This window comes from Salvia miltiorrhiza, chromosome 4 (genome assembly GCF_028751815.1).
Source record: "Salvia miltiorrhiza cultivar Shanhuang (shh) chromosome 4, IMPLAD_Smil_shh, whole genome shotgun sequence".
In the NCBI taxonomy this organism is placed as follows: domain Eukaryota; kingdom Viridiplantae; phylum Streptophyta; class Magnoliopsida; order Lamiales; family Lamiaceae; genus Salvia; species Salvia miltiorrhiza.
This window is the reverse complement of record NC_080390.1, coordinates 3,883,688-3,955,776: the sequence shown is the minus strand read 5'-3', so window position 1 is coordinate 3,955,776 and position 72,089 is coordinate 3,883,688. Positions and strand designations below refer to the sequence as shown.

General features: G+C 36.5%; 6 protein-coding genes and 1 non-coding gene across 8 annotated transcripts; 3 read left to right on the top strand and 4 right to left on the bottom strand.

Annotated features, from left to right (window-relative positions):
• Nucleotides 1–14,348: 14,348 nt before the first annotated feature.
• TRNAS-GCU (transfer RNA serine (anticodon GCU)) lies at nucleotides 14,349–14,430 on the top strand. Its single transcript has one exon. It is a non-coding gene; the product is annotated as a tRNA-Ser (tRNA).
• Nucleotides 14,431–24,279: 9,849 nt separating this feature from the next.
• Nucleotides 24,280–26,992, bottom strand: LOC131022243 (transcription factor MYB83). Its single transcript, XM_057951710.1, has 2 exons — nucleotides 26,552–26,992; nucleotides 24,280–25,493 (listed from the first exon to the last, which is right to left on the bottom strand). The coding sequence occupies exons 1-2, from the start codon at nucleotides 26,860–26,862 to the stop codon at nucleotides 24,833–24,835; spliced, it is 972 nt and encodes a 323-aa protein (XP_057807693.1). The 5' UTR covers nucleotides 26,863–26,992; the 3' UTR covers nucleotides 24,280–24,832.
• A 4,977-nt stretch (nucleotides 26,993–31,969) lies between these two features.
• Nucleotides 31,970–36,287, bottom strand: LOC131022250 (ATP synthase subunit O, mitochondrial-like). 2 transcript variants are annotated; one of them, XM_057951721.1, is made up of 6 exons: nucleotides 35,199–36,287; nucleotides 34,888–34,938; nucleotides 34,177–34,420; nucleotides 33,212–33,324; nucleotides 32,481–32,567; nucleotides 31,970–32,396 (listed from the first exon to the last, which is right to left on the bottom strand). In XM_057951721.1, exons 1-6 carry the CDS (start codon nucleotides 35,325–35,327, stop codon nucleotides 32,268–32,270), a joined length of 753 nt encoding a protein of 250 aa, XP_057807704.1. In that variant the 5' UTR covers nucleotides 35,328–36,287; the 3' UTR covers nucleotides 31,970–32,267. The 2 variants fall into 2 exon arrangements, with proteins under 2 accessions (XP_057807704.1, XP_057807703.1); XM_057951720.1 differs by lacking the exons at nucleotides 31,970–32,396; nucleotides 32,481–32,567 and having other exon boundaries at nucleotides 32,892–33,324.
• A 1,324-nt stretch (nucleotides 36,288–37,611) lies between these two features.
• LOC131021170 (dirigent protein 22-like) lies at nucleotides 37,612–38,079 on the bottom strand. The gene has a single exon (XM_057950259.1). It carries the CDS (start codon nucleotides 38,077–38,079, stop codon nucleotides 37,612–37,614), a length of 468 nt encoding a protein of 155 aa, XP_057806242.1.
• A 4,658-nt stretch (nucleotides 38,080–42,737) lies between these two features.
• On the bottom strand, nucleotides 42,738–43,241 carry LOC131021169 (dirigent protein 22-like). Its single transcript, XM_057950258.1, has one exon. The coding sequence runs from the start codon at nucleotides 43,239–43,241 to the stop codon at nucleotides 42,738–42,740; it is 504 nt and encodes a 167-aa protein (XP_057806241.1).
• Nucleotides 43,242–44,212: 971 nt separating this feature from the next.
• LOC131021168 (uncharacterized) lies at nucleotides 44,213–45,862 on the top strand. Its single transcript, XM_057950257.1, has one exon. It carries the CDS (start codon nucleotides 44,213–44,215, stop codon nucleotides 45,860–45,862), a length of 1,650 nt encoding a protein of 549 aa, XP_057806240.1.
• Nucleotides 45,863–47,899: 2,037 nt separating this feature from the next.
• LOC131021166 (uncharacterized) lies at nucleotides 47,900–49,030 on the top strand. Its single transcript, XM_057950256.1, has one exon. It carries the CDS (start codon nucleotides 47,900–47,902, stop codon nucleotides 49,028–49,030), a length of 1,131 nt encoding a protein of 376 aa, XP_057806239.1.
• Nucleotides 49,031–72,089: the final 23,059 nt, after the last annotated feature.

Genomic DNA, 72,089 nt, shown 5'->3' with positions numbered 1-72,089 from the left:
ATGTGTGGACGTATGAAAAATTTAATCAAATTTTGATTATATATTTATAATTAAATATTAATTATGAGTTAGTAAGTCATAATTACAAGTTGATAAATTAATAAAGTGAAGCACAAAATCCAATCTACAAAAAAAAAAAAAAAAAAAAAATTGTGTTGGAGGGTGGAGAAGTAGTCCGAAAAATACGGGAGAGACATGAATTAGATTAGGGCAATTTATTTGTTGCTTTGCTTTACACCGAATTGTTGCTACTTTTGATGACCAATGGAATCATAGCAAAGTAAGCACGCTTTTAGCATCTTCCCAATCCTCATTATCCTTTCCGCTTTCATAATATTATATGCAAACCATCACATGACGATTTTAGATCTCGATTCATAAAAAATATATAGGCTGCTTAAAGTTGTTTGTAGAAGAAATATGGACAATATTAAGATATTTGATGTATTATTTTGAATTTTAATTAATTATTAAATTAATAAATTAAAGATAAAAAAAATACTTGACCGAATTCACCCAGGGTATTATTATAAGACAAATATTTGAGCACCATCAAATTCAACAAAAAGATTTTTTAAATTTCAAATATTGTGTTTTGCATCGAGAATTGTTCCTACATTGAATCTACAATACACGTGAATGAAAACTCCGTAATAGTGTATTTAACTGCAGAAATTACAAAAGTTTGTTTGATATACAACATTAGGAATGGTAATTTACCCGAGGGTAACGATTATCTACGATTATCCGATCTTAATAGGTGCGAGTTTGAGATGCATTTGATATCAATTGATAGTTTCGTGGTTACAATTCACTATTCATTTAGTTCGCATGTATGGGTTTGGATACTTATTATTCATACCCGCGAAAATCATTTACCCGTGAAATACCCTTAAAATATGGGCTTTGGATATACATATCAAATAGCGGTTTGTGGTGATTTTTTTTTTTTTTTTTTTGTGGATTTGAATATCTGTGCAAGATGTGGATTTGAACTATGTGATTTGTGGTGATTTTTTTTTGTGTGTTAAATTTGTTATTAATTTATATTTAAATTTTGTTTCGCGGGTATCCTGTGGATAGCGGGTGGCGGGTATCCGATGGGTAACGGATTGGCGGATACCCAACGGGTGGCGAATTTGGATAGTATTTGATACCCACGGATAGATTCGTGGTTAAAATTCACTATTTATTTAGTTCGCGAGTATGAATATAGATAGCCACTATTAATACCTGTTGTACCTGATTGTCATTCCTGAACATGACAACATGTAAGTTTTTCTTAGCTGTTATATTTTGTTCTCTACACACGAAGTAAATCATCTTTTTAACTGTTTATTCCTACATATCATTCATTAAATAATGTCAAGAATATCCAACAATTTTTTGACCTTCATGAATTAGTCCAACTAAGCTAAGGATTGCTTTAACCTTACTAAGAGTATAATTGCAATATAAATATATAGAAAACATCCAAATTTCTAAAATGCCAATAATGATTAATGAGAAAACGGTAATACACAAAAACTCCTGTGAAATCGATTTTTTTTAAAAATCACCTTCACAAACACTATTTTAATATACAAATAATACTTTATCATTATAAAGTATAATTTGCATGTTGAAGTAGTGTCATTGTGAATGTGATTTTAAAAAAAAATCAATTTCACAGGTGGCCACCTCAATTTTATAAAGGGTAAAATAAAACCATTCAATTCCTTATTATGCCCCGCGTCGTGGATCTTGTCGATAGGTAATTTAAACAGGTCAATCTATTAGTCCTCCTTTTTTTTTTTTTTTGATAAGGAAAGTAAATATTATAGAACGAAAAGGCACCAGTAGTACCAAGAAGATTACAAAATCATCGGTGATTCATCATTCGACATCCACCTATGAATCCCAACTCCATCATTAACAAAACCAAAAATTCTACCCCAACTCCACACTCTAGCTTTGATTTCTCCAAACAAGTTTGCATTCTCCCATCTTTTGTTCTCAAATCTACTCTCATTACGCATTTTCCAAATAAGCCAAGTAGTACAACACCAAAGAGCCATCAAGAGCTTCTTATTTCTTTTCCGGCCACTCAAACTAGTAAAGAACTGAAAGTGCGAGGACACGTCATATGGCTGCGCCATGCTAACTCCGAGCCATTGAAAGATTGCTTCCCATACCTTTGAGGTCTTTGGACAGTGGATCAACAAGTGGTTCGTGGATTCCTGCCGATGAAAACAGGCGTTACATCCCACCTCGACTTCACACAACATCATATTTCTTCTCAAGAGATTGTCACACGTCGGAATTCTGTTCTTCAAAATTCTCCATGCGGTAAGCTTGACTTTGTTTGGAATAGGGATCTTCCACACCTTCGAACTCATATCAGTTTCCTCCACCGCCTCCGTAGTCTCGTTTGCTTGATCTTTAATAGCTTCATAAGCGGACTTGGTTGTAAAGCCTCTCCCGATGTCGCCACTCCATGTCCATCCGTCCTTGTTACCTGCACACAGATTAGTACCAGAAACAAGGCTAAGCAACTCCGAAACTCCTTCCCTCTCTCTCTCAAATAGCTCTCTTCTCCACCTTAAATCCCAACACCATCCAGTATCAGTCCATTCCCCAACTTCACAGATTGCAGCTTCTTTATTAGCACTCAACTGAAAAAGTCTAGGAAAAGTAAACTTCAACGGCTTTTGTCCAACCCACCACTGAGTCCAGAATTTAAAGGTCTTCCCATCCCCCACCTTTGGCTTCAAATTTTGAACAAACCAAAAATTGCTCGCCCCTCCCGCCGCAGAAACGATCTTCGGCCACCACCCATCTCTAAATCTACCTTTCCCCGCGTTTTCCAGACCTGTCTCTCCCCACTCAACCTCACCATAAATGGACCTAACAATTTTAGCCCAAAGCATGTCCCTTCCAGTAAGGTACCGCCACAACCATTTAACGACAAGTGCCTGATTAAACCACTCAATATTTTTAAGCCCCAAGCCTCCTTCATCTTTTGAAACACAAAGCACCTTCCATTTTACCCAAGCAATCGCACTTTTACTAGAACCCCCTCCCCACAGAAAATTACCAAGTAAAGCATTTAGAGAACTCACAATTGATTTTGGTAAACAGGTAAAAGAGAGCTGATAAATCGGTATAGATTGAAGCACAGCCTTCACCAAGGTCACTCGGCCCGCGAGAGAGAACTTCCCATTTTTCCACGAATCGATTTTCTTTCTCACCTTCTCAACCAAGTATTTCCAATCAGCAACCTTTTTGCCCTTGCTACCCACTTTAATACCGAGGTAATTGAAAGGTAAGGAGCCTACATCACAACCCAAAACAGCCGCCATCCTCTCGATCTTATCCTCCTCGACCCCAACTCCGAAGAGACAACATTTTTTGAAATTCACGGCAAGCCCTGACAGTAGCTGGAACACTCTGAGAATCCTTTTAACTGCCACTGCATTTCTTTCATCATCCTCCATCAAGAAGACCGTGTCATCGGCGTATTGGAGGTGCGGAATTGAAATGTAATCATTTCCTACCTTTACCGGCTTAATCAGCTCCTTCTCAACAGCTCTCATGATCAAAGAGTGGAGCCCCTCCGCTGCAATAAGAAAGAGAAATGGGGAAAGCGGATCCCCCTGCCGTAATCCTCTTTCTAAACACACCTCACCAGATGGAGATCCATTCACCAAAATATTCATCGTCGCCGAGGAGATACAACCTCGGATCCATTTCCTCCATAATGGTTCAAAATCCATTCTTTCAAGCATTAAATCCAAGAAATCCCACTCGACGGAGTCATATGCTTTCGCGAAATCCACCTTGAAGATAATCCTCCCTTTTCTCTTCTTAGTAGCCTCCGCGATTGCTTCATTTAGAACCACGACCCCATCAAGGATGTAACGGCCATCAATGAAGGCACTCTGATTATCCGAAATAACTGAATCCATGACCCGTTTAATCCTATTCGCCAAAACCTTCGCAATGACTTTGTATAGGCTACAAATAAGTGAAATAGGCCTAAACTCCTCAAGTGAGCAAGCTCCTTCTTTTTTAGGAATGAGAACGATGAATGAAGAGTTACATCCCCGAGGGATTTTGCCATTGGAGTTAAATTCAGTCATCACCTTTAAAAAATCTTTCTTGATAATCTCCCATGACGCTTTCCAGAACTTGAGGTTAAAGCCATCCGGTCCCGGGCTCTTGTCACCGTCACAGCTCCAAATGGCCTCTTTAATTTCTGATTCTGAAAAAGTTTTGATCAGCTCCGCATTATTCGCTGCAGAAACTTTCCGAGCAGTGAAATCTCCCGGTATCATAGGTAGGACGCGCGGCGTCTTCTTGAAGTGATTCTCGAAGAACGTTTTGACGTTCTCCTTAATGGTCTTTGGATCCTCGATCCAGCAGCCCCCAACATCAAGCCCTGCAATTTCATTCTTCTTTCTTCTCCCAACAATTGCTTTGTGATAAAAACTAGTATTCAGATCACCCTCCTTGACCCATTTGACTTTCGCCTTTTGTTGGAGAAGACTACATTTTTCTTTGGATTTAAGGAAAATCTTTGCTCGTAATTCATTTCTCCTGATTGTCTCACTCTCCTCTAGACCAAAGGTGTCATCAAAAATGTCCAGCTCCTGAAGTTCATCCTTAAGATCTGTCAATCCGTGCTCAATGTTGCCATAAATCCTCAGATTCCACTCTTTCAACGCACTCTTCACCAATTTCAATTTCTCTTTGAACACAAAGCAGCTCCATCCTTCAATCTTAGCTTCATCCCAAGATTTCCTTACCAACGCGCAAAAATCTGGGTGGGAGAGCCAAGAATTGAGGAACCTAAAAGGTTTGGGTCCCCAGTTCTTGGTTTTTGTAGTCAGGAAGATCGGACAATGATCCGACACTGATCTCTGAAGCCCCCTTCCGACTGTGTCCGGCCATTCCTGCATCCATTTCTCGTTGACCATAAATCTGTCTAGTTTGCTCTTACATCATCCATCAGGTTGATACCACGTAAACTTTCTCCCCTGTGTTCTGATTTCCAGCAGATTACTTTGCCGAATAAAAGCGTCAAAAGACCTTGCATCTGCTTGATTAAAGACAGCACCTTTCCCCACCCTTTCTCCCGGATCACGCACTGCGTTGAAGTCGCCAAGAAAACACAGGCAAGAGTCTTTGTTTTGAAGAGCAATGAGCTGTAATGTATCCCACAAAGATTCCTTTTCGGTGGTTCCCATGGGCGCATACACATTAACAAAACAACAATGCAGGCCTCCTTGTAGCCAAATCCCATTAACAATAACAGCCCCCGTCACGTTCCATTTACTAGTTGCCACAAACTTATCCTTGCTCCAGACCGATAGTATTCCACCCGATCTGCCTTCTGACTCCCTCACAGCCCAATCAAAATTACTCCTCCCTCACCACTTATCACACATTGAGGAACAGAAAATTTCCATTTTGGTTTCCTGAACAAAACAAAAATCTAAAGCATTTTTCCTAACCAATTCTCCGATATCACTCTGTTTAATGGAACTCCCCAAGCCTCTAATGTTGTAAGATAAAATATTCATTAAAAACCTGTTTCAATATCACCCACGACCTTCGAATGTCCTGCCTTTGCTCTTTGCTCCTTCAATTGCTCGATCATGACCGCGTCTTGGTGATTGCTCGACAAACCCAACTTCTTGGCAAAGAGCCATGTTCTTGTATCTTCATCTCTCTCCGAATTCTCCCAATCCGCCTCAGTAGATCGCGAGCCGCTTCCATTCTTGCCCATCTCACCCTCTGATTCAATATCAGCAATGAAATTACCCCAAACTTGATGCTGATTTTCGGTGACTTTTGATTTCTGAGTTTTCTTCCTCGAACCTCCTCCTCGTCTGTTCGCCGTTCCTTTCTTAGAAATAACCCCCGCAGTGAGAGAATCTGGTACTCTCGAGGGATCGCACTCGTCTCCCTCAAGTTCATTTTGAAATTCCTTCTCTTTCTCGTTTCGACTCCCTTCATTGATCTCTCTACCTCTAGTCTCTGGCTCATTTGAAGGCGATTTATCAGTCCCTTCGGAGGAAACCCGCTGGACTTGGCTTCCTTTATCTGTGTCAGAGTAATGTGAGAACGGGCCATTAGTTTCCACAACCTTCCTCTCGAGTTCCGAGACGCCGTTTTTTTGAGTAACCGAATCGTTTCCTTCACCGTCCTCTGTTTCCGACTCGACGATGAAAGCCTTCGCCGAAGACTGTGAGATATCTTGTAAAGAACATTCTGAGTCAGCATCTTCGTCCAAAGACCACACCTCCTCCTCCGGGGAAACGAAATTATAGGGCATTTCTTCCACCCGGATTTGGAACGAAGCACCGTCGATTTTACATTTCAGTATGTTTCCGATGGAGTTGAACCCAGTAGACATCTGTATAAAAGCCACGTCCAGCCTCTCTTTCGTTCTTGTTTTTTCTTCAATTTTCAGAAGCAACCCGAACCTCGCGCTTGCCGTATTGAAGAAACGGGAATTCCAAACATGTAGCGGGACTCCGGTCCAGTTAGTCCAGACAACTCTTTGATAGTTGATATCAACAGATTTCCAAGGCCTCCACCACTGCAACCAGAAGTCTCTCCATTCGTTGAGCTTATTGAGATTTTCCTCGGTCGTCTGGTCGTTGCTGCTTTGGATTAGGACCATGTTGCCACCGAGGGAGTTCAGCTTGAAACAACCTGCGCATTCACTATTTATTTCCTCTCGAACTTCCTCCCAGAGAAACTCAGATTTAATGTAACCTGTAAAAGCCCCATTAAGCCAAACCAAGTCTTCTTCCGTCGTCTGGAACTGTAATGTTTCATCATCAAGTTCTTTATCATCTTTAGCACCTGTAAGAGCTTCCTTAAAGGAGACACCTGCGTGCCTATTATACACCTTCATGGTGCATGGCTGTATCTGTTCCAACTTCTTTTCTTTGACGCTATTCTGCTCATTCCTTCTCTTCTCATCAACCCTTTCGAATTTAGGTTTATAATCCCTTTGGAATTTAGGCTTATAAACTCTAACCTTATAACTGCCAATCCAAAGTTTGTTCAGGTCCACCAGTAAAGTCTCAGACCTCTCCACCTTTTCAAATCGAACAAAGCCGAACGGTCTTCCCCAAAGATCTCTCTTCCTTGGGCAGTATACATCCACCGTCTTCGCAACCGTCTCGAACTTACGTCTGAGAAAATCAAGGCTGCAATCCTCTGGGATGTTGTTAAAGAAAAAGGTTGTAGTGTCATCACGTTCATTCGAACTCCAATCTCTCCTCCCATTCAAACTGCTCCGATTCCAGCTTCTTGCCTGTTTTCTCTCGACATGTTTTGGACCAATCCCTCTTCTTCTCACCACTCTCCACTCTCTCTCGCTCTCTCTAGGCTCCATTGTAGAGAAAATCACCTGTTTTATACAGTAATCAACTACAACGAACAATACATCAATCTAACCAAACAACTGTAAGATAAACTCTGTCCTTAAACTTTGCTAATTTCAGTTCAAGTCTTGTCCATTCGTTTCACCATGGCACATTCAATTCATTACAGTTATCCTACAATACATTCAACCCCAACCACAACCCATCTGCTTGAAAACCTTCAAGGTAATTTGCTGTCTCAAGTACTAAATTCAGTTCGCATCCATATCAACTGCACATCACCCGAGATTAGGTAGTAGAACTTAGCTTTTGAATAGGAAGGGCTGATTTGCGGATCTGCGGATCTGGACGCTGATCTTTCATAAAGAGTCGGAAGGCCTGGCTGGATGCGCGTTCTCGCCGGACTTGAGGGCTGCGTTGGGCCTGGCGGCGTGGTCTCGCCGGAGTGGATAGTCTCGCTGGTCTAGAGTCGAAGGTAGCTACCGCAGGTTTCGCCGGAGAAAGGTGTCGCCGATCTGGAGTCAAAGGTAGACTACTTCTGGGCGGCGAATCTGTGGACGGATCTGGCTGATAACTGTGCGCGGTAGGGGAGGGCTCGGCTAAGAGGACGTGGCCGGCAAAGACCTCAGAGCGGCGGATCTGGACGCTGATGTGTTTGCAGTTTACTTCCAAAGCAGAGACTGAAGAATTTAGGCCTCTGCGGCGAGGAACAGTGTGAATCCCAATAAACCGTAAAATACTGCCATCAACCAGTAAATTTTCTTCTTCTCACACCCTGAATCGGAGCACCGGAATTTACAAAGACAACGTCAGTTACTGATTGAAGATTTTGTATTGACCGACTGTTGAACTGTAATGGAGGAGAGTTTGGTGAAGAGGCTCGAAGCCGCTGTGGCGCGGCTGGAGGCGCTCTCGGTCGAAGGATTCCGGCAGTGGGCTGCGGCTGAGGACAGGCGGAGGTTCGGCGGCGACTGAGCTGGGCGAGTAGGCAGGGGGCGGCAGAGCAGCGGCGCAGCGGGCTGTAGCGGACCTCCAGTGGTGCGTGGGTGGCTGCGCGATCGCGGATTCGCGGTGCTGGGCACGCGGGAGGCTGCAGCCTGCAGGCTCTGCTAGCGCGGCGGGCCGGCGGAGGAGAGGTGGTGATGCGGCGGCTAGGGTTGTAGATCTTTAGAAGGGGATTCTATGTTATTATGAAAAAAGTGTACTATTTATTATTTTTTGGTTAATAGGTTTCTCTATTAGTCCTCCTTGATGAAAAGAAAATAACACCCATAAAAATAATAAAGTTAAAAAATTAACATTTTTCACTTAAATATACAAATATACCCTTAGTAATATTAAAAAAAAAAACTCAAAACACCCACATCCCCTTTCTCCGCCCCCTTCCCCTAAACCCTAATTTTCGCTGTCATTTCCCTATCCCCCTCGGCATATGCGCTGCTCGCCACCACCACTAAGGTTTCTACTCGCCTCTTTCTCTCTCTATTCCTTTTCCACTGCCATCCTTCCTTCTTTTCTGCATGTGCCACCACCCCGTTGCCACCACTGTCGTAGCTATGCTGCTGGCGCTTCTCCTCGCCTTCTCTCTCTTTCCCCTTTCTCGCTTCTCCCACCACCATCCCCATTTTTCCTTCTGCATGCATCGTCGACTGACGTCATCACCACCGCTTGTGGCCACTACTATCGCCGATGCTGCAAGGTCTCTCTATCTCTCTTTCTCGATCTCAATTCTCCTCACCACCGCCTCAATCCTCCGGCGCTTCGCACTCCACCGCCTTTCTCTCCATTTTCTAAATACTTCAGTGTCACGATCTCTTCCTACCCTGCATTCTCTTCGAATACTATTACACATTTTTGCAAAAACAGTGTGTAACATTATAAAACACACGGTTACATGATTTTCACAAAAGTGTGTAATTATGCAAAAATGCATAACAGTGTAAAATACATCGTTACACACTTTTCATGATGTACTATTACACGACTTTGCAAAATTCATGTAAATTGTAAAAAATTGTGTAACGATGTATTGTTACACGATACAATAATATTTTTGCTAAAAATGCTAATTTTATTCGTATGAATAAAATTTACAATTACTGTATATATGATTTTGATGATTTTGATAAGAATAGATAACTGTCTCTAATAACAAACACTATAAATTCATGAGGCTAGCAATATTTGAATGCAAGTGTTTTTTGGACTGAGGTTTTTCCTTTTTTTTTTTTTTTTTTTTTTTGAAAAACGGGTTTTCCAATTTTGAGTATTGTGGATTCTTAGATAATCTTTATCTTTATATATATAAAAAGCAAAGTAAATGTCAATAAATTTAATTTGAAGGGTAATTTTGGAATTGAGAAAAATTGCATCATCCACTCCTAAGTCCTAACTGCCGGAAATTTAATTGGAAAAAAAAACTGCCCAAATGTTTAATCATACAATTAGTATTCTTCCTTTTTAATCTCATTTTATAGATAAATCACATCTTTTCTATTTTCATTCAATTATATTTTACATAAAAGTATGAATTATACATCTTGATGGAAAAGTCATGAAATTATCTTTAATTTGATATATAATATGGAAAAAATAAATTTAAGATGAACAAATTATAATAATAATAATTATACTTTAACATATTAAATAATTTATATTTTGAATAGATATATTTTCCCTAAAATTTGGAACCGCATTTTAGCATGCTGTATCAAAAGAAAGTTTCCATTCATGCATGAAATGAAGTAGATAATTTTATGCTTCTTAAAATTTATTTTTCTTAATGATAATATTTTAGTTTTTTAAAATACTTAAAATATTAAAATTTATGCATTAAAATTTAGATAATTTTATGCATTAAAATTTATTTATATCTAACATACTTAATATATATATATATATATATATATATTTACTAATGTATGTTATTTCAAAAATTCAGATGTTATTTTAGTTTTATTTGTTATTTCTTTCTTTATTATATAAAATGCAGACCTTATTTTTAATCAAATATTATATTTTTGCATAAATTACATTGATTATATTAAACTATTAGATCAATTTACAAATAATAAATTTGATATTAAAATTATTTTTTTTACGTTATAATTATGATCTCTACGCCCTCAAAAATAGCCTATTTTTGTCATTTAAGGACGTTCACAAAAATTAGTCTCATTATAAATTTGGAAAGTTTGCATCAGGTGATGGATTTGATGAATCTTTTTCTTTACTCACAATATAATTAATTATAATTATTTACACTTCTTTTTAAATATGATCATTTATTCATTCACAATACACTAACAATTTTTATTAAAATTTGTATCATCTCTTTCTATGACTATTTTTTGTGGAAGAAGAAAATATAAATATATAAACAATTTATGCAAATCTAAGATGACAATCACCGCGCATAGCGCGGGAGATACACTAGTAAATATGAATAAAAGATAGTGTCTAAATTTAAGGATGGAAACAAATTTTTATACAAGGATAAAAAAATTTGCTTTTTCCAGTTTATATTAATCAACCATCTCTTATTAATACAACATCAATATTATTTGATTTTAAATTTAGAGCGACACCTATCGTAACTTCTTCAGATTATTGATTGGTTCACCTGCCATTTCTTCATCAAGACCATAAATACAAACAAACAATACCTTATTATTATTCTTAGCGTCAATAAGAAATTGAAATTAATGGGGCGTGGCCAAGCGGTTGGTGCCATTCGTTATTACTTATTAGAATTTGTATACACATTAAATATAGGGTTATATGCTTGAAATATCCACATCTTTTTAGGTAATTTGCAATCGTTTCTATTACAATATCAAAGCTGATTATTATGCAATTACAAAATGCAACACGCTCAAATTATTCCAGATACCTCTTTCTTATGTATCTATTAAAATTTCCGCATTAATGTGTATGAAGAAATAATTGTAACTCCCCAAATTCCAGTAAGACACCAACCTTAATATATATGAACATATTTCAATTTTAATTTGAGCATGTTATAATTGTAATCTGTAAAGTTGTTAAACGTAACATATATACGAAGTCATGTTGTACCTGCAACTGTAACGTCCAACGTAGTCTTTAGATATGCAATAAATAAATTAACAAGGTTAATTAGTGAGAAAAAAATATAGTACTAATTCATGATAGTAATTGTCGAAAGCATTAATTAAGTCGTGGTATTGAAGAAAGATAGTGGCGGTGAATTGGCATATAAGATTGGGCTAATTAATAAATCGTAATAATGGTTTGTAATGATGGAAGCCAATAGTATCAAGTTACCATAAATCATCAAATAACAGGCCTGCTTTACCTTTTATACCAAGATATATATCATGAGTTCCACCATCATTCTCCCAAATTATATCCTCCTAGTATTTCACAAAATAATAATAACAATTAAATAATCAGACACTACTTCAAAATTTCTGCTCCAGAGTGAAAAAATAAAAGGTTTCGTTCAGCAGATTTCTCTCACACATGAATTACGCAATTTATGTAAGTTTATCTACAAAAACTGGAGCCACGTACTCTCCCGTGCAATCGGTTGCAACGTGCGATTGATTTCTGAATGACAATACTTCAACATACAAATGACACTTGAAGATCTTCAAGAGTGTCATTTGTATGTTGAAGTAGTGTCATTAAAAAATGTTCAAGTGTCATTTTTCGAATGAAATAATGTCATTCTGAAAATCAGTTGCACGGTGCAACCGGTTGCACATGAGTATCTGTGCAAAAATTGATGCAATAAATATATCCGCATATGAGACTTAAAAAAAAAAAAAAAAGGTAGATTAGACTTTGATAAAATGAGATTTTTTTTAATTGTTGGTTGGGTATCTAAGTGCTGCATGAATGCGGATGCATAGGTACAAGAGCTTTTGCAATTTATTACATAATGTAAAGCTTTTGAGCTGGGATTGTTTTGGGACGATGGTTAGGCCGGAGTTTCAGAAACTTTCCTTTCCGCTCTTCTGGTCGTGGTCTTTGTCTTTTGACGAGAACTCTTTTTCCTTTTCTGGTCTTTCCCACGGGGTTTTCCATGAAAAGGTTTTAATGAGGCTCGGCCCTTAGTCTGCTTTTTTGTGCTTTCAAGGGTTTCTTTGTTCTTTTTCCCCTTTTCCCATTTATAATAAAATCGCATTTTAATAATAATGTAAAGCTTTTGAGTATGAAATAAAAAACATAGCATGAATGTCTGAAATCAATGATTTGTATGAAGCGTTTGTATAAGAAAAAATGATTTGAATAATTGAGAGATGTTTTATAGTTGAGAGGCGCTTTTATTTAATTATTTTATAATGATGGGAATGGAAAATGCATAATTATATTGTGAGAAGATGAACTCGTCTATTATATATCTTCTGGGTATTCAAGCCGTCAGGATCGAAATGATTAAATGGAATTTGAAATGTTAAAACAAGATGAAATTTATTATACATGACATCATGATTTAGAAATGTTCGATGTTAATTATTGCCCATGTTTAATCTTAGACATGCTATAAGCCTATAAGGTCAATGTGAAGATAGTAATTCCAATCTATGAAGCGAGATTTAATACTCTCCGTCTCATAAAAATATGTTTACTTTTCATTTTTTATTGTCCTAAGAATATGTAAAATCTATTTTTAGACATAATTTCTAAAGCTGGCAAAATGGGCGGGTCGGGCCGGCCCGGCCCGACCCAACGGGCTTATGAAATTGATTGGGCTGGGCCAGCCCCGACCCGAATTTGACCGGGCTGCCAATTTACAAACCCGACCCAACCTCATTTTGGCTATCGGGCGGTCGGGCCAAACCCGCTCAATAATTTTTTTAATTAATTTTATTTTTAGTTTTAGAAAAAATTAACTAAAATCAATCCCAATAATAATTATAAATAAAATAAAAATATAAAATCATACTACAATATGTTTAAATTGCACATAGCAAAAACAAAATGATCTGCTCTCAATCTTAATATGAAAAAAATATAATAAAAAAGCAAGGTATTGCCCAGGCTCTCAATCTCCTTATTCCAAATTTCCAATACCCATAGCTAGCTATCCCTTAGGATTGCATGTGACCTGCTCTCTGCACTTGCATTTTAGTGCATAAATCGACAAACAAATTAAAAGAGATGTTGCATTTAGGAATGATTTTACGAGGAAAGTAAGAGGTTCTTGCATTTTAGCATAAATCGACAAACAAATTAAAAGAGATGTTGCATTTATGAATGATTTTACGAGGAAAGTAAGAGATAAACTGTAAAATGGATAAATTAAGTTAATTATTATATCTAAAATTAGAAAATAAAAAATAAAAAAAGAATGATTGGGCGGGCTTTTTAGCCCGAAAACCCCGGGCTTTTTAGTCCTAAAGCCCGATCAGCCTGACGGGTTTATTGGGCGGGCTTTTTTGGCCCGGATTTTTTTGGGCCTCTATTTTATAAAGCCTAGCCCAACCTTAAATACGGGCGGGGCGGGCCGGGCTAGCCCATCGGGCCGGGTTGATTTTGCCAGCTCTAATAATTTCACCATTAATTCTTTACTTTACAATACAAGTGGGCCCCCTTCTCCACACATAACACATTTACTTAATATTTATTAAAACTTCATTAAAAAAATTATTAAAACTCATGCGGAATAAATTATCAATACTCTTAGGGAGCGTTTACTTTGCATGATTGATAAAATGAATGATTGACTATTTTTATCCTCAAGAGTAGAATGACTCAAATCCCATGATTTTGATGGGATAAGAATCAAGTAAAATTAGTTTAAATGATAAAAAATAATCAAGGGCATTGAGATATCTCGAAGTTTCAATCCAACAAACTAAACAAGGAATTAGCCTTACTATTTTTATCTATTAAGACTAATCCTTTAAAGACAACGTCACTTATGGGATGGAGAGAGTACTTATGTATTATTTTATATTATTATAATCTACCATCAAAGACGCTTTGGCCGAGTGGTTAAGGCGTGTGCCTGCTAAGTACATGGGGTTTCCCCGCGAGAGTTCGAATCTCTCAGGCGTCGGTTTTTTTTTTATTTTCTTTTATTCGCTCTTTGCTATTCTATTTCTAACCCACATAAATAAACACTATTTTTATAAACCATTTTTTTAAGGAAAAAAAAGGCTCTCGGATCTCGTGCCACATCATCATTTTTCCCACCATTGAAGATTATCTTATCGAAAGAGATTTCATGACTTAAGCTTCACCATCCCTACACATGAATATTTTTTTTTTTTTTTTTTTTGATCAATATCCCTACACATGAATATCCAAGCATTTAATCTTCTAAGCAGTAATTTTACTTACATATATATTGTGGAACGGTTTCATGTTTTATGTCACTCATCCTTGGTTAATAATTAAGAAATTTATTTGAGTCATGTTTGATGCCACTAATCTTTTGAATTGTATTTTTATTTGCTCTGGTTTATGTTAGTTTGGTTATTGGTTTGTGAGTAAATGAATTCCTTTATTGTTATATATATTTTATATCCTTAAAAAAAAAAAAACTAATAAATTGAGTGTTGAGCATTATTGTTTATTACCTTGTATTGGAAAATTCCGCCTGTGAGCTGGGTTTTAATTGGGCTTTAACGCATTGGACATCTAAGGATGGGCTTTAATAGGTGTTTACTACCTTCTCTCAAATACCAATCGGAATAAAAGATTGGAATAGGGATCTTTGTATCTTAATAAGCCCACAATAAATGGTTGTATTGTGCTGGAGTGAGTGATGGGCTTTTATAAAATAACTAGCACAAAATATGTGCAGATTTTATCTATTTTAATGATAAGAAAATTCGCATGGTGTCGTCTTCTTATTTTAAGAGATGCTCCCATGGCAGCCCTCCCCTATAAGATCGTGTGGTTACCAAGTGTTAGGTAGTATGTAATACTAATTTCGAACCACATATTTTGTTCATGTGGTGCACTAAGATAGTGACACGTGACAGAAGGCTTCCAAGACCTTTTAAGGCGAAATACGTGTGCGAAATAAAATTTTCGGATATTAAAAAAATTATATATATGTATATATATTATTTATTTATTTTAATTTTTTTTAAGTTGATATATTTTTTATGCATAAGTTTGCACACAAAAATACATAATATTATACACAAAAATGGATTGCAAATGTAATGCATTTTTCTGTGTAATGCTATTCATTTTTGTGTGTAATGCATTTTAGTACCCTACGTGTATTTTATTTTGAAATGCCTTAAAAGTTCTCTAGCACATGTCCTGTTCTTAGCTTATCATATGTATAAAATATATGGTTTAAATTTAATACTATACAAAATATATGGTTTAAATTTAATACTATATATTAATTAAGGACATGGTAATATCGGAATTCAACTCTGTATACATGTATGTAATTTATTAAGCTAAATCTGTCAAAAAGCATATTATGATTATCAAATTGAAGCGATGTATTTTATAAAAATAAGAAAATTACTGCCTCTAACTTTCATTCCTTGTTTCAGAATAAAAACAAAAACCAACATTAAATTAATTAAATTTGTGGAACAGATCATGTTTCAATTTTGATGTTGAGACACTGTGGGCCTGTTTGATATGGGTTTATAGGTAGGATAAATTAAATTAATACAGATTAGTGTGATGTTTGATATCATGTGCAGTTAATATGGTCAACTCCTACTTAATCCTACTTCTCCATGCTATTTTGTGGGATTAACCCATACTAATAATCCGCCCACCCCCCCTCGGATAAATTTAATACTGAGAAGTTGGATAAAAATTCTGCTACCCTTCCTCACGCATATCGATGCAAATGCCCAAGTAATGGTGGACACACATGATATTTTTAAAATTATGTGAGGATATTTTTGGTATTAGATAATATAATCCAACATAATCCTATGGATATCAAACATAATATAGGATTAAGTAGTCATGGTATCAAACACCCATGAAATAATATAAATTCACACTAATCCACACTAATTTCTCAAGATAATTTTAATCCTAATCAATCTTAAACTGCAAATCAAACGGCCCCTGTATGTATATCATATGATAGTGCAAACATGAATGCACATTGACGAGACAAGATAAATGCCAGATTTGAATATAAAAGTTGTCAATAAACGACAATGATCTATAGAGAAAAGCTTTTTTTTTTTTTTTTTTGAGAACCTGAAAAGCATAAATTCATAAAGCCTACAACACGCTGTTGCACGTTGATACATGTTAAAAAAAAGCCTCTAAACGAGGCCTTTTCCTCTTAACCTAACAACTTGCTAAAGAATTTAGAATGCTTAAATATCACTTGTCTCGTCAAATCAAACGAAAAGTAGGTTGATATACTGCAATAAAATTGTCTAACAGTACTCCCTTCATCTCACTTATCTCGATGCATTTTCTTTTTTGAACGTCCCACCTATTTTGAGACATTTTTTTATTTGACAAAAATTTTATACCTTTTACTCGTATTGCCACTGTTAATTTCCGTCTGCGTTCGTCCATCATTGCCACTCTTAATTATATATAAGTGATTTAAAGTCCATACTTGATGATGCATGTACCAAATGATATTTGGAATGCAGCCCTGACAAAATTATGATGTTCAAATAGAAAACACATATGACCCATTTGAAGTGAAATATATACATTATTAAAGAGAATCATGAAATTAAAGATTTGGGAGGATATGTTTGTTGTGTCCAAGTGACGCTGTTAGAATTTCACATCAGTTTATAATAATTTTATTTATTATATACATGTAATTTATATTTATAATAAAATTATAATAATTTTTAAAATATTTATAGATGACTATCACATGTCCTAATAAGCTGTATGTTAAAATTATAATAACTTGATTCACTTACCCAACAAACACTAATATTCACAATATATATTGAGTTCAACAAAGAATTATCTTTTTCGAGAGAACGAAGAAATCTATATATTTTAGGAACAGATCAACATAAGTAATGAACAGACGTATTTAGTAAAAATATAGAAAAACTCGCCACCAGCAGGATTCGAACCCGGGGCAAATTGCTGTTCATGCGGTACATTGATCTGTTCATTAAAATTATAGATCTGTTCGTTTTTATTTTACGACTTCTCTATTCTCCACAATATTTAGCTTCTCTGTTGAACCCTTCTCTCTCTATATATATATATATATATATATATATATATATATATATATATATATTAATTGAAGAGCATTCACAGCAGATCTCTCAAAAATAATCCTAACTTTAAATGTGAGCTAAAATAATAAAAAGTGAGATAAAATGATCATCCAACATATCACATATATTAAGCTGGGCCCACAAAAAAATTTACACCCCCTCAAATTTGATCCTAAATTTACACCCCTTAAATCTAATCCTAAATTTATAAAATAGATAATGAAAAATAGGAGAATTGCTGTGTGCAATTGTAAAATATGATTTAAAAATAATTTAAGGAAGACTTTAGAAGTATTCTTAGAAATAAAATTTTGAGAGATTTGCCGTGGATGCTCTAACGTGAGTTAGGCGAATATCTAATTAAATTGCATTAACAATTAATATTTTAACATTTCACCTAATAATAAAAATTCAAAAACAAATAAACGTTCTCCGAAAAAAAGAAAAGGAAAGGCGATTCCAGTGGGGCCAATGGAGCCCTCGGCTGCGTTACTGGTTGTGTCTTGAATTTTTTAATAAAGTTTTGGCGATTATAAATAAGTAATTCACACGGCGGCTAAATTGGGAAAATATTATAGATAATGAATGATTCCAAAATAGGGTTTGGAGATACTAGCTTTAAGTTGAGGTTATGTGACATTTTTCAAAAGGCAACATGTGATGTGATTATTAGCATCGATCGTCAATCATTGAGACCATATGTCTGTTTTCTTTACTGTCTCCCATCCAATAATATCGAGACATAATTATCGAATTACAAGTTGACCTCATCAAATTATTTTAATTTCGGTTCAATATATGAGTTGATTGCTATCTTAATATAATTCACCTTTTTAAAGGGGAAAGAATATTATTGAACTACAATATTTGAATTCTTGTTTTTATTTTTGATTTATCTTGACTAACCAGCATGCAATATACATAAACAGTTCTTTTACTTAATAAAAGAGATGGTACGTGGTTTCAATTTTTGTTTAGATATATTAAATTATATCAACAATCAATTATTTATATTCTTTATAATCCACTTTCTTTTATTTTGGATTTCCCACGTTTAAAATTGAAGGAATTAAATAATTACAGAAAATGCATGGTTGGTGAATTATATAGAGGCCATGGATAATTCTAAAGGCCTGGTTCGGTTGCTGCTCGATCAATTTTTTTTTATTACACACACACACACACATATATATATATATATATATATATATAATTTAAAAAATTATTATATATGTTATAAATCTCATCCAGTCATGATTGTCACTATAAGAATTTGGCCGATTACCAACAAAATTTTCCGTCGGTAATGCCATAAATTCTGTCGCTATATGGGATTACCGATAGATCACCGACGAAGGCCGTGTGTCGCCGAGAAAGAGATCGGTAAAAGCTTTACCGACGGAATGCCTCCGTCGATAAATTACATACGGAAAGGACGACATACCATCCGTAGGCGAGCACGCGACGACGCTGGCGTCGTCTGAAATCAACGATGAAAATAGCGACGGATTTATTTTCCGTCGGTATTAGCGACATAAATAAGGTCCATCGGTAATTTCTTTTTTTATTTTAACGAAAAAATATATATATATTTTTTTCAATCTAGCTTTATACCCCACAAGTATTTTGGTATTTATAATGTATTTTTGCACTTATTACATACGTTAAGACGTACTTTCCAGTGAGTCACCCATCTTAGTTGTGCTCTAAGTCAAGCATGCTTAATCTTGAAGTTCCTTTCGAATAATCACCAGTACAGAACACGAGTATTATTGATATAACTAGCACCTATTAATTCATTTAAACTCTATTTCAATATACAATCATTTATTCATAACCTTAGAATATGTCGAGGTGATACGATCGAATTTAAAATAATAAAAAAATTAATATTATCGTTAATTAAAAAAGAAAATATTATTGTTGAAAATAACAATAAATTTTAAAATATTCTCAATAATTTAAAAATAAGAATAAAATAAAATATAAATTAAAAATAATAAAAATTATTAAAAAAAATAAAAATAACAAAAAAAGTTAATAATATTTACCGACGGATTACCGACTGATTAATTAAAAAACTAAAAAATAAAATAAAATAATTAAAAAATAAAACTACAGATTATTTTTCATCGCTAATAATTCTGTCGATAAAATTTAAAAATAATTATTAAATTTAATAAGCGCAAAATCACCGAATTTACCGGTGGATTACCGACAGACTTATTAGCTATGAAAATAATCCGTCGGCATTTCGTCGGTAAACTTTTAAAAACATCTTCATCGAAATTTTGCCATTAATCACCGACGGATTATTTTTCGTCGATTTTTGATAAGTTTTTTTGTTGTGTGTGTAATTTTAAATAATTATTTTAAGATTTAACATGTTTTCTTTACTAAAATTTTATTAGAATCATCTGGTGAAATTTTACGCGTTCGGTCATTATCAAATTCCTAGGTCCGTCTAGAGGGTCTTAACTGGATAGCTCACATCAACAAAAGCATTCCACTGTATTAAAAAAGCTGAAGAATTCATTAAAGTAGATGCATGAAAAACACATGTAAACAGTAAACGAATAAACCTCTGATTAATCAACTTCATATATATATATATATATAATACTATCAACTTATTCAAGCAAATTAATGTGCATGTCGGTCCTAATTTGATTTGATCCCTAATTATTGAAATAGCTTTACCCCGGTCGGCAATTTTAACTTTTAGGAATCGCACGGTTTTTGCCCTAGCCTCATATTTTTTTTTTCTTTGGACAATGAAAGTTTAGCTTTCTTTTTCTTCATTCTAGCAAATGGTTATAGCTTCAGACGAATTTTCTTGATTGTGCATCAGTGCATGAAAAGACTTATTAAGTTTCCATGCATGAATCTTGGTAAATGACCTTATAAGTTGATATAAAAAATATAAAGTCCAATATTGAAGTTTCTTAGAAGAACTCCTGTGTGAGCGAATCTGAATCGTCATCTTTTTTTTTTTGAATAATTATTGTTTTTAATAATTTCATATCCATCCACACATAAGGTAATCAAATCGAGCAGAACCGAATAATAGTGTGTTCAAGTTTGGTTTGTTTAGTATCAAGTCGAATTTCGAACTTTATTTATGGAATACTTTGAGGCTCACGAACTTAATCGAGCGTATACGAACTTTCTAAATTTATATTTATATTCAAAATATTAATTTAATTTCTTTTGAATATAAATTATTTTCATTCAAAGATAATAAATATATTAATTATTTTCTTATAACAACAGAGCTAATTAAAAATTTAATACAATTATTATTAATTTTAGTAGCTAGATAAATATAAGTTGTGCATGCTAATAATTTATAATTTTCAAACTGAATCACTTAACGAACGTGTTCACGAGCTAACAAGCCGAATACTATCAAGTTCAAGTTTGGTTTGTTTATTTATCAAATTTCTCTAAACGAACTTGAACGAGCTTTTTTCGAGTCGAGAGCTCCAGATAGTTTGCGACCGGCTTGATTGATTTACAGCCCACACGAGTTGTTGTCCTTTTTGTGTGAAATTTACATGAAAAAAAGTTGTATTGAATCGCAACCCTCATAAAATTGCTTTCTTTTCTTGATTAATTTCCATTGGTAAAAACTAAAAAGTGAAAATACCGAAAACAATTATGAAGTTTTTCTTTTCCGAAAAAACAAAAAAATATATGAAGTTGATTATGCGGTTTTATAAATTTGTAGGTCTAGAATTGCCAACTCCTCTAGTTATGGGATTAAAAATATTACCCACCCAATAATTACGGATCAAACTAATTAAACTGAATATATTCAGCCCATGTTAATTAAGATACTAAATCCAATTTCCTACGTCAATTAATCGTGTCCACTGAAAGGAACAAATTTTTTTAAAAAAAATTAAAATTAAGTGGAAGATGCGTGTGTAAAACATCATTAGATTTAGCTCCAATTTGATGGGCCTTGAATGGCTTTAATTGTGTTTGTTTTGACACATTTAAGTAGTTACTTAAAAATTAAACAGCGAGACGTTAGTTTTCTAAGAAATGGCACATTGTTTTAAGGTATAAATTTCTACCATTATTTTTCTTGGAATTAAGAAACTAAATCATAAATTCGTTCCAGATCTAGATACATTAGTGAGGCTTGTATATTAACTGACAAAGACTAATCATAAAGGAAACGTGAACCACAAAAATCAATTATATATGTGTGCATATATATATATATGGCTCCATCATATAGTTTGTTAGAAATAGATCCTAGCGATGACGCTTAAATGTTGCTATCGACTTGACCATATACTTAATTATACAATAAGAATTTTGCTAGATTAATTGAACTTCGGAATTTTTTTCTTGACTCTAGTACGGTAGTTGAAAATGAGTTCAATATAATTTATTTCGAATTAAATTATATATGTAACTTAATAGATATGAAAATTTGAGATAAATAAAGATGAGAATAGTGTACTTACGAAAATGAGTTCAATATAATTTATTTCGAATTAAATTATATATGTAACTTAATAGGTAAGAAAACATGAGATAAATATACGCAAATAAAGATGAGAATATTGTACTTATAAACGTACGATATTCTTGAATTTAGTTATATTATGAAATTTGTTAGAGCATCGAGAGTGGAGGCTTGCAGAGCGGGCGCACACCGGCTCCCGCGAGCCCCTCACCAATGCTGCGCAAGGTTGGCTCGCTCCGGGCTTCCAGTTCCTCGCCGGACTTGTGAGGACAATTTTTTTTTTCTTTGAGTTTATAGCCGTTGCAACGACTATCAAGTTTATTTTTTTTATAATTTTTTTATTTTTTTCTCCTATAAATAGTATAGTTCCACCCTTCAAATTTCACACAACATTCTTCTTTCTTATATTTTAATTTATCTTCCTTTAATTTAAATTATGCTAGAAAAGATGACTGATAATTGGGGAAATTGGTGGAACAACCACCTCCAAAATCCATTTTCGGGTAATCAAAATTTGTTCGGAGGAGCCTTCTCCTACCTCGGGTCTTGAGGGAATTAACTTGAATGCCAATTTTGCAGCAACGGTAAATGATGATGCAGAGGAGATACCCGTTATGCTGACTACGACGAAACAAAGAGGCGGTTACACTCTGGACGAGACGACGCTCGTATGCGGCTTGTATGCCGAGGCTACGCTCAACGTCGTGAAGGGAGCCGCTCAAAAAGCTGTTTAAGTTTCAATTTTATGTATTTTAGTTTAATTCTATTTGGGGCATCATCGTCCCCAAATACAGTGAGCAACGGCCTCCCAATACCATCCAATGCGGCTTGAAACAATCAAGTCGCACTTCCAAAGGGTCCAAAAGGACGTCAAGGTGTGGGAGGCCATCTACAACAAATGCCGAGCGAATTAGGCCTCCGGTATGGGCGATGATCAAATCATGGATCAAGCGTTGAAGTTGTATGCCTCCGAGCATGGAGGTGTATTCAAATATCTCCATACTTGGCATGTTCTCCGCGAAACTAAAAAATTCGCGTCTATTGACGAAGATATTCACTCTGCCAAACGTTCGAAGGGCTCGGACGGTCTCTACACGTCGACTTCTAGCGAGCCAAGCATCTCAACGAAGCCCCCAGGGCTAAAAGGTGGTAAAGAGAGACAAATGAAAAGGCAAGAAGAGTGCAGAGTCGTTGAACGAGCAAAGACGGATAGTCGAGGCCATGAAAAACATGGTGAACGTGATGGATATTTTCTCCAAAACTCAACGAGACCTCGCTGACTCTCTCATCATGTCCAAAGATACCTTCCAACATGAACCCCAACGAATTGATGCTTCACTTGAAAAAGATTGAGGAAATCAAACGTCGCGATGAAATTTTAAGTTTTAGAATTGTAGGTTTTTTTCATGTCCTTTTAATTTGGATTAATTTAGGTATTTTTTATGAGTTAATGTGCTCAATTAGCCCTTCTTGTATAAGAAAAGGAAAAAGTATCCACCCAAATAAAAATATGAAAAAACTAGTATTTTTTATGTAAATGTACAATTATACCCTTAATGATATTTTATATTGTTATACACTTTTTCATAAAAGTGTGTAATAACATAGAAATGTGTGTAACAGTGTAAAATACACTATTACACACTTTTAAAAAAATTGTGTAATAGTGTATTTTACGTTGTTACACACTTTTCACAAAAGTGTGTAAAAACGTAAATGTGTCTAATTGCGAAAAAGTTTGTAACAATGTCAATACACTATTACACACTTTTTCGCTTCTAAAAAGTGTGTAATAATGTATTTTACACTGTTACACACTAAAAGAGTATTTTGGTCAGAAATGTTATTATTTTCATATTTTTATTTATATGGCTAAAATTTCCTATGGCTAAAAGGTTTTGGCTACACTAGGGTGTTGCCTCTATTTTTTTTGTATGTGATTTTAAATTTTAATCAATGTAGTCATAATTTTTAATTTAAATGAAATTTATATTGTTAAACTTAATATTAAAGGTAATTTAAAAAACGTTAAAAATAAAAATATAATAGAAAAGAAAATTTAAGAGCCCAAGCCGAGTATGAAAAAGAGACTCTTAATTAAATGGTGAAGAACACTTTTGAGAGTTTCTATGGACTCTTGAATGGTTATGTGGATATCCTCGGTAACACCATCATGAAAAAACGAATTGATTTTAATAAATTCAACATCGTAATAAAATATAGTAAAAGAAGATATCAACTTCGTGATAAAATGAAATTAAAAGCGAGGGATTACAAAAAAGGAAAAAAAAAAAAAATACACTAGTTACAAATTTTGAGGAACCTATGCTAACAACTAAAAACAATCTCGTTATTCTTAGTACAGTTCTCCATATTTGCTAACCAATTATTGATCCATCTATACAAAATGCTAAGAATACAATTAAATCGACATATATATATATGTATATAAATGTATATGTATATCCTTTTATTACGTCTGACAAATTCATTTTGACTATTCACATTTGATTCGCAGAAAGACCGTTGATCTCCCGGAGAGTGACGTGTCCTAGCTACCACTTTTGTACACCATGAAAATGTACACCTCTGCAGCCATAAGGTACTTCCACGTATTGCCTATAACATCATCAAGCTAGGGATTTATTGATGGACAAAAAACAAACAAGAAATTAATGGGAAAAAAAGAAAGAAGAGAATTGAAGGTATTTGGTTGATAAGAGAAAGAAATTAAGAGAAGGTGTGGGTGTAGAGAGAGATCTAGAGAGAGGTTATTCAAGATGGAAATCAAGGTAAGGTAAGGAGGAGACATTAGCCAACAAACCCTCCCAATCCAATTCTCCCATTTTGAAGGTTTCTCCCTGCCAATGATTCCCTGCAGCCCCAACCAATTCCTCTACTTTGATGCTTTGATTATTATCATTATTATTGAGATAATGGGAATCGTTGACACTAGTGATGTTGTTGTCATAATTGGAGGTGGTGTTGTTCACTTCCAATCCAGGGACAGAAAGGTCATTTTCCAATGCCATGACATAGGGTTCCATCGCCCCATAGTCCCCCAAAACCCCCCCACCAACCTCATGCTGCAAGTTGAACATCGGAACGGCGCCGTTTACGTCGAAGATGTTGTTGTTGAAATGGTGATGATGATTAGGGTTGAAGGGGTTCCCGAATTGGGTGGCCATCGACGAGCACGACGAGGAGGAGGAGTCCATGCACACGCCGCCTACCTCGTACTCTTGCATGAACACCGTCCCCCCTCCGCCCACGCTCGCCTTCAGCTGCTGGTCGGAGGAGTCGCTGTTGTTCGGAGACGACGAGGTGGTCGTGTTTCCCGCGTTCTTTAACCTCTTTTTGATCGTAGAATTCCAAAAGTTCTTGATCTCGTTGTCAGTCCTTCCGGGAAGACGTGCTGCAATCTGAGACCACCTGTTGCATAGTAAATTAATTAATTATCGTGTTAATTCAATAATAGTAATAGTAAATTAACCCCCCCAAGTTAGTTAATTAAATCTTGTGTTTTTGTTTTGTCGTAGAATGCAAGTTGGTCTCTGCATGGGTGTATTTATATATAAGGCTTCCGTATCAGTGTATGCTTTGTGATTAATCATGAATCGTAGACCAAAGAAAATAATAATAATAATAATAATAATAATAATAATAATAATATAAAAAATTATACTACTATAAATTAATAAGTGATACGTCTAATAATGTCTCTTTCCCATTGGTTGGTCAATTTAGTTATATGAGTATAATTTTGTTCAATCACAATTGCAGATATTCTAGTCAATTTTTGCAAACTAATTAATTGAATAAAACCGGTCGAGTTGCATACATGAATGAGGTTTGAAGCTCCAATAAATAATTACCAGCCATATGGTAGCTTGACAAGTGTTTATTCATAAAATAAAATAAATAATCACATTAGACAAAACACACACACACACACACACATATATACACGCTTATATTAATGTTTTTATTGTTGAGTTCTGGGATATAAGTAACAGTAGTTGTAGATTGATCAATTAATAGAGGTTTTCAATCTGTTTTATGCTTCATTTTCCTTGAGCGCATATATATATACTCTGAAATGGTAATGAATAAATGGAACCTGTAGTAGTAATAATCCTGATCAAAACCCCAAAATGAGCACTATACCCACCTAATCTAGTCTAATTAAATTCATGAAATTAATTGAATAAATTCTGTCTTGCATATACAGAAGTTTCTGATACCTGATCAGTTCGTTGCAAATACTATAGACTCTTCAAAAAAAAAAAACAGCTACATAAATTCTCAAAGATTAATAAAAATTTATACTACATGATATCCACTTTTAATAACTTGATTAATTAACCAGAAATGCGAGGGGATACAAAAAATGATGGCAATACATGCATATGAATTTATTTGTGATGAATTGATGATGATGTGATTAGTAATTTGGGCATTAAATAATTAGAAATGAAAAATGATGGTACCTGTTGCCAAGAATGGAATGCAAATGGATGATGAGATGCTCCTCCTGAGGGGAGAAGGCGCCGCGCTTGAGATCGGGGCGGAGATAGTTGATCCAACGGAGGCGGCAGCTCTTGCCGCAGCGCTGCAGCCCCGCATTTCTGGCAATGTCGCTCCAGCAGCCTTGCCCATTCGTCACCATGTAATTCATCAGCTTCTCATCTTCCTCGGGAGACCACAGCCCCTTCCTCAGCTTCGCCTTCATTATTGCACCACCATTGTTATTCACTTTGTCTTTCACCATCATCACATTATTATGCTCAGGCTTCCTCATCCTTGGCTGATGATATATTCTCTCCTCTCCCAACTGGGCTTGATGGAGACTGTGAAAATGAAGATAAATAGATGAGCATAATTAGAGAGAGAAAGAGGGGAGGATTATGTGAAGTGGAAGCAAAATATGTTGCAATTCTCATACACATATGATGATTACCTTGTGAGTGAAGAAATTCCCATGGCTAATAAAATAAAGAGACTAAGATAGAGTCAAAGACAAGAAGACCTAACGTCGCTTTCTTTCAAGGTCCCCCTCCAATCCGTTTTCCACTCCACCCCCCCTCTCTCTCTCTCTCTCTACTTAGCAACAACTAATTTTTGTATTTAACCACCTTTCTTTTTTTATAATTAATCCTCTCTACACTATTCAATCCATACACTCGTTTAAACAATTCATGCCCCACTTACCATCACCATCATCATCACCATTACCACCCTATTAAGCTCTCTCTCTCTCTCATGGTGCGTTGACACGTATGTTACTTGAGTTTTTGGAATGGAAGTAATTACGCTCAAGAAATATTTTAAGGGCTCAATGAGGACCACATTTTGTTGAAATAAAAGCTAATTTATGAGGGCTTCATCATATTTCAAAGCTAATTATGTTTATTCAAGTATAAGATACTACTAGTTATTAATAGTTAATTCAAATTGTTGAGTTTTATTTCTCAATGTAGTAAGTATCTTTTGGACTTTTTGGATATTGCCTTTCTTTTTGAACATACATCTATATATTTAGTTAAACTTTTTAATATATTAAGACCAAATGCAATATATACAAATCCTGGAATTGGTTGTGATGGCATGCAGTAAATAAAAGTATACATAATTTAATTGAGTAGTATTATTTGATGGGATTGATTTTGGTAACATGAAAGTACGAGAATGAAATTGTAAGCATATGTCTGTCGGAGTGAGTTAACGCTATTCTTAAGCAAATTATCTGTCGACAGAAATATGAGAGGATTTGTTTATTTTTGTTTTGGGAAAGCCGTTGGTATATCCAACCAATGAATAATAAACCGTTACTATTCAAACCAACCCTTCATCAACAAGCCATAATCAACATATACACGACAATTTATCAAACGCCATTGTACTTCCATTCCTCACTCAAATCATTACTTCTTTGTTTCAAGGAATGTATAATGGGTATCAAAAAAGTTACTCTTATTCCTCATGTATAGTATAGACTATCTATTTCTAGATTAACTAAATACTAGTACATAACTAATTAATTAAATTTGCATAATTAAGTTCAACTTGTATGTCTATACAACCTAGAAGGAAGATGTTTTTGTAGATTAAAGTGGTTATATATTATTATATAAATGTACATATGGTTGAAGTTGAGGATAATGATGAGTAATTCTTACTTCTTATAAAGATATACACTGATGATTTGAGAGGATTGCTTCATTTGCAGACTTCATGAACACAGAAGGGTAGCTTTCACCACCTAATAATCGACCGAAAATCGTGAGACATGCTACGAGCTAAGACAAACTACATGTATGTATACCCATTGATTTTTCAACGATAGGCATCGCCAGATTTTTAATGCAAGACACATATTATAATACAAAAAAGAATAAAACATTATGTATATGTATGTTGTGGATTTGCATGCCGAATGAGACCGATGTTGTCTGAAGAAAGGAAAGGCAAAGAAATAAAAGGAAAACTGTGAAGGTACTCAAGAGTCTCTCAAATCCTCCATGAACACATGTACAAAACTAGCTGTATATACTTTTCCATCCATACGCCATTTCTGACCTTGCCTATTAAGACATTAATTAATTAATTCAATGCCACATGTAGATTCAACATTCATCCAATTTTGCTTTCCAACATTTTTATATGGGCTAGCTGGACAATTTTAGTTGACAGTTTCTTTCATGTTCCACATCATTTTTATCATCTTTCTTTTGTAGAAATTAATGGAACCAAATTTGGGATTTTTTTTATGTGCTGTGTCTGCATAATGAGACACTTAATTCCAGTTTCTCAATCTTTAGTAGTATTTATTTTCTGGTATAATTTTATCTTGCATTTCTATTAAAATAGGGTCTTGTATATGCTACTTTAAATGTATGTAAGCCGTGAATCTTGACCGATACACACACATATATAATATATGTATCTAAATGAGTGAGATATACAATTAAGCAACATGATGAAAGTGTACTCCATCTAAAAAGAACATATGAAAGTGTACTACGAGATATATCGATCGGTACATGTGTAAATATATTCATTGATGCAATTGTATGCATATGTTTCATGAACCATATTATTATCAGGGTAAATATATTCATTGGCGCAATTGTATGCATATGTTTCATGAACCATATTATTATCAGGGTAAATATTAATAGCCAGACTAATTACCTGTAAATTCAAAATATTTTCACAAATTTTGAAATTATATATATATTTTTTTTTCATTCAGAATTCATAATTTTTTGTTTTCTTCTAATTAACTCTGGTCATCGATTTTCTTCGATGTGACTATCGACCCCCTTCCTCCTCCCCCAAACCCTAACAAAAATATCCAACCTAAGCATAGTTGCAAAAAAGTATCCAAACATTTCAAAAAGATCACGTTTATGTCCAAAAATTATTTTCGGCTCCCAAAGATGAAGTATCTCGCCGAAGTGCCATGTGACGTATCTGACGTGGCCCAAAAATAACCGAAAGTAGTTTTTGTCAAAAAGGTTGAGGATTGAGATCTTATTATGCTAATTGTAATAGAAATGGTGTTTTTTTAAGGAATTAAGTGTTTGATATATCTTTTTATTTTCATTATAAGACTTCCACATCTATCAGATATGCTACATGCATGCTCCGCCGGTCAGAAATAATTTTTGGAACATTGGATATATTTTCTTGCAATTTGGAACATTTTCATTGATTTGTGCAAATGTTGAGACAATAACTGATATTTATCAGTAGTATTATTTGATTCATTTTTATGTAGTACTAATTATTCCTTCGTCCATGAAAGAACTTTGTATTTTTTTATTGGGATGTCCACAAAAGACTTCCCATTTATTTTTTGTCCATACCCAACCAATAATAAATATCCTATTTATCTTTACTTTTCATCACTCCCAATATTAATTACTCTCTCCGTCCCAATTCAATATGTCATAAAGGTTGGACACAGATGTTAAGAAACTAATAGTTTGTAATAAAACAGGAGAAAGAAAGTAACTTCATTTGAGAATATATTTGTCAAAAAGTTTGAGAGAAAAATGAAGATATTATTATTTAAATGGGAAGAAAGGTAATTATGTGTGGTCATAATGACATATGGTGTAAATAATGAGTTATGTAAGGTTATTTGTTATGTATAACCTTCCATTAAGTGACCAAGTGACCTATTGAATTGTGACATCCAAATAAGAAAATATGACATATTGATTGGGACGGAATGAGTACAACACATTTCCACCACTCTCAATACACTCAATAATTTTTTTCTCTACTCCCCCCGCCCCCTAAAAAAAAAAACTTTTCTTAAAACTCGTGTCGCTCCCTCATATGAAATTCTTTCATGGACGGAGGGAGTATGTATTACTCCCTCCGTCCCTAAAAAATGTGGACCAAAGAGATGGCACAAGTTTTAAGAAAAAATATGGTAGTTGTGTTTAAGTGGAGATTGAGTCAGACACCCTTTTGTAAATAGTGAAAGGAAAAGTTTGTGAGGTCATTTTCAAATAAGTAAAGACCATAATTTTAAAGGACGTCCCAATATAGTAATAAAGCCACAAATTTTAGGGACGGGGGATTATTAACTTGCGTATATATGCAAATAGCATTTGCATCCCGTGCAATGCACGGGAAAATATTTTTAATTTTTATATTTATATAAATTAATACTAATTCAATTATTATACTTTAAATATAATAAAAAATTAATTTTAATTGAATATATTTTAATTGAATATTGAAAAAATAAAAAATAATTCAAAATTATACAATTTGATATTATGAAAAACAAAAATAAAAAAATAAGTTAAAAAAACTAAAAATAAAATACTAATTAAAAAGAATTTAAAATATATTTATTCAAAAAAGATGAGAGAGGAGAGAGAAATTTATAAAACTTTAAATCAAATTTAATTTTTACATTTTAAATCAAATATTTTCATAAAATATATCATATTAAAGCTCTTATCGTGATCTTTAATTTGATATGCATATTAAATATTTTATAATTAATCGAATTTCACAATTTTGGAAAGAAATGTAACAAAATAAGAAGTTAAAGAAAATGAAAATAAAAGGAAAAGGAAAAGTATATAGTTTAAACATAAACCTTCAATTTTATTATAACTACAAAATTGTCACTCAATTTTGAAATTAATTTAAAATTGATTTCAAATTGGAAACTCCCTTTTTAATATAGTATAGATATTACAATACGCATACCTTGATTAAGGTCATAGCAAATTGCCAACGGATCTAAAAATCTTTACATATATGGTATTGCGTCTTTGGAGAGGGTTGAAAGTGACCATATTTGCTTTCAAAGAAAATACTATTTCACGTGTAAGAAGCCTTTCCATTATACCCAGAAGAGAAAGCCAAAATGTAATTGAATTGGAGATTTTCAGTTGAAAAAGTGAAAAGCTATTCAATGATACATATTAAGGTTTTTTTCCTTTTCACACGAAAAAATAACAAAAACAATCATCTTGTATTGTATGCATGTTTTATGTGTTGTGCTGTGCGTGGTCATTTTCCGCTCTATTCACCACCAAACAGGAAGGCTGGAAAAAAGGCTTCAAGAAATATTAATTGAAATGATGGCTATAATTTCCTGCAATTTCTACGTAAAAAATAACATCAAAATTACATGCGTAACAATATTAGTGATATGTAGATTTTCCAGATACTAATTCAAAGGTTGATAGAAAAGTTTCTTTTAAGGAAAACTTCAAAAGCAAGGGATGTTGCTGGTGAATTCATTTCTTGCTTTCATCATACGTTTTTTTTTTCATGCTTTGAAAATTATGCACTGATATTCAAGTTAACGACTATATGTAATCGATCGTGTTATTGAATATGAAATTGCGGTACACATTAGTCATGCAAAATATTCCTGCAATTACTTATGCGAAATATATTAAAGCTGAAAACAAAATATTCCTCCATTCATTCTAAAAATGCAGGTTTCAGTGTACAATTGATGAATTAAAAAATTTATAACGAGGCAGTTTAAACATTACAGTGTTTATCATATGACTGAAGCAACCCTGAAACAGGAGTGTCATTTATTCGCAGGAGATTAGTAAGAATGGCAGTAAGGCATCTCTCGTCACATTCAAAATCAGAGTTGCGTTTATCTCCCCAAAATTTTAGGGCAAGCCATCTGAAACTGTACTGATTAACCGTTTATAGGGCGTCTAGGTTAGTCGGTTGGCGCAGGAAGCGCTCCATCTGGCGCGCCCTAGTCCTTATGGACATGTCAAAAACTTTCTGATCAAATTCTACCACAAGACCACCAAGAATGCTGGTATCGATCTGCAGGGATCACGGGATTTATTGGCATTAACATTCCCATAACCAGAAGAGAACCCCAAAAATCGAAATGATAATAAAACTCACCTTCTGGTCAACTATAACCTTCGTCCCTTGTCCAAGTATCTCCTGCAATGTCTCTATCAATTCATTCTCCTCTTCCTGAGGCAAAGGCTGAAAGAGGAAGAGATAACAGTCAAAAGAGAACATACAAATTATGCATTTTGAAGAGATGCGAATTTTGGGGAAAAGGAAACTTTCCCAGGCTTGCAAATGGGTTAGGTTCTTTACTAGATTCATGTACACCCTAGTTCACACTTTGGTTAAAATACAATAACCATATGATCCGTTCCACAAAAACAACCGTAAAATTCACATAATAGCGTATGAATATCATGGTCTAAGCATCAAGCGTATTTTAACTGATTATTTATGTAATTCTATCACAAATAGACAGGAAAAGCTACCCTGCCAAGCATAAATTTCATGCAATACACAGGACCAAAAAATGCAGTAATCCATTAAGAACTCACTGGAAATCACATTCATGCAAAAAATGGAATAATTAGCCCACATCCCCAGAGCCAAGGAAGGTCATAGGAAAGAAGTTGACATTTTTCCAGGGAGAAACGGGATGGGTGGCTAACGGATTTCCTACCAGGATTAAGGTTTTCATTGTGTAAGGGCGAAAAAAATAAAATCTTAGAAACATCATTGGGAGAGAGTGCACATAGAGCTAGAATTCTTTTGCTCCATAAAACTGCCCAACTTAGGGAAAACACATATATACAACATTTACATTCCAGGAGTGAGCTTACAATCACAGTTGTCACAGTAACTTTTACTTCCCCTCTGTGAGCCATGGTAAGCTCTGAGAATCTTTGCACCATCCGTCCCAAATGTCCCAGCCTCCCAGCTTCAGCAACAACAGCTGGTACAAGAAATGTAAATGAAATAGATATGCATATATATAACCTAAAGAGGAATTTAAATTCAGGATCTACATTAAAAACCCAAACAGGCTTGCATGTATCAACATCTGATGGATGTCTAAAGAGTCAACTATTATGCAATATTGGCCCTGGAATGACTGCTGCAAATATTCTAAATTTTGGTTTTTTCTTTCTTCTTCTTCATCCAAAAACAGATAATAATATGCATAACCTACACCCAGTTACTAATTAAATGACATTGCTTTAGTCTAGATGCAAGTAGGCGAAGAGAGATCATAGGATATCGAGCACATAGTCTTTGATTGCACATTTCATGTTATTTACAGTGAGTATGAAGATTAGATCCTTACGTATCGAATATTAATATGTTACTGAGTAGAAACTAGAAATCAACTCAGAGAGAGAGAGATCCAAGAGCAGAAAGCAGCAAAATATGGTAACAATCAATAAAGTAAAACCCTATGATATCATTGTTATAGATACAAATCATTTCTTAAAAGTTGACAATTTTAGATTTTACTGTATGATGCAATTACGTGGAAACCAAAAGACTCTAAGTAGTGATAGAATCAATACTGCAAGAATACACAAGAAAGTAGAAACAACCAACTACATTGAGTTCAAGTGCAGGAAAAAACACATATCTTGTTAAATGCACTAAACCCTCGTTCTAGAAATGTACTCCCTCCGTCCCATAACAAGTGTCCTAGTTTGTTTGTTAAATACAAAGAAACTAGGACACTTGTTATGGGACGGAGGGAGTAACACCAAAGACATACAACTAAAATTTGTGATCAGAAGCATATAGTCAACAGCTAAAAATCAATTACCCATGAAGTTCTTTGTGATATCTGAAAATTTAGCTTGACCACAGATATCATTTATTGCCTTCACTCTGGTGTCTGAAGTTACTGAAGCATCCTTCATGAATTGTGCAAACGTAGGGCTTGCTTTTGAAGCTTCAACAAGGGTGAGAAGCTCAGATTCAACTTTGTCCAGAACATTTGCTTTAACTGCTGCAATGTACAAGGCTGATGCGTAGTTCCCAGAAACTCCAAACATTGTCACTGGAACCTAGAAGCAATAATAGAATATCTCAAACAACAAATTCTGTTGTAACTTCAGAATATTCTACTAAATCGAATTCGTGCTGTCACAAATAGTAAGTAATACACAAATCAAAACATTTTCAGAAAAATAAAATAAGAAACATGAATAGGAGGTCTATTTCAAGAAAACATTTTAAATAATCTGCATAACAGTAAAGCTACGAGTAAAATGATAAAGCAACAGGCGCAATAAGAAGGCTGCAAGCCACATAAGCTCATGCTATGAAGGTTAAAGAATGGCGAAGTCAGTAGTATGTGATGTTCAAAATGTGCATTTATTGCCAAACAAGTGATGAATCGGGAAATCCGTTAGCACAAAAAAAGATGCAGTGCTAAAAATCTAAGGGTACCAATTGCCATAGCAGCCTGATATTACAAAATTCGAAAGTGAAATCGTGAAAGAGCTCATAAGAAAATGAAGGAGAGTATTACCTTCACTTTCTGCGGTTTAGAAGCAGGTACAGAAGCATAGTTCCTCGTGAACTGCGATGAATTCATCACAGTTGAAACTCAAAACAAGGGCCACAAATTAAGAAATATTGAATCAAAAATTTCAAAATCCCCCCAAAAAAGAACAAAACAAAAATCCAATTGAAGGAAGACGTCATTTCGGCAGGGGCAGCACCGGAAGCACACTAAATTACTCCAAAATATAAATTCACAGGATAACAAAAAAATAAAAGAGAAGTACCCAAGAAAAAGAAGAAAAAAAATCCACATTCGGCAGCACTAATTCGTGATACCTCACTGAGGGTGGAACCGGAGGAGAGGACAGCTGTGGAGCCGACGGATCTCTCCGAGGCGGTGGAGGAAGATTCGACGAAGAGGGCACGGCGGAGAAGACGAAGCCCCGATCTCATGCGCGTAGCCATTGCCAGTTCGGAAATTTTGTTGAAAAAATTGGTGTCCTAACACTGCTCCAACTCCTCACACTGCCATTGGAGTACTTAGGTTTAACCCGTCGATGCATAGATTTTCCGTGCTACCGCGATTATTAATTGCCACGTGTGTCTGTTAGTTGTTGATGGGCATGATTAAACTGCTGGATTGGCTTGGGAAGTGGGGGTGTAAATTCGGGGCTGAGCGGGTTCCCTACCCGCAAATTACAGGTATTCGACCCGTAAATTGCGGGTACACCCAAAAATATTACCCTTATCTACCGCTATGCTCAGTTCAAAATTGAACAGACCCAATATACTCAAATCAAAATTGAACTGATAGGTGTAAAATACGAATTGAACCGACCAATCAAAGCATATAAAATCGACCAAAACCGATCGACTGAAGTCGATCTATTTTGATCGGTAACTGACCAAACCGACAGAGATAGGGTGTGGCAGTGGAGCAAGAAGGTCTGTTGTCTGCTGGCGGCAGACGGGCGGAGGGGATGCAGGGCAGGTGGCGTTGCGGCAAGCTGTAGCAGTAGAGTAGGGAAGGATGGACGGCATCGACGCGGGATGCTGTTGTTGCTGGATGGACGACATCAACGAGGGTTGTTGCTGCTGTTAGTCGCTGGTCTGCTATCATCGGAAGCGGAGGAAGATGGGTACATGGGGCAGCTCCGGAGGAGGACAACAGATGGGATTAGATAGGGTTACCGGAGATACTCCCTCCTTCCACAAAGAGTGTATTGTGGAGGACACAAATTTTAATAAAAAAGTTGAAAGATTTGATTTTAATGTTAAATGATAGTGTTGAGCCCACCAAAATATAAAAGTAAAAGGTGAGTATTTTGTAAATATTGAGTGTGAATAAAGTTTAAAGTATAAAAGAGTTTTTTTAAAAAAGGAAAACACATAAAAAAAATTTATGGACGGACAAAAATAGTAATAAACACACTATCTTTGTGGACGGAGGGAGTACTAAAGTTAAAAAAACATGGAGGGGGGGGGGGGCAGTGTGCTTTAGGGGATTAGTGTTTTCAAATTTAAAAATGAATTTTAGAATATTTAATATGCTATTTATAATATATTTAATAATATATAATATATATTTAATTAAAATTGCATATTTATTATATTTATAAATTGATAATTGAGTTGGTAACAACTTTATAAATATAGAGAAATATTTTCCGTTCATTGCACTGGTCCAAATATTAATTTTATTATAGAAACGTTAATGTTAGATTTTTTTTTTGTTTTAGCTTAGATGTACCAGATTAAAGAGTCTTCTCAAAATCCAACTCTACTCCGAATGGGATGAGATTCAGTGTCCCACAATCTTATGTGTATCACTGTGTCTCATGCTTATATATATCATTTTAAAAATATTTTTATTATAAAAATAAAATTTATTACTATGAATTATATTTAATTTTTATTTTTAAAAAATAATTTTTTAAAAAAGGATATACAATGACTTTGAATTTATCAACCTATTATTAACTAATAAAAGTGAAATTAAATGATAAAAAATAATTATATACCCTAGATTGATGAAATAAACCCTAGTTAATAATCACAAAATTAAACTAAAGCATAGAAAATTGAAATTAAAGAAAAAATATATAAGAAATTAAATAAAATTGAAAGTGGGACATAAAGTCTGGTACACTGAATCTCATTCCACTTCTAATAATGATATATTGGTATAGCCACAAAATTATTTCTTACACCAATTATTATCGCTAAATAACCAAAAAATAAAATAAAAATAATAATAACTAACTACATCCAGGTCCGGCTGTAAGGAGAAATGATTTTTTTTCATCTTCATTTATAAAGAGTAGAATGAGAAATATATATATATATATATATATATATATATATATATATATATATATATACAAGTCTACAAACTCCTAAACTAGGAATATATACAGGGAGAGAATATGATGGTCCGAAACGAGCATTGTTATGTGCATTGTTAGTATATGTGTAAACATGTAGGAATTTGAAAAGTCATATTAATAAAGAGGTAGGAACTGAATTAGTGGATGAACGAAAATGACAAATTAGAAAATGAATGGGCAGAGAGACGGAGTATGTTCTATGAAGTATGAATATTTTTTTGTTTTTACAAATTGTAGTGGATATATACCTCCAAAGTATATATTGCAATTACAATTTTTGAGCCAATTATTACTGGCATCAACAAGTAAACGAGATAAATATAATTTTATTGAGTGATGATTATTAAAGAAAGTTGTGATTCCTAGTTGAGGTTAACATAGAAATCATAAACAATGATACTATTGGCAGTGCGAGGATCATTAGAGTAAGTAAAGGAATTGGCATATCCTCGCGCCAATCGAAAGAGAGCCGTACCACCCACAACAGAAACCTCTTCGTTAATCCGTCCCAACGCAATTAGGGTGCTCCCGCGATATTTTCCTTCCGTGAACACAAAATACCCAGTTATCGTTTTCACCGATTCTGTTAGGCTCGAACTTACTCCCAAGCCCTGAGCTCGCCCTAGCTTCCCCGTGTTCACGTCAGGCCCGCTCGTCATCAACCCGTCTCCCACGGAGACCAGCCCGAACGACGTCGGGGAACTAGCCGTGATGTTGGCCCGACCAACCTCATAAACATTTCTATTCGGCCCGCTTTCGTTTTCATGAACATAAACACGAAACTTAGCTACATTATAAATTGTGCTTTCGACATTGGCTGCCATCACCATCACTGAACAAATTAATATGAAAATTCTATCGGATTTCAACATTTTTTTTTCTTATGGTATATTTTAAATATGTTGTTGAATGTTGCGGTTATATAGATGTCAGAAAGCCAAAATTGCGAGGTGAATTTTTTGTTTTTTGTTTTTTTTTGGAAAAGTGAAATAATGATAATCGGAAAATTAGGCGGGGGCATGTTGTATTTATTTGAATTAATGATCAGCTATAGTAGGATGTAGGATTATTTGACTTTTTTTTATAAGGGGTGGTGACATTTGATTATTAAGAGAGAATGAGATTATCCAAGAATCATCAAAACGAACTGCTCCACCCTACATTTGTAACTTTGTAAGCGAATCAAGTATCGTGAGATATTCGGAGCTCAATTCAATAAAACGCCATTCGAGTTTGTTTAATAAAACTCATCAGTTAAACAAATTAAACTTCTTTTAAAAGAAAATATTCAAAATCGACATTTAAAACAATCATCCAACAAAATCCCATCGTTGCCGGTAGGTAACAAAGTAGCATTGCAAATTAAAATTCGCTGAAAGAAAATTAACATTTTGAAACCCTAGAAATCCCTTGCGCATGAAAACCGCCATAAATGGGATGGAACTACTTAGATCTCTGCCTCATCTTTCAGCGCTTTCCTCTTCAACCTCCTCATACGCTTCTTCTTCCACTTGGCTCACATTGTGGAGGAGACATCTTTCTCAAACTACGAAGCCGCCGCCTTTCAATCGCCGAAGAGAAAAACTAGTTAAACAAATTTAACTTGAGGATAGTATTATTCAACTCAATCATTCGTGAATAAATTCGTTAAGTGGTTTAATTTGGAAAAATATATAAAATATTAGTAGATACAAATTAATTATATTTATATGTTATAATTAGTGATAATTTTATTTAGTCTCTAATTAACTCTATTTGTTATAGAAAATAATTAATACTTCATCCATCCACGAAAGAACTTCCGATCTTTCTTTTTTGGGACGTCCATAAAAAAACTTCCTACCTATTTTTGGACTATACCCCACCACTTATAATTACTTACTTTTCACTTTTTTCACAACTTCCAATATTAATTATAACACATTTTCACCGCTCTTAATACACTCAACAACTTTTTCTTTACTCTCAATACACTCAACAAACTTTTTCTTAAAACTCGTGTCACTCCCTCCTAGGAAGTTCTTTCATGGACGGAGGGAGTATATTATATTATGGGGAGTAAAATAATCTTTAAAAAAAATAAAAAATTAATATTTTAAAAAATAAATTTAAATTCAGTAATTTATTTGAGCTCGAGTAAACACGAATAAGCTCATGAAGCTCGAAGTATTCATAAAGAAAACTCAAGGCTTGACCACTTGATCACTTGATAATAAACAAATTAAATTTGGTGTGCTTGTGTTGGCTAAGCGGTAAGAGGTTAATGCCTAAGGTCAAAGATCTTGGGTTCAAGTCCCCTGTGGTGCGGCCATTTAATTTCTTTGTAAATTTATATTAAGAAAATAAATTAAATTTGAATATTATGATATTTAATTGGATTTGATTATATCCCTAACCCAAAGCAGCAGCTTGCCTCAAATTGTTATGGGCACAACAAAATACAAATTACACTTGCATTTGTTATTTTTTATATCAGGGTAAATTATCTCCCTGTTTGATAGGACATTTAAGGTGATTCAATAAATATATAGTCTTCTTTTGACTTCCCAATATAGCCCTCTCTTTAAAGTAAGTAAGTATATTAATTGATGAACTAATTTTGTCCTATATGAATACAACTACTCCCTCCGTCCCTGAAATAAGTTCCTCTTTTTCCATTTTAGGACGTCCCCCAAATAAGTTCCTCTTTCTTTCTTTCTATTTTTGGACAACTACCCCACCACTAATAATACTTTATTTATTCTTACTTTTCACTTTTTCACCACTCTCAATACTAATTATAACACTTTTTCACCTTTCACCACTCCCAATACTAATTATAATATATTTTTCTCCACTATCAATACACTTTACCATTTTCCTTAAAACCCGTGCCGTCCCCAAAGAGGAACTTATTTTGGGGACGGAGGGAGTACTATTTATTTTTAAGAGTTTATAGTGAGATTAAGGCTCCCCTACTGCTCGATTAATGGACCAAGTGAGTAGAAATTGTCCTGCAAAACAACTGTGCAGAAAACTAATGCACCCCATCTAGGGTTGTAAATGAATCGAATATTTTTGCTCGATTCGAGATTCGATTTGAAATTGTGTTATTCGTATTCCATAACAAATATTCGATTTGATTAGTATTCAAATACTTATATGAAATTATGATATTCGATTCGATATTCGCATAAATACATGATTAAATATTTAAATATTATATATATGTATATATGTGTATGTGTGAAGGGGCTAAAATAAATTATGAACTCATTTTCACCATTTGATTGTAAATTTTATGGCGGATTCATCACTTTATTGGATGAATTTAATTTTATATTCATCAATATCTAATTATATATACAAGAATTATAATAGTATATAATAATTGACAATTATAAAAAGGGAAAATGCAAAAAATCATAATATGCATTAAAGTAATTCTCCATAATTTAAAAAGTAAAACTTTACAATTTATAAAATCGAAATTTTAAATTGAAGTCATTCTTCCATCACAAATCGCGCTTCGTCATTGCGATTGTAAACTAATCAAATAATTCGTATTTGATTCGATATTCGAATTTTGATATTCGTATTCGATAAATATTCGATTCGAAATATAAATATTCGATTCGATTCGATTCGGTTAGTATTCAAATACGAATACAAAATTATGATATTCGACTCGATTCGATTCATTTACAACCCTAACCCCATCCCAACATTTTGAAATATGTTTTGTTGCTATTAAAATTCGAAATTCGGACTTTTTGGGTGTAGGAGAAATAAACAATTAGGAATATACTAGCGTCAAATTCGACGAGAATCATTTTATGTCATCATTTATAATTATTTTTATTACTATAGCATATAAAATAGTTTATATATAAATTATTTCTTTAATTAATTTGATATGATCAAATTAAATTAATAATATAATATTTGAAATAATAATAATCTTAATCACTTTCGCCAATTAAATGTAGGTTGTGATAATAGAAATTCATTTTTATATAAATGTTCATTTGATGAAGTTTATAAAAAGTTGATGTGGGATTGAAGATTTTAGAAGAAAAAAATATGTAAATTTAAAGTATGATATGATGTACGATTGATGTGTCGCATCTGCTGTTAATCATATATTGATAATATTTTCCTTTTTTTTTCGTTTTTGGTTCGTCCCCAAAACATCTTCCTAACATATTTTTGGAAACAATTTCACTAATTATTATTCTTACAATTTCACTTTTTGTGGGACTCGTTCTTCACTTTCACTAACTATCACTCTTATAATTTCACTTTTTGTGAGACCCATTCCCAACTTATCAAATACATAACTAACTTTTATTAAAACCCATGTGATCCTCTCTTAGGAAGATATTTGGGGGACGGATGGAGTATTAAGTTTGTTCAAATTCTTTAAATTTGACGGATAAGAAATAATTTAACTAAAGATATGTCATCTAAGTATCATCTCATATGGACCTAATAAGACCAGATAATCATATGAAGCTCTAAAGACCACGTATGACATTTGAACGTCAAAATTTTGAAAACCATATTCTTTGGAGTTTGAAATACCACATCTGAATTTTGAACACCATCTTGTATGGAGCTTGAAGATTATAACTTACTTATGAGTATTATTTTATCTAGAATTTGTGAAACTATAATTAAGTTATGAGAATAATATCGTCTCAAACTTTAAACAACATCGTCAAATATAGTTAATTAAGGGTTTTGGTATCATCAAAACTAGGGCTAGGATATTTCATTTATTTGCCAACATATTTATTTAAATAAAATTATTAATTGAAAATTTAGTTTAATTTGAGGCTAAAATATAGGATAAAATAGTAAAATTCTAATTAATTGTCTATAGTATTTTAAAAATGGACTGTAACTATAAGGAGTAAAATGAGCGCTAATTTATGTATTAATTGATAAAAAAAAGGTACTAGTTTAATACTCCCATCGTCCACAAAAATAATTAATTTATGTATTAATTTATAAATAATTAACATATACGTATAATTAATACTCACATCGTCCACAAAAATAGTTCATTTTTGCTATTTTTGAGACGTACACAAAAATTAGTTCATTTTCATTTTTGAAAACTTTCAATTACATGGTGAACCTTTTTGATTTCCACTCACAATATAGTTAATTATCATTATTAAAACTGCTTTTTAAGTGGGACTCTTTCTCAACTCACAGTACATCAATCATCTTTATTAAAATCCGTATCGTACCCTTCTAGACCTATTTTTTGTGACACGAATGGAGTATGTTAATTTTCAAGTACTAACCTAATTGACTTCAGCCAATACAATAATTGTTGGTGAGAATTTCAATTGATAGCTTTAAACAAGATTCACTATCGAATTAGAAACAGAAAAAAGAGAAAAGGAAAATAGTTTATTTATCCTGTTAAAGGCTTATATAAAGCCTTATCAAGTGATTGTATATTATAACTAAAGATAGTTGTCGATCATAAATTAATTCATAGTCGAGAGATAACATAGAAATCAAAAACTAAAAGAATATAACCAGTGCGAGGATCATTCAAATAAGTAGTAGAATTGACATATCCTTGTGCCATTCGAAAGGCACCCGTACCACCCACAATGGCAAGCTCATGATTAACCCGTCCCAATACCATCAGTGAGCTTCCTCGATACTTTCCAGCCGTGAATATGAACTCTGCGTTTAGTTTCCTAGCAATCTCGTTTAGGTCTGTATACACCGTGTAGCCTTGAGCCCGACCCAAGATCCCCGTCTTCATGTCGAGCCCGCTCGTGATCAAGGTGTCTCCGGCGACGACGAGGCCGAACGACGTCGGAGAATCGGCCGTGATGTTGGCTCGAGCAACCTCATAAGCATTTGCATTTGGCACGCGAAAAAATAGATGAAGATAAATACGAAACTTCGTTACATTATTAGGATTTTTGCTTTTGACACTAGCTATTGTGAGCATCAATATGAAAACTATGCTAAACTTCAACATTTTATTTCACTAAAGATGTGGTGGAATGATACGTACAAGTAGGGTTTATATAGATGCGAGAAATTTAAGATTGCTTGTGAATGTTTAACTGGTGTAGAAATTTGAAAGATTAGGTCGGGCATATTTATTTAAATTAATCCATAATGTAATATTGCATTTTCAATACTTTAACCAAATTATTACTAGCATATATCAACATCTGAAAGACAGAGAGAGAAAATGTCACAAACATCTTTACGGCTAAGAATTGAGCTAGTTTTTAGAAACGTACAAGTATCTAAGAATAGCTTTAGAAAAATGAAATTATAATTTTTTATTATACATATTTTTGGTGAGAATGTGAGAATAATGAGCATTCACTATTAAAATCAATGCACTCTAACAAAATAAATTTTTTGCAACTTCTTTTTTGGCTTATTGGATTTGCTTCTATATATGTATAGATTTTGATATTTTTCATTTATATAATAGAAATAAAAATTACTCCATAAATAAAAGGATAATAGTTGAATTAATTATTTATAATATGACATATAAACAATATATATATTTATTTATATTAAACACACACACACACATGCACGAAATTTGTTTCGACACTTTAAATATTCACTATTTATTTTTAAATCTATATTTTATATATAATATATTAAATTAAAGCTCTTGTTGATGCATACCACATATATTTCTTTAATAGAATTTCTCAATTTCATGAAAGAACTCTCTATACATATAAAAGCACAACCACAAGCCCAAAACATTTTTTCGCCAAAACATCACATTAATTATTCCATATAATAATTATCAATTTTTCTTTCCTTTATATATTTTTATCTCCTTGATTTAGCTAAGAATAATAAAATATGAAAATAAGTGAAATAAATGAAGGTCAAAACTAATCTTTTTTCGAAAAACCCTAAGGCCATGCCCGCTGCCGCCTCCCTCTCCACCTAGCCTTGCCCGCCGCCGTGATGGATTCCGGCCATTCGCCTCGTAATGGCCATGACCGTTCGGCTCTAAACCTTCCTGCTATATCGAACAACTTCACGCCTCACTCGGCTGCAACACCATCTTCTCCAGTAAACCCTAAAAATAAAGATAGCCTGGGTATCAAACCTAATCAGTCGGATGCTGCCACCGCCGAAACCACCGGTCCGTCTTCGCCGAAGAACACCCCTACTGCTCTTAACTATGCGGCTGCTGTGAGACCGCGTCAAAGGAAGCCGGATCTCCCTGCCCACCGATTCCAAGCACTTCATGCTTCCTCCTTGAGTGGAGTCGATACTCTTTCAATTCCACTGGAGTTCTACAAAGAACGGATTGCGGATTTCAAACATGCTCTCATAGGCAGATTAATGCTGCGCAAAGGCACCAAACCCAAACTTGTGCATGAATTAAAAGGTGAGTTACAAAATATTTGGAAGATCTCGAATTCATGGCAATTAATTTCTATGGGAAAAGGTTTTTTCACCCTTAAGTTCAGTTCCTTGGAGGACAAGAAAACTGCCAAGGGGAAACTCAACCTCGATTTATCTCAAGGCCAACTGCGACTTCGTGAATGGGTCCCGAAGTTTGATCCATACAAAGAATTCTCCTCCATGGCGCAAGTGTGGGTTCGTATCTACTATTTGCCAATTGAACTGTGGCATCCGGAGGTTATCTCGGCGATTGGAAGGTACTTGGGTAATCCAATTCACATTGATGGAGGATCGGCGGATAGAGATGTGGGTCATTATGCACGTGTCCTTATTGAACTTGATCTCTACCTACCTCTAAGGGAATCTTTAATGATTGAAGAAGATAATAGCTCTATCTACGTTGAGTTCTCCTATGAAGCGCTGCCCCCGTTTTGTCAACATTGCAAACTGACCGGACATCTCATTGATAAGTGTCGGAGATACAAATCTAAAGAGACCAAAAAAGTTGATTCGGAGAAGAAAATTGAGCCAAGCAATACCGTACGCCCCATGCAGACGGAAGAGAACTCGAAAAAACTTTCACCGGAGACTGAGATTCAGAAGGGGCCGGTTTGGCAGCAGAAACAGCAACTGGAGCCCGTGACTATTATGGAGACTAGATGTCAGGCGAAAGTCCTCTCGCCAAAGAAATCGGTCATGCCGATGTCGACTCCAACCAACAATACTTTCGAAGTCTTAGAGGATCTTGAGATAAATGAGAAGATGAAGGGCACAGACATGCCCGAACTGGTGGATGAGCCCAGCTCGACTTTAAATCATCTCATTGTCATTGATGAGGAGCAGAATCATGATCCGGAAATTTGGAAAGCTGGAGTTTCTACGGATAATAACCCAGATTTGAAAGCTCTGGCGATAGAGAATGCCATGAAAATTCAAAAATTGGAAGCTTACATCCAAGAACAAGAAGTTGCCAAAAGAAGGGGTAGGCCTCCGGGCAGCGGTCGTGGAGGCAAAACCCTTCATACTCCAGCAGCTGACTCTATTAAACATAGGCTCAGGAAATCAGCGGAAATGGGAGATAAGGTTCAGAACTATATTATAGAAGCCCCAGAAAGGCCGAGTTTGCGCACGATGGACAATATGGCTGCTAAAAGCTGGGCGGCGGAAATGGAGAGGGAGGAAACTCCTTCTCCACACTTTTGAACGTTCTTATGAATGTGATTGTTTGGAACGTCCGGGGCTTCACGGACGAATCCAAACGCTTTTAAAGGAGCATTGCCGCTCATTTTCTCCGATTATTGTGGGTATTATTGAACCCAAGATTAATTTACAGAAAGTTTCGATGGGTTTTTGGCGCTCTCTTAACCTCACTCCGAGACACCAGAATAACATAATTCCTCGGCGTCCTAACATCTGGTTACTTGCTCAACCCAATGTTATCACTAATGTTGTGTTCTCCTCGGCTCAAACTATTGTTGCAGAGTGTTCTTGGCAGAACAAGTGCTTCCGTGTGGCTGTGGTTCATGGAGCTAACGACTCGTTGCTCAGACGGGATCTTTGGTATGACCTTCTCCACTTTATTAATGGAAACACCTTTTTTATGGGGGACTTCAATGCAGTTAAGGGCGCGCATGAACGTCTTAGCTCTATTATGCCCTCTCGTGCCTCTTGTTTGGATTTTTGTAGATTCATTAACGACACGGGCTTTCTGGAACCCCATGCAACGGGACTTCAGTTCTCTTGGTCTGGTCGAAGATTTCTCCCTTCACATGTTGAATCTCTGCTGGATAGGGCCTTAGTCTCTCCCTCTTTTTCGGATCTCTGGAATTCTGTGACTACGAATGTTCTTCCCAGACTCACTTCCGATCATTCCCCCATCGTGCTTCAATGCACCCCGTCCATCATTCCTGGGAGAAGGTCTTTTCGCTTTCTTAACATGTGGACTACCCACCCGGATTTCTTGGAGGTAGTGAGGTCTTCCTGGAGGGAAGATATTAACACTCTCTGCCCTATTCTCACTGTGATGTTGAAGCTTAAGCGTCTTAAGGGGGCGCTTCGGGTTTGGAATAAAACGGGCTTTGGTAATGTGGACACCAAGATCGCGGAGCTTCAGCAGGGCTTACTTAACACTCAAACCCACATTTCTAGAGAAGGATATACTGATGCTTTGTTTGATTAGGAGGTCGCGAAGCAGGCAGAGATCAATTCTTTGCTTTCTCGAAAGAATACCCACTTGCAGCAGCTCAGCAGAATCTCTTGGCTTCAAGATGGCGATAGAAACACTACTTTTTTCCACAGAATGTTGAAGTATCGCAAGTCTGGCTTGCTTATTGGTCATCTCATTATTGGTGGGGCGCATGTTTATGATCAAGTTAGTATTGAGAGGCATATTGTGGACCACTTTACGAGCTTGTTCTCTCAAGGAACGGCGGAGGATGTGGATATTGTTGAGTTGGAGGCTAACCTTGATATGAAAGTCACTATGGAGCATAATAATGAGCTGATCGCTATCCCTTCGGACTTAGAGATTGTTGCGTCTGTTCGTAGCATGGATGCGCAGAGTGCTCCGGGCCCCGATGGTTTTTCGGGAACTTTTTTTCACACCTATTGGGATATTATTCAGGAGGATATCATCAGAGCGGTTCGCTGTTTCTTTCTCAATTCTTATCTTCTGAACGGTTGCAACGCGAGTACTTTGATTTTGATCCCTAAGACGGACTCGGTTTCCACGGTGTCGGATTTGAGACCGATCATTCTTTCTAACTTTTTCTTCAAGATCATCTCCAAGATTTTGGCGGTTAGATTGAATAGAATTGCAGCTATCACGGTCTCTCCCAATCAGTTTGGATTTATAAGCTGGGCGCTCCATTCATGATTGTATTACGCTGGGCTCCGAAGGTTTCAACTGTATGAACAGGACGAACCGCAAATCTAACATAGCCTGTAAGATCGATATCAAGAAGGCTTTTGATACAATGAGATGGGACTTCATTCTTAAAATTCTCAAAGTTTTGGGATATCACGACACTTTCATTGCTTGGATTGGCATTATTTTCAGTTCTGCTCGCATATCCATCCTTTATAATGGGCGTCTTAGTGGCTATTTCGCTTGCACTCGAGGGGTTCGTCAAGGTGATCCTCTCTCCCCATTTTGTTTGGTATCGCAGAGGATTTACTCAGCTTTCTGTTCATCAATTGCGTGAACTCTAGACACCTTTTCCTATGAGTTATAGTCGATGTATGGACTTTCCAACGCACCTCTTATACGCGGACGATATCTTGGTCTTCTGCAAAGCTTCGGTTCGGAATGCTAAGAAGATTAAACATATTCTTGAGTACTATGGCAGATTGTCGGGGCAGGTGTGTAGTCTTGAAAAATCTCGCGTCTACTTTGCGAAAGGGGTTGCAACTCCGATGAAGAGAGGTATCAATCGTGTACTAGGGTTTACGCAGGGTAGCGATCATGTCACTTATTTAGGGGCCCCCCTCTTTGTGGGTCGTCCCAAGGCTGCTCAGTTTATGGGGATTAAAGACAGGATTGTTCAGAAATTCTCGCGGTGGGCTGGTCTTAATCTCTCTATGGCGGGGCAGCTCTGTTTGGTTAAATCGGTGATTCAGAGCTCCATTGTTCACACCATGATGGTGTTCAGATGGCCGAAATCGTTACTTCATGAGCTGGATAGGAAATGTCGAAATTTCATTTGGACAGGTAACACTGATCAGAAGCCCTCTTGTGCGGTAAAATGGGATCGTTGCTGCGCTTCTCTGGAAGAGGGAGGTCTTGGCTTGAGATCTTTCACCCTCATGAACAAAAGCTTTTTGATGAAACTGGCGTGGAATGTGATCAAAGGAGGCGACATTGCTTCGGATGTCCTGCGCTCAAGATATTTAACCCCACATGGTCATGCTAGGAAAAATGTTGCTAACTCTTCCATTTGGCTGGGTTTAAAGCATGAGATTACTGATCTGGTGAGCAGCTCTTACTCTGCTATTGGTGATGGTCGTTCGACCTTATTCTGGACGGATAACTGGCTCGGCTATAGGCTTTGTGACAGAATGGGAATTCTGGGTTTTCTGTGGGAGGCGCTCAATCACTCGGTTGCTGACTATTGTTTTGAGGGGGTTTGGCACTTCACGGAGAGTTTTGTTCAGAATTTTCCGGATATCGTCGGTGACATTCTTCTTCTTCAGATGCAACATAACGCTGATACTCGTTTATGGCAACACTCTCTCAGAGGTAACGTCACTTCGGCCCTTGCTTTTGCGAACATTTCTCATCGTTACCCGCAGGTTTCTTGGGGTTTCGTGGCTTTGGGATCCTGCAATCCCGGTGCGCAGATCCCTGACTTGTTGGCGTCTAATTCATGGTAGGCTGCCAACGGTTGATTGCTTACGGCGCCAAGGTCTCACTACACCTAACGTCTGCTCGATCTGCTGGAACGAGGCTGAATCCATCGATCACCTCTTTTGGCAATGCCAGCGGGTGGCCCCTATATGGCGAACCCTCCTTTCTTGGTTTGGAAAAGAAGAGCTCATGAGCTGTCAGGACATTATCTCTTTCTTGGTTCTTGCTTGGAACTCCAATTTCAGCACCCTTTTGCAGAATCTTTGGAAGATTGGAATCATCACTTTGATTTGGATGATCTGGGCAAGTAGGAATAATGCGGTTTTTGAGGACCAGGAGTTTTGTGCGGTTAAAGTAATGAAAGTTGTCAAGACGGCATATAAGGAGACGGATAATTTTCGGAAACTTGGCTTCATGAGCAATGTTTGGAGCGATTATCTCACTCTTCGCAGCCTCGGGGTGAAGTCTAGGCCTGCTCCCCCTCCGGAATTCGTTTCGGTCTATTGGTGGCCGTCGGACATCGGCTGGATCAAGGTTAACACTGATGGTTCGGCTTCTGCAGCTCCGGGGCTTATTTCGGCTGGGGGTGTGTTTAGAGACCATCGTGCTTTTGTGTGCGGTTGTTTTCATATTAAAGGTGGTTCTGGGTTTGCCTTTGAAGCGGAACTTCTAGCTGTCATAACAGCAATTGCCATTGCTCATGGTCGTGGTTGGCGTCGGATTTGGCTTGAAGCGGATTCGACTTATGTGGTGAGACTTCTCCAACAACGCAGCATGGAGGTACCTTGGCGTTTTCGAGCTTACTGGATTAATACTCTTAGTCGTCTTGAGGACATGGTTTTCAAGGTTTCACACATCTATCGGGAAGGAAACGCAACAGCTGATATTATGGCTCATCCGTCTCGCCATGAAGGTTGGTGGACGCAGGAAATCGCGGAAATCAAAGATGCTGTTCGAGTGGATATGTCTTCTCATAGTCACACTCGTCGTATTTAGGTGTCTTTGGCTTTTTGGTGGGTTGTGGCGAGTTCTTTCTCGCTTGTTCTTGTTGTTTTCAGGTTTTGTGTTGTTCGAGCTTGGCAGCTTGGGGGCGATGGTCAGGTCGGAGCTCCTGAAGCTGTCCTCCGCTCTCTTTTTTCTCGTCTTGGTCGGTTGTTTAGAGCACTCTTTTTCCTATATAGGGTTTTCCCGCAAGGGTTTTCCTATATAGGTTTTAACGAGGCTCCGCCCTTAGCTTGCTCTTCTGTGCATTCAAGGGTTCCTTTTTTTTTTCCTTTTTTATATATAACCAAAATTTAATTATATATTTTTATCTCCTTTTGTTTTCTTTCTTTCTTCTTTCATTCTTTCATGAAATTGAGCAATCCTATTTCTATATTTGGTCTAACATATCAAAATACCAATCAACTACGATGTCACACACCAATTCTTGAAGGAATAAACTATAATCAAGGTGCGACTAAAATCATAGAAATAAACAAGGGAATAACCTTGTGAAATTCAAATAATATGATAAAAAGTCGGGCTACGTCCTTTGAGTGAAGTGGATCACAAGTTTGGTTTCATGCTTCTGATAACCAACGTTAAATAACATATATAGTGCTAGAAGTGGAGAGTCTAAGCTCGATAAGTAACATAATTAAGAATTTAACATAAAAGTCTTAAGTTAGAGAGAGACAAAATAAGAGCTAGTGCAACAACGAAAGTCAATTTGTTTTTTCTTCACTCATGTATTTTTTTTTTCCTTCAGAAACTTGCTCAAAGATACCGTCTAACTATTGCTCAAAACAAATCATACTTAACTTTCATGAAATGGGCTTTTGAAAATAAAAAACACGTTGTTGATTGCCAATTTTGCTTTGTAATGCCAGAAATTATCAGGAAGAAATTGACTCAAATCTGATCAATTGTGGACCAAGAAATTTCATTTCAAATTTTATGTACTAGATTGCTTGCCTTCCAACTTAGAAAGAAATACTTTTCATGCATTTAAAAATGTGTCAACTTAACCAATTGCCATGAATATTAACAAAAGAAAAGTTTGTTGTAACAAGTGCTACTTAACATCCACAAAGTGTGGATTACAGAAGAAACTATAGCAACAAAACAGAAGAGCAAATTATCCATGCAGGAACCTTTTGGGCCTAAAATTAATTGAGCTATAGTGTATTTAATTAGGGGCTACGAACTATAGGGTAAAATAATAAATTTGTTACTTTATTAATTATTTTAGATGGGGGCTATAATGAGTAAAACGGGGTGGCGAATAGAATTACCCCAGATCAAATAGATATGGGTTGGGCTCGAATCTTTTGGGCCTAAAATTAATTGCGGCTTGGTTAATAGAAATGTTGGGCTTTTAATGTGGGTCTCAGTTTAAAAGACATGGACATGTTAAAGAAGTGAATATAGATGGCTGGATAAGATTATTTGAATTGTTCTAAATTTAATTGGGCCGAAGCTGATAGTTTAATTGGGTGATTCTATTCATAGCTCTGTTTTACTCACTATAGCCCCTCATATAAAATAATAAAAAAATAATAATTATAAATTCATAATTAAAATCCAAAATTTGTATAGCCCCAAACTACATCTAACTCAAGCAAGTCACGAGTTCTGCCCTGCGACAAAAAGAGAGTTTCTGGCAAGAACTTTTCGGCTGAGCATTGTTGATAACTACTCCAGTTAATGAACATCAGGACAAGCAGAGCTTTAATAGGAGCACATCTATCCCACAATATATAGTAACATATCATTTCATCATAAACACATACTAGCGTACTTAAAATTCACTTAATCATACTTAATTTAATAAAATTATCTAACATAAATAAATTAATCTAACAAATTCATACTTATTCATACTTTATAAACTAACAAATTAATCTAATTAATTAAAATTAATCATGCTTCATAATTAATCAAACTATAAATTAATTAAAATTAATCTAATTAACATTAATTAGATTCTAACAAAATAATAGTAAAAACAAATTTAAAATTAATCTAACAAATTAATATAACTAATTAAATTAATCAAACTTCACATATTATAAATTAATTAAAATTAATCTAATTAACATTAATTTTAATCTAACAAAATAATTAATAAATAAATAAAATAGCGAGAACGAGAGCATACGGTAGTGGTCGGCGGCGGAGCGGTGGCGGCAGCGGCGTCGTCAAACTGAGACGATAAAGAGAGAAATTGAGATATGAAAGTGAGAGAGAAAGAGGACCTGCAGGGGTGACTGGCCGGCGGCGGTGGCTCGACGGCGGCGGCTGGGGGTGAGGCGAGGCAGATGGGCGATTGGGGGTGGGGGTGCGGCAGGGAACAGGGAGGGGGGGGGAGGTTGCTGCGTGAAAAAGCAGATCTAGGAAGGAAATGGGATGATTTTAATTTATAAAATAGCGGCGGCAACATGCCACCGGTAATTACCGACAGCGTTGCCGCTGGTAATATATATCTCAATTAAAATTAAACATAAATTAAATTATTTTACAATTACCGGCGGTGACCTCGTCGCCGGTAATGCCGCCAGTAAAATAAAAAAGCGGATCACTTTGTTTGCCGTCGTTATGTCGCCGGTTAGGGGTGAGCAGTCGGTCCGGACCGGACTGGACCGACAAAATCGAGGACCGAATTCTTAAAATTTGTAGGATCGAACCGGACCAACCTAAACACTGGGACCGAATCGGAACCGGACCGAAACCGCCGTCAGTTCTCGATCCGGTCCGGTCCAAAACCGAAAAAATTGGGCAGTTTGCGAAATAAACCAAAAAATCACATTTTTACACATATCAGAATTCAAAAATCAGAATTCAGAATTCAAAATCTGCCCTAGCTCTAATCAACAATATCAGAATTCAGAAATCACAATATGCACAAACTGAAATCTGACCTGAAGAAACGATTTTGGTGAGGTGACGGGAGACTGGAGCGGCCGGCAGGGGAGTCGCGGCCGGAGGGGAATCACTGGGCGCTGGCGGCTGGCGACTTCGGGGTGAGGGTGAGGTGAGCGATTGGAGAGTGGAGGAGATGGCGAACTGCTGGGAGCGAGATTGGAGAGTGGAGGTCCGGAGGTGTTGGCGGCTGGAAAGTGGAGGAGATTGGAGATGGCGAACTGCTGGGCAGCTGGCGGCAAACGGAGGGCCGCGAGCCGGCGACAATGGCGGCGACAGTGGGGGGGCGACGCAATTTAGGAGATAAAGAGAGGAGAACTGAGAGAGACGAAGGGGGAGATTCAGTTTAGGGAATTAGGGTTTCTACTCTATTTTTCAGAATATTAGAAATAATTAAAATATTAATAATATTAATAAAATATTAAATATATATTTAATATATATATATATATATTCGGTTCGGTCCGATTTTCATCGATTTTCACCTCCTCCGGACCGAAACCGAACCGACAATAATTCAGTCCAGTAAAATGGGACCGGACCGAACCAATCACTAGACCAAAACCGGCCTGGACCGAAAAAACCGACCGGATCAGTTCGGTTCGTCGGTTTTGCTCACCCCTATCGCTGGTAATCTCTGCCGCGGGTAATTACTGTCGGAATTTCGACCTTTTTTTGTAGTGTCAACTATCTCTTATTTTTATTTTTATTTTTGAGGACAACTATCTATTTTTCTCGAAAATAATTATCTATTATACTAACAAACAACACATTATATTTTTAAATAACACTTATATATTTTCCTTTTACATGTTAATTATATAAGTTTGCAATTGCTGAGCACACCGCTCACCACTTGTGTATACTCCGTATTAATCGATAATAAATATGTACTTCCTCTGTCCCAATTTAATAGGCATTTCCTAAAATAAAAAATTATACATAAAAAATATCCCACATTACTCATTATTTACATCAAATGTCCTTATGGTCCCCGCAAAATTATCTATTCTTTCACTTTAAAAACAATATCTTCATTTCTCTCTCTCTGTTTTTTCAACAAATTTACCCTAAAAAAAACTACGTGCTCTTTCCTATTTTATTATAAATTATTCGATTCTTAATATCAGTGCTCAGGCTTTGTAGCCTATTGAATTGGGACGGAAGAAATATAACATTTGTAAGATACGAGATCAGATTTATCATGCAATTTCAATTGCCAACGTGGACCAGTTACTTGTACTATATGTCCACAATTTTGGTATATTTTTATGCCATTAATTAAACTAGTATACTGTGTGCGAGTGTTGGCCTAACGATCCAATAATTAATGTCCAAGTCCGAGGTCTTAAGATCGAGTCATCCATCGTGCGGTCTTTAAATTTCTTTATTTATTTATATAATTTATATATAATTAAACTAGTATACCATGTACATAAATTATCGTGGTATCCCATACAATATATATGAAACATCTTATAGTTATTAATCTAATATAAGTAATATGACTCCCTCCGTCCCCCAAACATCATCATAAGGGAGAGTGACATGAGTTTCAATAAAGTTAGTTCTATATTTGATGAGTGGAGAATGAGTCTCACAAAAAGTGAAGATTGTAATTTGTAAGAGTAATAGTGTGTGCAATTATTTTCAAAAGTATGTTAGGAAGATGTTTTGGGGACAGACCAAAATGGAAAAAGAGGAAGATTTTTGAGGGACGAATGGAGTATAATTTAATCTTTAATGTTTATGAACTTTTCTACGTTTATTTTCATCTCACAAACTAATATATAATATATTTTTTGTCTAATAAATAAATACACAAATAAAAATTTATAGTAGTATGTTTGTTAGGTATATATGAGCTATTTTTACATATTGGATGGGGGTTGATCTAGTAGATCTACTTAACAAACCTAATTGAGTTGGGGGTTGAATTTAATAAAGTCCATGCGAATTAATTTCTCGACTTGAGATCTTCGATCGGTTCTAATTTAAGTGTTCCACTATCAATATTTAATTATATTTTTTTATTTTTTCCACTAACTTATTGTCATTTAATTTAATTTTACAATTATTTACTATGGTTCATTAATCTAACTATGTTATTGAAATTTATATATTTAATATATAATTTTAAGTTAAAAATGATTGTTTGAATTGATTATTTCATTGTTAATTATGACTTATGAGTTCTGCCCTTTTGTCACTTTCTTTTCTTATTGCATTTTTTAATTTGTTAATTTCATTGTTATATAAAGTAATGTTATAATTTTATAAATTAATGAAATCAATATACATTCGGACAAAACAGATGTAATTTATGGAATTTGATGATGCAAACTGTCCTCGCCTAGGCCCTTGTACGTTGAAAAATTATTACCAAAATAGTAAGTAAGTTCTTATTATTTATTAAAATGCAATTTTATAAAGAAAGGAAAAAAAAGGAAAAGAACGAGAAAGCGAAAGTTAAACCCTTGAGAGCACAGAAACGCAAACTAAGGGCCGGACCTCATTAAAACCCTCCTACAGAAAACCCAATGGGAAAAACCGTAAGAGGGATGTGGTTAAATATTTCATATCAATAGCATAGAAAATTCTGTCGATTTTGATATATTGCTATCGTTACATGGTCAATACGAAATTTTGATTTATAATTATGTAAAAGTAACTAACAAAAAAGTCTTAATCATTTGGCCTAACTTTAATTAATAAATTGTAGCTTTCCTATTGGAGACAAACTTATGATTTAATTATTCTGCCTAACTTTTAATTGTACATTATGACTTTGCTAATGGAGATAAAACTATGTTAATTAGTTCGAAATGCCTATATAAATAAAAATGAAGGAAAGTTTTTGGCAATGAGTTAGTGGGAAGTAATCATGAAAGATGAAATGTGGAATGTTATATTCGTAATTTTCTTTGCATTGGCTACTTCTACCAATGCTATTCTTTGTATTGAATATCCTCCGAATGTCCCGGTAATGCTATTTGCTTGCCCACCACCACCTCCATCACCTCCGCCACCACTAACATCTCCGCCTCCATCACCACCATCTGCACGTTCTCCTCTAACACCGTCAACCCCACCACCACCACATTTACCACCATCCCTATCACCGTCACCCCCACCTCTACGTTCACCTCCATGTAAATCTCCACCCCCTCCTCCTCCACGACGGTCGCCGCCGCCTCCACCGCCATCTCCTTCTCCATCCCCACCCCCTTCCTTACCTCCACCTACACCACGACAATCAGTGCCCTGTCCTCCTCCGCCACGCAAATCTGGAGTTGTTATAAACTAGATTTGATACGTAAAAAGTTACATAACCACCATCTCAAGCTTTATTCAGATTATTACACCCTCGTTTTCTTAATCACCTTCCTTCTATATATCCATTTAATAAAATAATAATTTTCTTGAAAAAACTACCCAACTTTCTACATGCAATTAAGATTCACTCTACCCCCAGAAGAACATATCCACAATCTAGCTACAGTACCTGCCCAATATTATACATTATTGCCTGGTTGAGCTAGATTTGTTCATGTAATGGCAAACAATGTTGTACATTTACTTCTATTATACAAATAAATAAATATGTCAAGCTAGTTAAAATTGCTTGCATGGTCCATTTACTTGAATGTTATATTATTTGTGATCAAACTCCTTCACATAATTATATAATGGTATTTAACTTTGTGCGCAAAACTTCAGGTAAAGTGTACGTGAAGTTTAAAGTTTAATTTTACTGATGTAGGAAGAAGGCAAAACGAAAATTTAAAATCTTATTGGAACTTAATTATTTAATTAGTACCCTTCAGTCCATATAAAATTTATCACATTGTGAATAACATAAATTTTAATAAAATATGAGTGGAGTTGTTAGTGAAGTAATGATCTCACTTTAAATGTGAATGGAGTTGTGTGTACTTTACTATTATAAATAAATTAAAGTGGTAAATTTTTCATGGACAGATCAGAATAGAAATTGTGACAATTTTTTCGTAGATGATGGGAGTATTTAAGTTTATAGATAGAAACCATATGGTAGAGTATATAATAGTTATTCATTTAAGATATGTAATAGAAGATAGGTCGGCGACTCGACGGTTGCTCTACTAGCTTGATCGAATTTTTTCAATTTATTTTTTCTTTACTTGCATGTTTTTTCATAAACTTGCTAGAAGGTCACTCACCTAACTATTTCTCTAAATCCAGCATGCTTAACTTTTCACGAGACGAACTATAGAAAATATGATGTACCTTATTGGTTGTCAACTATGCTTTTTACTGCCGGAATTTTAATTTCAAAAAGAAATTGACTCAAATCTAATCTATTAAGCTTAAATAATGTAGTTATATTTATTAAGCATATCAGATTGCACAAAAAATATACACAAATATATTTTTTCTTACATATGCTGCATAATAGAAAGTGAGAATTGACCTTCTTAGCCAAAGTGAGATAGTTTATGACTTATATAGCTAACTATATAAAAGCATGACTTTGGGGTCAAAAGCCATTGAAAAGACAAAATAACCCTTACTAATTAATGAATAAAAATAAAAGAAAAATGAAATTGAAACAAAACCCAACAACAACAGCCTGTTCTTTCTCTCTCTCTTCGAATTGACTCTCTCTCTCTCTCTTCGAATGACTGCTTCTTCCTCATAAATGCAGCTATCTTCCTCAACCAACACATGAAGCTTTCGTCGTAGGTTAAGGATTCACCGTACAAGTAATTAATGTGATAGTAAATGCAAAAGTAAGGTAAGTTGGTGAAGAAATGCATGAATATTGGGGTGTTTGTTCATTCTTCATCTTATTTTTTTCTATCGACGAAAACCCACGAAAACTCTAAAAAAAATTAGCGATTTTTTTATATGAAAAAGCTTGGGTCGGACGAAATTCTTTGGGCATTCTGATTGTATTCTTCGGGAGTCAGGGCGGCAACGGCGGTGGCTATTAGTTGCTGCTGTCCGGCCGAACAATGGGAAGAGGGAGGGGGGAGCTAGGGAACGGAGGTGCGGATGCCGGAAATCGAAGCTTGAGGGGCAGATTTAGAGATCTAGGGTTTCAGTGTGATTTAGAGAGATGAAGGTTAGGAGAAAGGGGGAGGCGATTGGCGGCTTTGGGCGTGCGGTGGTGGTTGGCCTTGCTAACCGCTGCGGCTGCCGGATTTCAGAGGGAGGCTGGCGGCGGAGTTGCCGGAGGAGGCGGCTGCTCTCTCCTTTGGGATTGAGTGTATGTGTGTGGGTGTTAATTAAGAAATAAAATAACATTAATTAAAGCACTAATTATGTGATCCCTATTGTTTTTACATCTACTTTAACTCTTCTAAATACCCGTGCCCAAAAGAAAGGGAACTTCATTATTGGGACGGAGGGAGTATATATATGAAGGGTAAGGTGTCAATAACTAGAATAGAATTGTTTTTTGTGGACAACCTAAAAAGAAACATTAGGAGTATTTTTATAGAATGGAAGGAGTATTATTAAAGATAGTTCTCGATCATAACTTGATTCCTAGTCGAGATGACGCAAAAATCATAAACTTGAATGGTATAACCAGTGCGAGGATCACTAAAATAAGTAATTGACGTAGCCTCGTGCCATTCGAAAGTGACCCGTACCACCCACAATGGAAAACCCATGATTAATCTGACCCAACACAATCATTGAGCTTCCTCGATACTTTCCAACCGTGAACATGAACACTGCGTTTAGCATCCTAGCCATCTCCTTTGGGCCTGTAGTTACCGCGTAGCCTTGAGCCCGACCCAACTTCACCGTGTTCATGTTGGGCCCACTTGTCATCAAGGTGTCTCCGACGCTGATGAGCGCCGAAGAATCAGCCGTGATGTTACCTCGAGCAACCTCATAAACATTTTTATTTGGCCCGCTAAAATATTTGTGAACATAAACACGACACTTAGGGGGGTGTATTCGTTATGGAGTTTAATAGATTTCTATGGATTTTAAAAGTCTGGGTGTATTCGTTCCAGACTTTTAAAAGTCTGCAGAAATCTGGGTGTATTCGTTCAAGACTTTTAAAAGTCCATATAAATCTGGGTGTATTCGTTTCAGACTTTTTAAAATCCATACAAATCTAGGTGTATTCGTTATTCCATTGACTTAAAATCTGGAATGACTTTCATAGATTTCATCCAAAAAATACACACGACGAAATCCGGCCAAGAACCACGAGAATTGAAATCCATGAAGTATTGAGCGAGCGCTGAGTTCCAGCGAGCGCTGGAACTCAGCCACCGTTGAGATAGTCCAGCAGACGCTGGATTTGAGCGGGCGCTGGATTCCCAGCGGTCGCTGGAACTACTCACTACAACTAGGGTTTCTGTCTTGAAAAATCAATTTTATTGATCAAATTCAATCACTGAAGCTCCTTACTGGTAAATTCTATCTGATTTCGTGTGTATTTTGACATGTGATGTGTAGCTTCGAGGTTCGGCGCGAGAATCATATCGAGTAAGCAGCTCGGCCCTAACTTTTATGTTTTGGATGCCAAGTATGCTCTTTTTTCATCTATTAGTCCAGATATTTTCGGATTTTGTAGTTCTGTTTTTTAAATTGTTTTCAATGTTATGTTTGAGTGGTTGGAGATAATTATGTTCATTGTTCACTTGAAATAAATCTAAGACTGCATATGGAAACTATGACCATTGGTTTATTTAGGCTGTAGAAAGTGATTTGCAGCAATAAATTGTGATTATGAACGTTTTATTGTAGATTGTGTAGTTAGTTATGCAACGGTTTTAGATTTTGAGCAGTTTTGAATGTGAAGTATATATAGTATTCTAAAGTTTTGATTTTCTGATATGTAGTCGACCCTGGCTCTGCTATTGGATCATACAATCGATTGCTTTGTTGGGGGATTGCATCGACGACGAATTGGAAAATGGCTTTATTGATTTTCTTAGCAGGTGTCAGGTTAGCTTTGATTCGATTCAGTATTGATTTTCAGGATCCTTATGTTTGCTAGCGAGCGCTGGAATTGAAATAGTCCAGCGCTCGCTGGATTCCCAGCTATCGCTGGGTTTCCAGCGGTGCTGGGACTCAGCGGGCGTTGGTTTTCATGGATTTCAATTCCAGAATTATCCCTAAAGTCTTCGAAAATCTGTGAAAATCGGGGTGAAATCCAACCACAAATTATTTGAAAGTCGTCTGGAATCTATGTGAACTCCATGGAATTTAAATTCCATAGACTTTTTAAAGTCTGTGGAAATCCACAACGAATACACCCGTTACATTATTATGATTTTTGCTTTTGACACTAGCTATCGTGAGCATCAATATGAAAACTATACTAAACTTTGACATTTTCTTTCACTAAAGATGTGGTCGAATGATACGTATAAGCAGGGTGTAGTGACCCGCTCTTTTATATATTTTAAATCCAGTAATGAGTGTTTATTTTTGTTCATCAGTGAATGAAAACGGTTTTTATCCTGATATGAATTCAGCTTATGATCCTGAATTTATATTGTTAAAGCAGTCAATGATATTATTTCAGAATTTCAACTGACTTAGCAAAGTCACGTTATTTATTTAAGCGAGATGGAATTAGAATTTATTTTTATTCAGGTCGTGAATTATTTCCGACTCAGGAAGTTAATTAAATCTGCGGATTTAATTTAAATATTAGAACAACAAACGAATCAAATCTACGGATTTAATTTAGATTCATTTTATAATTTATCGATTTTAGAGAGATATCACATGTCGAAATCGATATTTATGTAAAAATATAGTATCAAGCAGAATCGAAGCCAGTATTTTATCACAGTTACAGAATCATCGAGACATAGAAAATACATCATTAATTCTTCTTTACATTTTTTTTTATTATTTCTTTTTCTTTCCATAAGCCTTTGTTTCCCACTTATTTACACCACTAAAATTTGTCAAGCACTTATTTTGTCACCATTACATTTTGTAAGCATTATATTTGACAAGCCACTACAATAATTCTTCCACTTAGTCGACTCCATCCAAGAACACCAATAATTCCCTCATCCTCCACTTAGCTCTCCACTCCACCATCTTGTTCCACCTGCAATCATCAAAGAAACATCAATATATTAATTCATTTCAGTTATCTCAGTCCAGAAACACCTCAACAATCGAGATACTAAAGGAGAACTTTCATTCATTACTCTGCCAGAAACATTAAGGTAAAGATTAGTATTGAATCATCATCTTCTTCCAATTTCAACCTGCATTTACTGAAATGAATAAGTATGATTTATTTCAGATTCCTTCCACTTAATCCACCCACAGTAGCCAACCAACACCAATACCTCAAGGTATTTAATATCTCAGTTTTAATTCATGTTACATAAGCATCACCCATCAATCACGTTTCAGTTGTATAGAAATATAGCAAGTTAGAATAACAGAGGACCTTTATATATGCTATTGGCTAAGCTTAGCAACATTATACTCTACATCAGGATGGAACAAATCATGGAATGCTTTAAAGAGGTAGAATATTACTAACGGACAATTTACTTGCTCGAGAAAATCAATATGCTTACCCATCGAAATCCAACCACGCAACGAAAACAAACGAGACTAGAGAACTTAGCTTTAGGATGAGTGGTACTGGACTGTCGGAGCTCTGCGACTCACAGCGACGGCGGCTCCGGAAGAGACGGCTGCCGGACTCTTGCTGTTAACAACAGCGGCTGGCGGCGCTCCCAGGCGGCGGCGTCGAGCGGTGAAAGGTAGAAGACTCCCGACCTCAGCGGCGAATCTCGCCGATTCTGGAGTGCAGCGGCACGGCGAAGCCGGCCTTCCAGAAACAGCAGCAGGCGGCGTACCCTCCTCCTCCAGAACCCAGCAGCGGCAGAGCACGGCTCGAACCCACCGACTCCGGAGGGCAACAACAAGGCGGACCTTTTCCTGGTCGCCGGAGTTCAGAAAAAGGGAGGGTAAGGCGGCTTAGCTGCTGCCCGTCGATCCAGAGAGAGAAAGGGAGGTGGCGGGCCGATCAGCTACTGCTATTGCCGTGGCTGCTGTACGTGACAAAGAGATGAGAGGTGGGAGGCAGGGCACGGCGGTAGTGCCGCTGCTGCTCGGCCACGGTCGGAGGAGATTCGAGGGAGTAGAGAGAGAGGCGGATCTGGGTGGTGAGCAGAGAGAGAGTTGGGAAATGGGGTGTCGGATCTGTTCAGCGAGAGGAAACGAGCGTCGGGTCTGCGGCGAACTCCGCTGCTTCGCCGGAGAGAGAGAGAGCCGTGGCGGCGGGTTTCGGCTGGAGAAGGGTGGAGTAATTTGTGTGTGTTCTGATGAGGGAGATCGAGGAAGATGGAGGCGGCAGCCTTCTAGCCGTGAATTCGCCGGAAGGGAGACTGCGGCGGCCGAGCTTTGAGAGAGATGAGGCGGTGGTGGTTGCTTCTTACCGCCACTTCGACCGGTGACCTCGAGTGAGAGAAGATGATGGCTGATGGCAGCGCCCGTCGCCGGTGTTTCAAGGAAAAGGCGGCGCCGCCCGTCTGCCTACGTGCGTGTGTGTGTGACGTGAAATTTTCAGAGAGGAAGAGAGAGATGTTGGGGAAAGCGGCTGTGAAGGGGGAGAAATAAGGGAGAAAAGGGTGTTGGGCCATTACATTGGGCCGGGTTTTATTTAATTATGTTGGGCTCCTTATTTGTGCTTTTGTTTCAGTGGGCCGAGATTTGCTTTAATTTTCAGTGGGCTTGAGTTGGGCTGGATTATTTCTTAATTTTGGGCCTTGGTTTATTTTATTCTGGGCCACTTTTAATTGACTTCGGGCTGAACCTTGATTTAAATCAAGCCCAATTGTTTTGTTAAGGATGGGCCTGCTTTACCTTATTTTCATTGGGCCGCAACCATTTTTCCATATTGGGCTGAGTTTTAATTTATTAAAAGCCCAGCTGCATTTATTAATTGGGTCCTTATTATTTCCTATTGGGCTGAGAATTATTAAACGGATTGGGCCTCACTCATTCTATTGGACTGCTGTATTAAATTAGTTGGGCCTCGCTTGATTTATTTTTTTTGGGCCCAGCTAATCAATTATTTATTTATTGGGCCAAGATTTATTTAATTACTTGAGCCGATGAATTATTTGAAATTATATTATTATTTCCATTCATATTCGTTAAGCCTGATTAATTCTTACGTGATCATATGTCGAATGTTCAGTTTAACTGTCTTTTTATTCGGCTATATCAAGCGAGATTTATTTAATTGGCGGATTAGAACACCCTAAGAGAACGGATTAATTTTTATTAATTATCCGGCTTCATGAGATGAGACTTAGCTTTTGATTAAATCCGATAGCCTGGATTAACAATAGAAATTCCCTAATTATTATCTCAGAATAATAGTTCATGCATACGAGATTCATGCATAGTTAAATTACGCATTCTCATTTAATTGAGAATTTTCCCTCGATTTAAAGTCTTACGTTATTTTCTCGGATTAAAGGTCGAGCGCAAGAATAAGAGTTCGTCAAGGAGTCATTAATCTGTAGCAAAGCTTTGCTATGAGGTGGGCATTACTTTCATATATATCAAATGAGTTTAATGTTATGTTTGAACAGTTATTTCATTGCAAAATCATTGAACTGAAAATTATTTCAACTGTTGTCTTGCCATAAATGTTTCAATATTTAGTATGATATCTATCTGATGTGGCTTTGCCAGTTATTATGCAATCGAATTCGGGTCCTGAGCAGTTGATAGCTATCCTGCCAGGGCTAGTGTACACCAGTGACCGTGAGTCATCTAGCGGGTTGGCCGGTCAAGTGACTGTGAGAGGTGGCCACCTCTCCGGCACACAGTTCCAGATATGATAGATTACAAGAGAACTTAGTCTGCAGACGAACTTTAAGAATCACAAATGAATTTAGTAAGCTTGGGCCTTTTTAGCGAAAAACCCCTTGCTGTACTGTTTATGATGGCATGACAATTTAAATCTTTACGAAGCATGTTATATTTCATAGTAGGCATATGTGCCCACTGAGTACCTTTGTACTCAGCCCTGCATATATTTCTAAATGTGCAGGTTGAGCAGTATACGATGGTGATGAAGTGACGAGTGGAATCCTCTTTTGTCGCAATATTATATGCTATGAAAAACTCTAGGGTTACATGTCTTCATACATGTAATCAGAACCTTATTCCGCTGCGTACTCAGAAGTTTTATGTTATTTTGGCTAAGTCAGAGTTATCTGAACTTATTAGTTAATTGAGTCTATACGACTAAACCTCTGTTATATTATAAATATCCCTTTTGTTAAATGATGAAATGCGATCCTTCCTTGTTTGATTATCCCCTTTCTACCCCGCTTCTAATCTCCCTCTATTAGTCACGATTTTCCCGGCTTAATTATCCTTAATTTTGGCCGGTCGTGACAGAGTGGTATCAGAGCAGTTTATTTGCTCTGAACCCTAGAGTTAACCAATTTTTCTAGTATGATCACTAGTATGAAAGAGTCAGTCGACAAAAGCTCAGCACTTCATCACATCGTCATGCTCAGCAAGAAAGAAGGTGGTAATGATTTTAAAACATTGAGAAGTTCACGTTTTATATGAATGTACTGATGCTTACATTCAAGTTTATGCATTATTGATTGGTTAGATATCTCAATGAACTTAGATGCGTTAAGAATGCATGATCACTGTTACGAGAAGAACAATAGAAGCTAGAAACTCAGTTATATTTCACTATAGCCATGGTGAAGAGCTAAGAAAGAGGAAGAGAATCCAATGAAAGCAGTGCAAGCAGAGTGCCACGCACGAATCACTGAAGCAGGCATAGTTCTTCATTCAGGTTGTTCACGCGTGACAGAACACCGAATCGACTATTGCCTTATTTAATGATAGATCACGTGAGTCATTGCTCGTAGCGACGAGTGTGACTTATGTAATCAGTTAGCTAATCCCTAATAAGCTGAGACTCACTTCTAGCCTCGATTATCACTAGCTATGGCTTGAGGATAACCTTCATGATTCATGTATGAACTTCAGAGTTAGATTTACGAGGGATCAAAATGCTTTGTATATGATGTTATAATATTACGATTAAAGCTATCAGCTTATAGTTTCAGATATTCGGAACCATTCTACTTACAGTACCTATCGCAATAGATAAGGACATGACTGAGAATCCCTATTGATTACGATCACCTACTACGAATTGGAAAGACGAGATGTGATATGGGTACTAGCAGTTACCAACCATTATGATTGATCATAAAAGTTTACGCAAGTGTGTAAGACGAGAGAAGTTCTCGAAGATGGTTCAGAGTTTAATAATAGCTAGAAGCGCCGACAGTGGATCAATGCTGAAACAAATGAATTAAGATTCTAATGAGACCCTAAAGATATACTCAAGATAAGTATATATACCTTAACCTATCGAGGACATCGCCTCAGTTAGAACGTCTTGGATTATGCATTTAGTCTGGTAGCCGCAATGAGAGCATTGACTAAGGTCATTCCATGACTTAGCATTACACATGGTGACACATACCCTATAAAGGTGCTCAGATGAGCAAAAGCTATTTCCTTATTGAATGCGTGATGATTCAGAAGGTATTTTACAATAACACGGAAGAGTGCTTCAAATTATATGGTTGCATTTCAAGCGCTATGTGAAGAAACACTAAGTACTAGAAGTACTACATTAAGATCATATAGAGGAACATTGTTGAGTAAGGTCGAGCCTACCTTATTTCGCCTATAGAAGATGTTTAATGATTGCATTAAACTAGGAGGCAGACTCCAAGTTTGAAGAAGCTCTAGAATATTCTCAAGGACATGTTCAAGATATTAAGAAGAAAGTGGTGATTTTAGAACAAATATACCTTTTGCAGCCAAGGAACAAGAGTTGCCAAGTTCGGAAAAGTATTTCCGAGTGATTGAGAAGTAGTTGTGTCGGACCTGGCCAGTCCACATGGCCAAAATCTCAGTAGTCGTCATATATGGGTCTTTAAACCTATATATTTTAAACCTTCATCTAAAAAGCCAAACGGGTTCAGACTATTAGGTCATTTCGTTTCGACCTTTCAGTCAATTCATTTCTACCCTATGGTTATTCATTTTCAATTGTTTGGCAAATTATTGAAACACTATGCCTAATTGCCATTTGTGATTTGAATCATTGCGATCTACTAGTTGTTGGTAGATTTTCTGTGACCCAAGGATAAACAGATACTCATCAGATTAAATCAGTCAAACACGTATGCTTCAACCCAAGGGTCAAGCACGTAATGCATACAGACAATCTCTTGTGCATTTAGTAGGACCTTATTTGTGTATTTCGAAAACGATGATCATTTCGATGATTTTGTATGCCCCTATGTTGGCTTAGTTATTTTGACTAGTATTAGTACGGAGACGCGAAACCTTGGGGCGTTCCGTGACTGAGTACTTTTTGTGATGGCTTCGCTAGGTAACTAGTTCATCATGTGTGATACTTAGATAGGTCTTTGAATCTAGACTTTTATGATGATGTAAAGTCCTCATTGAGGCAATTTTTCCCTATGTTATATATGGTGACCTTATTGGTTTTTCGCGGCAAGTCGTTCCGCTATGTTTTATTTATATGTTCGCTCAAGTTTTAGTAGGAGCAGAACTCGACGAGTTAAGGAGTAACTATAGAAATGATAGTATGTCCTTATTGTGTTTTAATGCGCTGAGAACTTGTGTTTTGACCTAATAGAATGCTGCCAAAACGAGGACGACCAAGAGGAGGGGGCAGGATTCCCCGAAATGAAGGAAGAGGCCCAGAAACAGGGCCAGAACCAGAAATAGTTCAACCACCTGTTCAGCCAGAACGGCGGATTGAGGAATTATTCTTGCGACAGAACCCACCTACCTTCAACGGGACAGGAGACCCGGCAGAAGCTGAAACTTGGGTTCGCGCTATTGAGCGCATTTTCAACTTCCTGCGTTGCACCGACCAAGAGCGCCTGACTTGTAAGTCCTTTTAGTTGACTGGGTCAGCTAATTTCTGGTGGGAAACAAGGATGAAAACGATGACAGCAGAGCAGTTAGAAAACCTGACTTGGGAACAATTCAAAGCCGGTATATATGACAAGTATATACCCAAGAACTACCGCAAGAAGAAGAAAGCTGAATTTTACAATCTGAAGCAAGGAAAGATGTCGGTAACTCAATACGACAGGATGTTCTGCGATACGTCTAGATATGCGCCGGAACAAGTTGACACAGATGAGAAGATGGCTGAAAAGTTTTGTGCCGGTCTGAGGCACGAGATTAGGATGGCTTTGGCAAGCCACGGAGGATCGTCCTACACTGAGTCGCTCAGCCGAGCGTTAGACATTGAGGCAGCTATGCCAGGAGAAAGACCTGCAACTGTACCTGCGCCAGCACCTCCACATGATCAAAATTATAATCAGAATTTCAAAGGAAATAGGAGATGGGACAACAGTAACCCGAACCAAGGCGAGAAGAGGCCATGGCAGGGACGGGTCTTCCAGTCACAGGGCTATGGAAGCCAGGGCGCACCGAAACAAATGGGAAATAACCAACAGAGGGCCCCACAGTGCCCCAAATGTAACAAAAGTCATGTGGAAATCTGTAAGGTCGGCAGTGATAGTTGCTATATCTGCAACCAGAAGGGGCACTATGCAAACCGGTGCCCGAATAAGCAACACGGGACGGGTTCAAGGCCGAACCCACCTATTCAGGCTCCACATCTGCGAGCAATCCAAGCTTTGCCCCAACCATACCCAAGGCAGCAACCACAGTATCAGCAGCCACAGCAGCGACAACAGAAACAACATGAAAAGCCTCGTCATGCTAGAGCCTATGCTATGAGGCAGAAGCAGCCCGAGAACAACCAGGGAAACCTGGCAGGTATGGGCATGCTACTCAATACTCCTGTTGTAATTCTATTTGATACGGGCGCATCGCATACTTTCATTTCAAGTACATGTGTCGACACATTAAAACTTAAAATGGAAAGAGCTGACCAGGAGTTGAGTATATCATCACCTATAGGAGGGATGACGACAATAGATCATGTGTGCTTGAACCTAGAACTGAACATAGGGTCACTCAAGATTGTAGTGAACAACTCGTATGTTATACCGATGGGAGATGTGGACATAATCCTAGGAATGGACTGGCTAGCCAAGAACTACGCCACCATCCTATGTAATGAAAGACGGATATCATTCCGATCTCCAGGAAGGGAGCCGTCACATTTCCATGGAATTAGCATGGGGAGAAGAAAGATGATCATCTCCGCCCTACAAACAACGAAAATAATGAAGAAGGGATACCCAGCTTACCTCGTATACTTGCACGGAGAACTGGGAACTGAAAGGAGCATAGAAGATGTAGCAATTGTACGGGACTTTTCAGATGTATTTCCAGAGATTCTGCCAGGGCCACCACCGGACAGACCAATTGAGTTTACCATTGATTTGGAGCCCGGGGCAGCCCCCATTTCGAAGGCACCATACCGAATGGCTCCTAAAGAGTTGGAAGAACTCAAGATACAACTGTAAGAACTTTTGGAACTTGAATTCATTAGGCCAAGTGTATCACCTTGGGGTGCACCCGTACTTTTCGTGAAGAAAAAGGATGGCACATTGCGAATGTGCATAGACTATAGAGAACTGAACAAAGTGACACTCAGGAACAAATATCCTTTACCAAAGATAGATGACCTCTTCGATCAGCTCAAGGGAGCAAGCGTGTTCTCGAAGATTGATTTGCGGTCTGGTTATCACCAGCTGAAGATTCAACCAGAAGACGTACCTAAGACGGCATTTCGAACTAGATATGGCCACTACGAATTTGTAGTTGTGCCATTCGGGCTAACTAATGCGCTAGCCGTGTTCATGGACCTCATGAATCGAGTGTTCCATCCGTACTTAGACAAATTTGTCTTGGTATTCATAGATGACATCCTGATCTACTCGAAGAACGAGAAAGACCATGAGGAACATCTGAGAATTGTCCTAGAAACGCTGAGGACGGAGCGCCTTTATGCCAAATTCAACAAGTGCGAGTTTTGGCTCAGCGAAGTCACGTTTTTAGGACATATTGTGTCATCAGAAGGGATTAAAGTGGACCCTGGAAAAAGTGCAAGCAGTGCGCGAATGGAGATCGCCTACTAACCCTAATGAGATAAGAAATTTCTTAGGATTGGCAGGTTACTATCGGAGGTTTATGGAAGGATTTTCCAAAATTGCAAGGCCAATGACGCAACTACTCAGGAAGGGAATAAAATTTTCTTGGACAGAGGAGTGCGAGAAGAGCTTCCAAGAACTCAAGGAAAAGTTGACTACGGCACCAGTGTTAGCCGTCCCAACAGCTGATAAGGAATACGTGATCTACACAGACGCGTCCAAAAATGGACTTGGCTGCGTGCTGATGCAAGAAGGAAGAGTGATAGCATATGCGTCACGACAGTTTAGGCCACATGAACTGAATTACCCGACTCATGATCTGGAGTTAGCTGCAGTGGTGCATGCGCTGAAGATTTGGAGACACCACCTATATGGAGTTAGGTGTGAAATATTCACAGATCACAAAAGCCTGAAGTATTTTTTCGAGCAAAAGGACCTTAACATGAGACAAAGGAGATGGCTCGAACTAGTGAAAGATTATGACTACGGTATTAACTACCACCCAGGCAAGGCCAACGTAGTGGCTGATGCATTGAGTCGTAAAACCCAATCTAAATTGGGAGCTCTCATCACTCGAGAGACGGTGCTCATAAGAGAATTTAGCAAAATGAGCATAGAAGTGGTTAAACCACCAGGGACGATAGCAAGCGTTGTTGCAACGATACCTAGCTTGAGAAAGATGATTGTAGAAGCACAAAGAAAAGACGGGAAGATGGAAAAAAACTACGGGAAGCAGTAAGGAAATGAAACATCAAGAATTATCAAGAAGCATCAGATAATGCTATCCTCTTTGTAGGAAGGATATGCATCCCTCACGATGATGAACTTAAGGATAAAATCATGAGTGAGGCTCACGATACCCCTTATACTGCCCACCCAGGCAGTACTAAGATGTATCAAGATCTAAAGAAGCATTTTTGGTGGGAAGGCATGAAAAGAGACATAGCATCCTTTATAGAGAGATGCCTAGCTTGCCAACAAGTGAAGGCCCTACACCAAAGGCCATATGGAAAACTACAACCGTTGGAAATTCCAGAATGGAAGTGGGAGCACATCGCAATGGATTTTGTGACCAGTTTGCCCAAAACAAAGAGAGGAAACACTGCCATTTGGGTAATAGTGGATCGACTCACAAAATGTGCTCATTTTATACCAATACCGATCACACACGGCTCAGACAAGCTAGCTCAGTTGTATGTTCGAGAGATTGTACGCTTACACGGTGTACCCGTGTCAATCACTTCAGACCGAGACTCGAAATTTACTTCTAGATTTTGGATGAGCTTACAAAAGGAGTTAGGCACGAGGTTAAATTTCAGCACCGCCTTCCAACCGCAGACAGATGGACAGTCTGAAAGGACAATTCAGACCCTCGAAGATATGTTGAGAACAGTGGTGTTAGACAGGGGTGGAAGTTGGGAAGCAGTGCTGCCGTTGATTGAATTTGCCTATAATAACAGTTACCAGGCGACTATCGATATGGCACCATATGAGACATTATATGGAAGAAAAATGTAGATCACCGCTTTACTGGGATGAAGTGGGTGAGAGAAAAATTTTAGGACCAGACATGGTCAATGAGATGGTTGAGATAGTCCGCCAGATCAGAGGGCGAATAAAAGAGGCACAAGATAGACAGAAATCTTACGCTAATGCACGTCGAACTGAGTTACGTTTTGAAATAGGAGACAAGGTCTTCCTAAAGGTATCTCCTACCAAGGGTATAACTAAGTTTGGTGTCAAGAAAAAACTTAGGCCCCGATTCGTAGGACCTTATGAGATTTTGGAGAGAATAGGCCCAGTAGCCTATAGGTTGGCGTTACCGCCAAGCTTTGGAAACGTTCACAATGTTTTCCACGTATCACAACTCAGAAAATACGTTTTCGATCCAAAGCACATAATCCACCAAGAAGAGATGATCCTTTGCCCAGACTTGAGCTATGAAGAGAGACCAGAGGCCATTCTAGATCGAAAAGTACAACAACTCAGGAATAAGGCAATCACATCAGTGAAAATCTTATGGAGATACCACGGACAAGAGGAAGCCACGTGGGAGCTTGAAGACAAAATGAAGGAGAAATACCCCGAACTATTTTAGAAGAAATATGCAAATTTCGGGACGAAATTTTTGTTAAGAGGGGTAGTATGTAGTGACCCGCTCTTTTATATATTTTAAATCCAGTAATGAGTGTTTATTTTTGTTCATCAGTGAATGAAAACGGTTTTTATCCTGATATGAATTCAGCTTATGATCCTGAATTTATATTGTTAAAGCAGTCAATGATATTATTTCAGAATTTCAACTGACTTAGCAAAGTCACGTTATTTATTTAAGCGAGATGGAATTAGAATTTATTTTTATTCAGGTCGTGAATTATTTCCGACTCAGGAAGTTAATTAAATCTGCGGATTTAATTTAAATATTAGAACAACAAACGAATCAAATCTACGGATTTAATTTAGATTCATTTTATAATTTATCGATTTTAGAGAGATATCACATGTCGAAATCGATATTTATGTAAAAATATAGTATCAAGCAGAATCGAAGCCAGTATTTTATCACAGTTACAGAATCATCGAGACATAGAAAATACATCATTAATTCTTCTTTACATTTTTTTTATTATTTCTTTTTCTTTCCATAAGCCTTTGTTTCCCACTTATTTACACCACTAAAATTTGTCAAGCACTTATTTTGTCACCATTACATTTTGTAAGCATTATATTTGACAAGCCACTACAATAATTCTTCCACTTAGTCGACTCCATCCAAGAACACCAATAATTCCCTCATCCTCCACTTAGCTCTCCACTCCACCATCTTGTTCCACCTGCAATCATCAAAGAAACATCAATATATTAATTCATTTCAGTTATCTCAGTCCAGAAACACCTCAACAATCGAGATACTAAAGGAGAACTTTCATTCATTACTCTGCCAGAAACATTAAGGTAAAGATTAGTATTGAATCATCATCTTCTTCCAATTTCAACCTGCATTTACTGAAATGAATAAGTA

What these genes read in the sequence shown, in the direction of transcription:
- LOC131022243 (XM_057951710.1), bottom strand. Translation starts at nt 26,862, where the DNA reads ATGAGGAAGCCTGAGCATAATAATGTGATGATGGTGAAAGACAAAGTG. An exon ending in CATTCCATTCTTGGCAACAG is followed by an intron (nt 25,494 to 26,551) that starts GTACCATCATTT and finishes ACTATGCAACAG; the next exon opens with GTGGTCTCAGATTGCAGCAC.
- LOC131022250 (XM_057951720.1), bottom strand. Translation starts at nt 35,327, where the DNA reads ATGGCTACGCGCATGAGATCGGGGCTTCGTCTTCTCCGCCGTGCCCTC. An exon ending in CTAAACCGCAGAAAGTGAAG is followed by an intron (nt 34,421 to 34,887) that starts GTAATACTCTCC and finishes TATTGCTTCTAG; the next exon opens with GTTCCAGTGACAATGTTTGG. An exon ending in TATCACAAAGAACTTCATGG is followed by an intron (nt 33,325 to 34,176) that starts GTAATTGATTTT and finishes TTCTTGTACCAG; the next exon opens with CTGTTGTTGCTGAAGCTGGG.
- LOC131021170 (XM_057950259.1), bottom strand. Translation starts at nt 38,079, where the DNA reads ATGGTGATGGCAGCCAATGTCGAAAGCACAATTTATAATGTAGCTAAG.
- LOC131021169 (XM_057950258.1), bottom strand. Translation starts at nt 43,241, where the DNA reads ATGTTGAAGTTTAGCATAGTTTTCATATTGATGCTCACAATAGCTAGT.
- LOC131021168 (XM_057950257.1), top strand. Translation starts at nt 44,213, where the DNA reads ATGGATTCCGGCCATTCGCCTCGTAATGGCCATGACCGTTCGGCTCTA.
- LOC131021166 (XM_057950256.1), top strand. Translation starts at nt 47,900, where the DNA reads ATGGACTTTCCAACGCACCTCTTATACGCGGACGATATCTTGGTCTTC.